General features: G+C 39.6%; 2 long non-coding RNA genes across 2 annotated transcripts; both read right to left on the bottom strand.

Annotated features, from left to right (window-relative positions):
• Positions 1–11,705: 11,705 nt before the first annotated feature.
• Positions 11,706–15,250, bottom strand: LOC308701815. The gene is made up of 4 exons (XR_014031518.1): positions 15,129–15,250; positions 14,807–15,012; positions 12,484–12,524; positions 11,706–12,394 (listed from the first exon to the last, which is right to left on the bottom strand). It is a non-coding gene; the product is annotated as an uncharacterized lncRNA (long non-coding RNA).
• A 27,114-nt stretch (positions 15,251–42,364) lies between these two features.
• On the bottom strand, positions 42,365–46,944 carry LOC308701462. The gene is made up of 5 exons (XR_014031441.1): positions 46,865–46,944; positions 46,542–46,747; positions 44,361–44,401; positions 43,950–44,276; positions 42,365–43,742 (listed from the first exon to the last, which is right to left on the bottom strand). It is a non-coding gene; the product is annotated as an uncharacterized lncRNA (long non-coding RNA).
• Positions 46,945–72,089: the final 25,145 nt, after the last annotated feature.

The raw sequence follows: 72,089 nt of genomic DNA, 5'->3' as shown, positions 1-72,089 counted from the left end.
GACTGTAAAAGAGACTGTATTCTCTGATGGGAGGAGAGATTCAGAGATTCAGGATTGTTGTCAGACTAGATGTGTGAGTGAGTGTGCAGGTACAGTGTGTCCCATATTCACCGTCATGTCTTGGTTTTGTTTATTATTACCAGTTACATCCTCATTCTGATCTACAGAGAAACTGACAGAGACATTTTTAAGCAAATATAAAAAAATCAATAAAATACTGACACAGAACAGGCACAAAAGGTGCACAATAATTTGCTTTATTGTATAAATGTTATTCAGGGTTGATATTATTGTCATATTTCACTGTTTACTTTTATCATGACAGGAACTCATGACAGACAGGTTTGTATTTCTCTTCTTTTTGACTTTTGTATTGTATGTATTATTGCATTTTGCGGTGTGTTTTGTAGTATATGGTCAAAATACTTTGATGCCTAATCATCATACTGTTTCTGAATCACACACAGGCATTCAGTTTGATAGTTCTTCAATAGTTTGCAGAGGTTCGCGTTACATTGACTAGTAAGGAGTGATGTTGATGTGGAAACTCTGAGGATCAGGATGTTTGTCATACACACAAATGAGCAAAGCCCAATCCCATGTGTGTATTGTGATGTTCTGGTGCTGAGATACAGTTGGGCCCTTAGAGAACATTCAGACCCTCACAGGTCCCTCAAAGAGCCCCAGTGAACTGCCCAAAACACACCAAGCGTCAGGAAAGGGTTAGTGTTGATGAGGAGAAAGTGGGGTTCAGATACTGTGGGTGCTTCTCATTTCTTATTCGTGAACCGTCTGTCACGTAAATTACAGAAAACAAAGGGAGGACTCAAATGCAAAGGGAAAAAGATATTTATTACAAAAGAAACACTAAACACAAAACAAAACCCACGAGGGGGAAAACATAACTAAATACAAAACACCAACTTCAAAAACGAACATACCAAAAGGGGTCACGGGAGAACAGGAGACGTGTACAAGACAACGATCCAACACAGACTGCAAACACAAAGGAACTTATAAAAGGGACAAATCAGGCAGGTAATGAGGGAACAACAGGTGGGACAAATGAAACCAATAATGAGATAACAAGGAGGGTGGGGTCAAAACAGAGACAGGAACACAAACACCACATGTGCTACACAAGACAGGACAGGCATGTGACATTACCCCCTCCTTAAGGAGCGGCTACCAGACGCTCCACTAGGGACGGGAGGGACAGACCAGGGCGGGACGGGAGGGACAGAACAGGGCGGGACAGGAGGGACAGAACAGGGCGGGATGGGAGAGACAGACCAGAGTAGGGCAGGGGAAATGGACAGTTCGGGAGGCCAGGGCGGGCCACAGAGTTCGGGCGGCCAGGGTGGAGACCTTCCTTCGGGCGGCCAGGGCGGAGACCTTCCCTCGGGCGGCCAGGGCGGAGACTTTCCCTCGGGTGGCCAGGGCGGAGACTTTCCCTCGGGCGGCCAGGGCGGAGACTTTCCCTCGGGCGGCCAGGGCGGAGACTCTCCCTCGGGCGGCCAGGGCTGAGACTCTCCCTCGGGCGGCCAGGGAACAGGCACCGGCTCAGGAACAGACATCACCGGCTCGGGCACTGGAACTGGCACCACCGGCTCGGGCACTGAAACTCCCACCACCGGCTCGGGCACTGGAACTCGCACCACCTGCTCGGGCACTGGAACTGGCACCACCGGCTCGGGCACTGGAACTGGCTTGGGCACTGGAACTGGCACCACCGGCTCAGGCACTGGAACAGACACCACCGGCTCGGGCACTGGAACTGGCACCACCGGCTCGGGAACTGGCACCACCGGTTCAGGAACAGACACCACCGGCCCAGGAACAGACACCACCGGCCCAGGAACAGACACCACCGGTCCAAGTGTGTGCGTAGTCCACACACACCACATGGCAGACACCACATGGCACCACTGGCCATAATGGCCAGTGTCGCGGTCACTGAGGGCTCAGGAACAGACGGCTCCGGCTCAGGAACTGGCACCACCGGCTCGGGCACTGGAACTGGCTCGGACACTGGAACTGCCACCACCGGCTCGGACACTGGAACTGGCACCACCGGCTCTGGCACTGGAACTGGCACCACCGGCTCTGGCACTGGAACTCGCACCACCGGCTCTGGCACTGGAACTGGCTCGGACACTGGAACTGGCACCACCGGCTCGGACACTGGAACTGGCACCACCGGCTCTGGCACTGGAACTCGCACCACCGACTCTGGCACTGGAACTCGCACCACCGGCTCTGGCACTGGAACTCCCACCACCGGCTCGGACACTGGAACTGGCACCACCGGCTCTGGCACTGGAACTCGCACCACCGACTCTGGCACTGGAACTCGCACCACCGGCTCTGGCACTGGAACTCCCACCACCGGCTCGGGCACTGGAGCTGGCACCACCGGCTCGGGCACTGGAACTGGCTCGGGCACTGGAACCGACACTGGCTCTGGCTCAGGAACCGACACTGGCTCCGGCTCAGGAACAGACACTGGCTCCGGCTCAGGAACAGACACTGGCTCCGGCTCAGGAACAGACACTGAAGGTTTGAAGGTCGTCTCCAGGATCCGAGCTAAACGCTCTAAATAGCCGATCAGTGCCCCCCCGGCCATGAGAATGGGCATCTCCCGATCGGTCTCCGACTGGGCAGACGTGGCTTGAACCATCTCTGGCTGGGCAGATGTGACCTGAACAGTCTCTGACTGGGCAGACGGAACGTGAACAGTCTCGGGTTGGGCCACTAGACTCGGGACCACCAGACTCGGGACCACCAGACTCGGGACCACCGGAACAGGGACCACCGGAATAGGGACCCCCGGAACAGGGACCCCCGGAACAGGGACCCCCGGACTCGGGATCACTGGAACAGGGACCACCGACATAGCCACGGAGGGGTTCTTTCCTCTCCTCCTCCGTTTCGGAACCACCGGAACTGGGACCACCGGAACTGGGTCGAGGAGGGGCCAGAGTGGAGAGTGGTCTTGAAATTCCTCTCGCCCACCTCCTCTACTGCGGCCTCCACGGGTACCACGAAATATGACCAACCGGGTCCCCTCAAAACTTTGCCTCCTCTCCCGCTCGGTGGCTGGGGAAGAGACCCTTTGCTGAGTCCTTGACATGGTCGGATCGTTCTGTCACGTAAATTACAGAAAACAAAGGGAGGACTCAAATGCAAAGGGAAAAAGATATTTATTACAAAAGATACACTAAACACAAAACAAAACCCACGAGGGGGAAAACATAACTAAATACAAAACAACAACTTCAAAAGCGAACATACCAAAAGGGGTCACGGGAGAACAGGAGACGTGTACAAGACAACGATCCGACACAGACTGCAAACACAAAGGAACTTATAAAAGGGACAAATCAGGCAGGTAATGAGGGAACAACAAGTGGGACAAATGAAACCAATAATGAGATAACAAGGAGGGTGGGGTCAAAACAGAGACAGGAACACAAACACCACATGTGCTACACAAGACAGGACAGGCATGTGACACCGTCACGTCTCAGCTCCACTCACTTAGGATGTGAGGGAAGGAAACACCTGTGTATCCTCACTCATGATTCTTTAGGAACACCTGTGTATTGTAATAGCAATTTTTTAACCTTACTGAAAAACAGCATCAACAGGTGTAAGAAACATTCAAGAGGCAAAATTGTAATAAAGAGAAAAGGCTTTATTCTCTGAGGATTCTTTTCACAGACCGTAGCCACCCAGCCATGAAAAACAGACAATCCTAAAAACATAATAAAACTGAGACATTTTATACAGGTTTCTAACATCTTGACCACACCTAGTTTTCTGTAACTTTCCAAAAGATACCCCCTATCTTCAACTGGCCTGGACTGGTTTTCTACCCCCCTGAGCAGGTCACACTGTTCTTTGTCCCTGAGAAGCCAAAAGGCCTTCATTTATGACCTAAATTACCTCCTGCTTCCCTCAGTTGCTAGAAACCCTCACAGAAACACATGATTAAATGGAATTAACAGTTTGGAAACAAATGAATATAAGAAATACTGATTTTTTCCACAACAGTATCCTCACTCATGATTCCTCAGGAACACCTGTGTATCCACACTCATGATTCCTCAGGAACACCTGTGTATCCACACTCATGATTCCTCAGGAACACCTGTGTATCCTCACTCATGATTCTTTAGGAACACCTGTGTATCCTTGCTCATGATTCTTCAGGAACACCTGTGTATCCTTGCTCATGATTCTTCAGGAACACCTGTGTATCCTCACTCATGATTCCTCAGGAACACCTGTGTATCCTCACTCATGATTCCTCAGGAACACCTGTGTATCCTCACTCATGATTCCTCAGGAACACCTGTGTGTCCTTGCTCATGATTCCTCAGGAACACCTGTGTATCCTCACTCATGATTCCTCAGGAACACCTGTGTATCCTCACTCATGATTCCTCAGGAACACCTGTGTATCCTCACTCATGATTCCTCAGGAACACCTGTGTGTCCTTGCTCATGATTCCTCAGGAACACCTGTGTATCCTCACTCATGATTCCTCAGGAACACCTGTGTATCCTCACTCATGATGTCACGATCAATCACAGGAAGCAAGTATGTAAGTAATCTCTTTATTGAAAGTTGTAGAGGTAGAACAAAAGTAGCAGGCAGGCAGGCAACGCAGGGACTAGATGGTCAGCTGCTGGTGCAGAAGTGTAGAGGTGATGAGACAGTGAAGAATCCAGCTGAACACGAAAGCCAGTTGAACACGGAACAGGAAACGAGGACACGAACTGAAACTCCGACTGGACTGGATACACAAACACTGAAGACATCAAACAACGATCTGACAAAGAGAGGAGATTGTGATGAGAATTTATAGGAGAGGTAATAGGCAGCAGCTGGTGCGGGGAATGAGATCAGCAGGCGCGCTGATCAGCAGTAATGAGCGTTAACGCCCACTCACTCACACACACCCACACACACAGAACAACAAATACACGAGACACGAAGAAAACAGTGAATTCATGAACCGTGACACATGATTCCTCAGGAACACCTGTGTATCCTCGCTCATGATTCCTCAGGAACACCTGTGTATCCTCGCTCATGATTCCTCAGGAACACCTGTGTATCCTCGCTCATGATTCTTCAGGAACATCTGTGTATCCTCACTGAAGTACACTGAATCGGTACAATTGGTCCAAGTACAATCGGTTTCTGGGTCACAGGTTGGAGGACGTAGGAACGAGGAAACATCAATTTGAGTATTGAGAAGCACCCTGAATTTTATCTAAATATGTTAGACTTAATTAAATTCAACTTATTTAACTTTTCTAAATTAAACTTATATACCACTCATGTGCTGTTTTTTTTGTTTTTTTTTTCAGAAAAAAACACATTTCTGATGCTTTTATTTTCTGGATAAAAGCATCAGCCAAATGTATAAATGTAAATACAAAACATTAGGTTTTAGTAAAAAGTATAAGATTATAAATATCAAAGCAACTTTGACAGACGCATTATTTCAACAAAACAATTTATTGGGTCTTGATCATCATGAGAACATGCAAATATAATGAAACTATACTCCTTGTTTCCTCTGTTTATACATGAGAATATTGAAATACATTTCAAACAATTCAGTTCCAGCAAATAAAACAATATTTTCAAGATGAAAGTTTACATAATTGTTAAGGCAGCAACATATTGACACTCACTTGTCTTTTAACCAAAAATTTAACTTTTCAAGATCTCATTCTGTTATACAGTAAGAATTCAGTGCATAAGGCAAGAATATAACAGTACAAAACTGTCTTTTACATCAGAAACTGTAAAAACTAAATGTAACTTACAAAGTAGAAAGACCAGGCAAAGTTATTTATAGCACACTTTATACACACTAGTAAAAGCACTTTCCTGTGAATTAACAGGAACCTGTTAAATGATAATAAAGGGTACAACATAAATAGTCATTAAGGAAATAATACGAAACATTTGGTCCTTTAGCAGTTGCAGAATAAAATACTTGGAGGAACATTAAGTTCTGGTAAATATGAGTTGCGAGTCACTTCACTTTTTCTGCACAGATTAATCTGATGGTTTGAGGTGCATCGCTTCGCTTTTGACTTCTTTATCATAATTACAACTTTGTCAATTTTTACTTTCAAAGTAAAAATGTTGTTGTTTGTTTTGTTTGTCATTTTCATTTCAATTTCATTTAAAGGGGGGGTACAATGGTGTTTCATGTATTCAGAGTTGTTTACAGTGTTAAAGAGATGGATTCTCATGCTAAACATGGCCAAAGTTTGAAAAAAATATTTTGGACGAATAATGGAGAATTTCTGTGCCGAAAATCTTACTTCCGGGTTAGTACAAGTTTCGGCTGTTTTTTTCCGATCGTGGATCTAATGACGTAGATCAGAGTGGAACTCCTTATATGAGCATTTCTCTCGGAAAAGCGCGCCCGCGAACACGTCGACCAGAGGAGAGCGAGACCGCGCACATCAACACGTTCAAGAATGTCAAGAAAGTGTGTATTTGGATGTGAGGGAAAGCTTACCGTGTTCAGCTTTCCAAAGAACCCAGGGTGCTTCTCAATTCTTATTTGTGCATCCTCGTTTCCTCTCCTCGCTTCCTTTCCTCGCGTCTCAGCTCCGCCCCCTGTAGGATGCGAGGGAAGGCTGCAAGGAAAAGACGCGAGGACGGAGGAATCGAATGAAAGCTTTTTTTATACATTCGAATCCTTGATCACTCGAGCGTCACTTGACCGCGTCATCAGCAGCGCTCAGAGGATCTGCCCTCATGTTGTTGAAATTTGTTTATTTAAGAAATTCATAATAAATAATAATAAAGAAAGATACCCTGTTGAAATATGTGAGGTGTGTGGTTTATATAAACTGCAAAAGTAAAGTATAAATCAAAATTATTGTGACCGATGTGAAGGGGGAGGAGAATTTATACGTGCGTCACATTTTAGTCGATAAAACTCTTCCGCATAGGATCCACCTGTGTATCCTCGCTCATGACTCCTCTGGAAGCCTACTTACTCTTCGATCCTCGACTCCTCGCGGTGCAATTAGAGAATTGAGATGTCCTTCAAGATGGCAGAGCTCGATCGGTTTCCGGGTCATAGGATGGAGGACGGAGGAGAGAGGAGACGAGGAGGGATATTGAGAAGCACCCCCAGTGTTACAAGAACAGTGGATGCAGTTTGTTTTTCCGGGGCAGCAACGGAGTGTAGGAAGTGCGGTTATGTGTTCTGGCCATTTCAGTGACGAATGTTTTATTAACAAGGCTCAGGTCGACGCTGGATTTGCAAATCGTTTGCTATTAAAACGTGGAGCGGTCCCAGTGATAAAAGACCCCATTCATTTAAGTACAACTGTATCGGATTTCTGTCTTTTGCTGGAAAGCTACCGCTTGACTCTATAACGTTAGCTCCGCCTCCAGGAGCTCGGCTTTTTCCGGAGAGAATCGGAAAGCTGTATTTTTCTTTTATGAATATAATAAAACTAAACACTTTTTGGAGATATTAAGGATGCACTACTACTCTATAGGTACTCAAGACTAACATGAGATTAGGTGAAACTGTGCATGTTATGTACCCTTTAATTTCATTTCATTGTTTGTCAATTGACATTTACATTTTTTTTTAAAGTCATAATTTCAACTTTCTTCTCTTAATTCTGACTTGTTATTGCATAATTGACATTTTGGGCCCTATCTTGCACCCAGCGCAATTGACTTTGTACAGTGACGCATGTATCATTCCTAAGCACGTCGCTAAACTAGGGAATGAACTTGCGCTCCCTGGGCGGTTCAGCGCAAAAAAGGAGGCGTGTTCCAGCGCAAACGTTCCTTCATGCTATTTTGCAGGTTTAGAAAACAGTTGCGCCACTAATCAGGAAAAAATAGTTTAAAGTCAGTGGCGCGTTGCGCATGTTATTCATATGCTATTTTAAGGGTGCATGCTTGGCCATAATCAATGTAGCGTGTGCACAACGAGCATACACTTTGATTCTCTCATCTACACAGAAGCAGCAGTTTTCATTTTTGCAAACCATACATTATTACGATAGATAGATAGATAGATAGATAGATAGATAGATAGATAGACAATTTATTATAAAAGCATACATCTAGCTTACACATTTACACAAATTATCATACGCCTTTTTAACCGAAGTTAATTTGGGTGTGTTTCTCCATCCCCAACGTCCCTGACGAGAGCGTTGCTCTCCTCGGCTGTAAACCGCTCCTCGCGTGCGTCTGGCAAATCCGCCGTTATGATAGGAATCCGCTTTAGAACAAGCGCGTCTGCTCTTAAAGGGAATGTGAGATGACGCTCTGATTGGTTTATTTCACATTACGCCCAAACCACACCTATGAATAATGAAGCTACTTCAGACCAACCCATTTTAGATTTGCGCCTGGCGCAAGAGTCATTTATCCCGCCGGGAAAATAGCAACAGCGCCCAAGACCCGCCCACAAAGTTACTTGCGCTTTGCGCTTTGACACTTGTGTTTCAGATCGTTAAAATAGGGCCCTTTATGTCAATTTCAACTTTTTAATCTCATATTTATGATCTACCAAAACATGCTTGTTTTTTCTTACATGCAAGAAATGTTCCTACATTTTGATCCTATGGTTACAGGTGATCGTCTTTAACTCAACAACATTAACAACATTAAACTCTCTCACTCCTAAAAATAAATGAAAAAAATAATGAAAGACAGTTATATAAGAAATGATGTATTATGATCAGGACAGTAACTTATATTCTGCTGTTGTTTAGACTGGGCAGTGTTACCAACATAAACACTGTTCTGTGAATCTTGTCTGCGTTTCCCAAAAGCATCGTAAGCTTAAATAGATCGTAGAGCCTTTACCACCATTGGTCTCGACAATAAACCTATTTTTTTATCAAATCCTTTACACACTTTTATGATTATTTCTTACTTTTTCTATCTAAAGTTGTGGCAGCAAAAGGGAAACACAAATTCCACTGTTTTTAGCGCTAAATCTCATGCAATTGCTACCCAAGCTTTACAGTTGTGTCATGTACCAAATGCTTTATCATTATTAGCCTATCAGTTATTACTCATTCATGTGTTCAACCTCATGAGCGTCTAAACTCATGTCGTGTCTGTCTGTCCTACGGCTGCTTGAGGATCTTTTTCTCAAGTAAATAACAGCTATAACTATAACTATAACTATAACTGTAACTATAATTACAGTTGCAATGCCAACCCAGAGCCAAGGCGATGATGTTTCCACACTGTCTGGTTCTGTTTCTCCTTGGTTTTCTTGATCAGTCGATATGGTTTCTTTTCCTGCTGCTGATTCTGCAACAAAAAAAGTATAACAGGAATCTTTACTTCACTGTGATAAATATAACAGACCAGTCTATAATTTATATACAGCAATTGAAACATCACTAGTGAACTTCAAATATGGGATCAACTTCTTGCCTTATATAGATTTTAAAGCAAACAACTTTAAAGGTGACATATTATGGCCTTTTTCACAAGATGCAGTATAAATCTTTGGTGTCCCCAGAATGTGTCTGTGTAATTTCAGCTCAAAATACCAACCAGATCATTTATTAGAGCTTGTCAAAGTTGCCTCTTTTTGGGTGTGAGCAAAAACGTGCCTTTTTGTGTGTGTGTGTGTGTGTGTGTGTGTGTGTGTGTGTGTGTGTGTGTGTGTCTGTGTCTTTAAATGCAAATGAGCTGCTGCTCCCCTCCTCCGTTCAGAAGACGATCGATCCTTTACACGAGGTTCGGATACTCCGGCAATAACCCGTGAATAATCTCACTCATCCAAAATCTCATAAATAACCACACAGCAAAATCCCCTGTGCTAAATTAACACTCTCAGTGTTTATATAAGTCCACACTCAGAGTGTTATAAGTAACACTGAAGCAGTGTTAAAGTTAATGAGGTAATTAAGTGATTAATTGAGTGATGATTGAGCATTATTGAAGACACCTGATGTTAACAAGCAGAATCACTGAAACCGAAATTGGTATGTTACCATTATGATGATCAGTGTTTGCTTTAGTTGGGCTCTTGACCCTTAAATCATTAACTTTAGATTTTGTTTGGCTGCTGTAACTGAGTTATAACAGCCAGATGAACAAAGAAAAAAGGTGATGGTGTTGGTTGTGTTTTAATATAATCATTATTTCATAATCATTTAACCTGAATCACTGAACTCATATAGAGCCTAATTTCTGAGTTAGATATACACTGTTAGAAAAATCTGTAGAAATTACAGTATTACTGGCAGCTACTTGCCAGTAATTTACTGTAGATTTAAAATTATGTTATTTACTGGCAACAATTTGTTCAAAATTAAATGAACATTAAACATTAACAAGTCTTTATCTTTACAGAATAAAACTAAAATAACATCCTCATGCAAAGCATTCTGGGAACCAAAATCTGAAGGAAAAAAACAGAAAAAGGTTGATGAAGATTTCTGGTTCCCAGAATGCTTTGCATTAGATTGTTATTTTATAATTTTATTTTTTAAAGACAAAGACTTGTTAATGTTTAATGTTCATTTAACTTTGAACAAACTGTTGCCAGTAAATAACATAAATTTAAATCTACAGTAAGTTACTGGCAAACAGCTGCAAAACTACAGCAAATTTTTTACAGTGTACTTTATTAATTATAGCAACACTGTCCTTTAAAAGCATAATATTTTTAACTTTTACAATGTAATCCAAATAATTTCCTAAAAGTTGTTCACATACAAAAATATATAATATAATATATATATATTTTTAGACACAGACATCAAGAATCAGCCTGTGAATCTCAAAAATGGTCACAATAATAAAGCATGTTGCAGTGCATTCTGGGTACCACCAATCAAAACTCATTCATGGCTCCCATCATACATTGCTGCATGAATAAATAATGAGCTTATGTTCAGAGGTGATCTGTTTGTCACCATTGTTGAGATTCATACGCTAATTATTGATGTCTGTGTGTGCCTGAAAAGAACACTTTTTAAGATTTTTTTTTCGTAATTGATTTGATCATTTGGATTTCCTTGAAAAGGCTAAAAATGGCATGCTTGACAAGGACAGTGCTGCTATAATCCATAAGGTAAACTTAACTCAGAAATGATGCTCTCAATGAGTTCAGTGATTCAGGCCAACTAATGATTGTATTAAAACACAACCAACACCATCAGATCACATTTGCTCTTTGTTCATCTGGCTGTTATAACGGAATTACAGCAGCCAAACAAAATCTAAAGTTAAAAATGTAAGGGTCAAGAGTCCAACTATACTAAACACCGATCACCCTGATCAACTTTTAAAATTAAATTTCTCCTTCAGTGATTCTGCTTGTTAACATCAGATATCTTCAATAATGCTCAATCATCACTCAATTAATCACTTAATTATCTCATTAACTTTAACACTGCTTCAGTGTTACTTATAACACTCTGAGTGTGGACTCATATTAACACTGAGCAGTGTTAATTTAACACTGGGGATTATGCTGCAGTTGCGGAGTGCAGCCTTACGGAGAGACTCAGGATGAGGTTAAACTTTTAGACTGACTGGACGTTTCTTAATGGTTAGTGGATACATCATGTAGCCTATGTAGTTGTTGTGTTACATTGATTCATCTCATCGTATACATCATGTTTAACTTTTACACAAGTTGACACAGTCTGAGGTCTTTATAAAACAGCTGTGATTTATTTTTTTTTTTTTTGGTCAAATAGTGCTCGTCTGTGCAGCCAACGACAGAACAGTGCATGTTTTGCTCGAAGTTTTGCCATTGTATTGCGTTAGAACTGGTTACACTGTTGAAAACCAAATGGCGGCGCAGTGGGTGGAAATGTGCAGATTAAGGGGCGGGAATATTATAATAAGATCCTCTTCCTACGTCAGGCTGACCAAAACAAAGTTTCTGGGTTGTCACTTTTATGTTTTCTGGGTTGGTAAATGCACCGGGGACCCAAATATAGCACTTAAAAACAGATTTCATGATATGTCCCCTTTAATTAAATTAAAAACTTCATGCCCTAATGCACTTGTTTCACACACCCATAATGATCAGCTTTACAGTAGGATGTTCAGATGTGTGTGTGATGAAGCAGGTGTATTCTCCAGCATCCGCAGACATAAGTTTGTGGAGTTTGATGGAGAAGTTTCCTCTCTTATACTCCTCTGGAAAAGTTTCAGTTCTGTTTTTATACTCTGGATCCTGTTTCAGACTGCTGTCATTCACTATTATATCACACACAATCTTGCTGCTGCCATTGTGTCTCCAAAACACATCTTCAAGTTTAAGATCATGTTTAGTGGAAGAACACGGCAGGAGAACAGATCCACCAATAACAGCCTCTACTGTTTCCTGCAGAGACACTGAAACAACAGAAACTTTAATTGTAAATGTTCTTTAAAAGTCAGTAGCATTAATTTATATTTCAAATGTATTTTTTTTAAGTGCTTACCTTTGTTTATCAGCACCGCAAACACACAGATGAAGCCACAACTGCAGAAACAGAAAAAGTTTAACTTCTGTGGTTTAACTTGAATAGCAAACACTAAAGTCATGAGTTTGATTCCCACATAACACACATAATAAAGATAAGATGATAAGATAGTATAGGGTTCCCCTCCCATACTTAGTTTTATTACTGATCACTGATGTCACTAAATTCATCTCTAAATATGTTACAAACTGGCAGTAAATGTTCTTAAGGGGGCAACTTTATTATCCTATTGGTAAAACCTTGAATTCACTAGAAATAAAACTACTATCAAATAAAATTACCCATGTATGTACCAAAAAAAAGTGCTAATGCTAACTGCTCTTAATCAAAATAATAGTTACAGCAGATAAACTATGCATACAAACTTTATAATCATTGATTAACCAATTCATGTTTAATGTTTTAACAACAGATTTCCTTTTTAATTCTAGTTCAAATAAAGCCAAACAACCAAAACACAGCAGGCCAAACACGAACACGAGCAACAAGCTAACGCTACACGCCTTCACTGCTGAGAAGAACACGTGTGTGCAAACAGCGTTTCATTCTGCATTCAGCAAACATACCTGATCATCATGGCGCCTAATATAATCAATATATATATATTTAATTTGACTATATTGCATAAAAAATACTTTTTCAATTAGGATTAAATTCTACTTTTTTGAACAGAGAGTGTTGTAGCTCTACAGCTTCCGTACACCAAAGCTTTACGTATGACATCAGACGTAAGTGACGCCAACAGAATCACGTGAATGATCAGCAGACACGCGCAGATATTCGTTCATCTTAAATTTACTTCGGTAGGCTATAATCAAGACTCCTGAACTACAGCTGAATTTTCGCCATTATTAATATCATAATGTTTCTGATCATAGTAATTTAATCTCTAATCATCTGTCTGTCATATATGCACTTTAATCATCAATAAAATATATGACAAAAGCTTTTTATTTGATCTTTATCGTTTATTTTATTTTAAAAAGCATTTTTATTAGTTAGATTAGACTGTAAAAAATAACTCGTTAAATTTACTGTAAAAAATGGCAGCTGTGCTTAACAGAAGTTCACCGTAAAAAATACAGTGCCAATGTTCCAGTTTAACAGTATGCCAACCTTATATTTCATTAAGTTATACATTGTTAATATACCTACTTTAACTTTCAAAATTTGCCTTTACTTTAAAATGTGCAATTATAAAACAGGTAGCAAAAAGAAATGGCCTATTAATAAAACATGATTAATAGGCTACTCATATAGATGGTGCACAGTTCAAATACACAGACAAAACACCACCAGCGTAACACAAAACACTAAAATAATGCAATAAACATTAACTAAATTACATCAAAAATCACACAAAACACAGCAATGTATATTACTGATAACAATCATTTATGATGTAATGACTTGAATGTCCTTTTACTGTTTTACTGCCTAAATGATCTGGTAATTCATATAGTTTTTACTTGCCAAAACCTGGCAAAATGTATTTTACAGTAAAATTACATATAATTTGATGTTTAAAAACATTTACGTTTTTTTTTTTAGTTTTTTTTTTTTTTTAACCATGTATAGTAAATCAATTAACATGTTTTAACTTTAATTTACCAAATATTGTGTACAAAATATTGGGCTAGTTTCACTGAAAAATCATCAAGTTTGTATAATAATAAAAATTAGCGGTCTTTTCAGCAGGATGCTATAAAAGTCCTGGGGTGCGTTTCCCATACAACTACATAATTTGCTTCTTCACTACCGATCGTTGGAGAAAGATAGGCATCTGAGGACTATTTCTCATTTTTCTCAGTTATTTTGCTTTATTTCCAGACTCAATATTTGGCTCGTTCTTAGTAGAGCACGTTCACACATGCGCAGTCTTCAAAAACTGTGCTTTAAATCTCTTGACAAACTAAAAGACGTAAATGACATTTGTATGTATTCTTAATAAATAACATGGGTTGTACTGAATGTCAGCTTGCTTATTTTGCTCAAGATAAGGATTTATTTAGTCCACATGTCATGCAAACTAGAAACTATGCCTCTAACAACAGGTTGAGAGTTGTCGTTCGAACCACACAACTTTGCAATGCTGTTTACGAATGTTTGTTAGAACTATGGTTTCGGGAAACACCAACTCGTTGACTGCTGATAACGACGGAACTTGCGAACATAGTTGTCTAACAATGCTTTTGGGAAACGCACCCCTGATGTCTGATGTGACGTTTGATCCAGTAAGTGAAATGAACAGCAGTAAATGAGTAAATGTTCTCAGACTTACATTAATATGAGACTGAAGCTTCATTCTTAAACTCCTCTGAGAAAACACTGTGTTCTGGATCCTGATCCTCAAGTGAAACATTTCTCTGAATGATGTCTCATATATTCCTGCTGTCACTGAGTCTTTAATATACTGTCATGTCTTGACTTTAACACTGTAAGAGCAGGACAAAATTGCAGAACTTCCAGTGACATCCTCATTCTGACCTACAGAGAAAAAAAGAAAGAGAGAGAATTGAAATTATCAAGGAAATACAGTCTGGCTTTTAAAAATGGTTTTCAAAAATGAATTAACATATTAATCTTCGACAAAAATAAATTACCTGTTTCCTTTTTCATATCTGATCTCAGTCCAGAAAGATCTTCCTCACAGTTTCTATCTCTTGTTTTCATCCTGACAGACTGAACAATCTCTGAGAGACTGAGGCTGAAATTCTCTGATGAACTGATGGGAGGAGGAAGAGAAAGAGTCTAATGGGAGGAGAAAGAGACTGATAGGAGGAGGAACTAGAGTACACATATAGTTGTTTATTGATCTTACTAAAGAGAGAGAAAGTAAAAGCTCACAGTAGTAGGGTAGGAAGTGGGTGGGGGGGGGGGGGGGGGTTCACCTGCACCCGAAAGGTATAATTTTTTGTAATCCTTAAGGTGTCTAGAAAAGGAATTTTGATGTTCCCCACACAAATTATTGTCCTATATGTAATTTTTTGTATCATCTTTTGTGTCCGTGCTTGATTTTCGGCTGTGAAAAATGAAAAATTTTAATCTACATAGAATATGAATAATACATCCTACAGACACAATCCACCCCATTTTCTCTTCATATTTGCAAGAGGAATTGATAGATATGAGGATTGTCATGATTAGATGATGTATGGTGCATTAAAACTCAAATAAACGCACATTTTTAAAAAAAAATCTGACACTGGATCACTGGAACTCCTCCCCTATGGACCCTATTGATATATGTTTTCTAACTTTTGTATTTTTATAGTCTTTATGATGTCTAATAAGCAAATGTTGATGATACCTACTTGAAATATTGTCACATATTGGTCCAAATGAACATATCCCATAATAAGGAGTTACTATTCAAACAGTTATATTGGTATTATATTTATTGAAACAAAACAGAAAACCACTCATATAGTCAAATGTGTGTATATATAGGGTATAACAAATCCCCATTAGAATAAACTGAAATAGAAAAAAGTGATTCTAATCAAAGGTCAAAAGGTCAAGGGCAATGATGTCTATTCATCATACAGCAGGTCTTCATAATCAATCTCTTGCTCCTCGTCTTCTTCACCATCTCCATCCATCTCCTCGACTGTTTCCTCTAGCAAGTCAGTGAGTAAAGTGGGGAGGATAGGTCCACAAGACCACACTGGTTCCAAGGTACCCTCTTCAGTCTTTTCCCAGCCTTGGCCAGGATCATGGGGCTTGGGACACCAGAATATCGGTGTGGCTGCTCTCTTGTAGTTGGCCAGACGGTGGTCGACACGGTTGATGTGTGGGACCAGGTTGTCTCTGCAGGGCGGGAGCCGGGACAAATCCACCTTGAATCTGGTGGTAATCGTCTCTGTTATGTCCGCTCAGGATGAATTAATCTGTGTTTGATTGGTAATGCCTCGCTGCATGTTTAGGTTGCAGCTGTTTTGGTCTGAAATGTTTGGTTCCGGTTTGTCCGAAAAGTAAAGAGAGTTGCATGCATAAATCTCTCGTCCAGCGTCCTTTTTTATACACAACAATTGGCGACGAGGATGGCTGAATTTTCTCTTCCTCCTCCACCTCCTTTCCTCGCACTTCCTGGTGAGCCTACAATACCGTGGAATCGCTGGCATCAGTCTTTTGAAACATACCTACAATCTACGGGACTAGCCGACGTGAGTGCAGTTCGGAAAACAGCATTGCTGAGGCACTGTTTAGGAGTCGAGGGACAACGGGTACTGGAGACGTTAACTGGCAACGGGACCAACACAGACTATGCAGGGACAGTGAAACTTTTAAAAGACCAGTTTGCTGCCCCACAGAGTGCTTTATTGAGACGGTTTATGTTTAGACAACGACACCAACTACCAGGGGAGTCCGTCCATCAGTACGTCTCCAATCTAAAAGGTTTAGCCAGCCATTGTAAATTCGGCGCATTGACAGACGAGATGATACACGATCAACTGACTGAGCACACTACACAGGCTAAAATCAGGGAGACGTTGCTACTCGAATCAGATGACACTAGCTAAGGCTGTTGCCATTGCATTCCTAATTGAAAGTGCAGCGCAATGTGCAGCTAAATTAACACAGACAGAATCATCATTAAGCCAAGCAGTATGCATAAGAGCACAGTCACATGACCAGCAACAGCAGCAGCCATCTAGCTCTGGTTTGGATGTACCAGACACAGCCCCAGACCCAGTCATGCATCTCACAAGACAACAAGGGCCGCGTCAAAGGCAGTTTTCCTGCGGTAACTGTGGATCAAACACACATGCCACCAGAGCCCGGCATTGTCCAGCTAATGACCAAACATGCCGTAACTGTGGCAGGAAAAATCACTTTGCAAAAATGTGCCGCTCTGCCCCCTCCAGGTCGGATGCACACACTCCCCGTGGTTCACCCACCATAATTCGCCATGTAACATCGGGGCCCATGCAATTCAAGTCATGTACAGTGAATATAAACACAGTGTGTATTCCCCTGCTGCTAGATACAGGTGCAAGTGTCTCCCTCCTGAATGCCAGTACATACCATAAGTTCTTTCATTCCTTTCCACTGTCCACGCCCACTGCTGTCCTACATGGGTATGGTAACTCAAAAATTGACTTGTTGGGGTCCATCACAGTGACTGTTAGCTATGGCACTAGGGTCTTGCCCTCCTTTGTCTTCAATGTGGCCCGACGAGGGGTGAATTTAATGGGGCTGGATCTGTTCATGACATTGGGATTTTCACTCATTGACACAGGGAGGGCTGCCATTATGACTGTCGCTGCCGGACCGCATCAGAAGTGGTCATCACTGTGTAGCAGATTGGGAATTTCCCTTTGTTTCTCCCCCTGGTGGAGAACTGAATTATCTGCCCAGTAAATTTAGTGGTGTCAGGTAACCGTCTGGTGACTAATTACCATGATTGCACTCTAAATAAAAATGCAGCATTCAAATGGCTGGGGATGTTACTTTTTGCATCCTGGTTGCCTGTTCCTAGTGGAGTCGTGTGGTTCGGGGCATTTAGTCTGCTCATTGCGTGATCAGGTATGTGAATGAGCGGAATATGGAATGTGATTTTAGAATATTAGTGTGTAATTTTAAAGTTTGTGTCCTGCAGTCACTACACAATTTGAGTGCAGCGAGAACCTGTACAGTCGTGTTAGAATCATTGAAAACGCAGTGAGTATGATCTCTTTTCTGGTGGATCGTTTCATGTTTATAAAAAAAAGTAAATTTCACTGCTGTGTGCATGCAGGTTGGAAGGAACGTGCATAACAGGCTTGCTTCCAGCTCTGAGCGGTGTAAGCTTATCTTTAATGGCAAGACGCACGGCCCTGGATTACGCTGCTGTTTTGTTTCTATTTTGAATGTTTTATTTTCATTAATGTTTTTGTTTTGTGGTATTTTTCTTTTATTAGTAATTGTTATAATCTGTATGATTTTATTTTCTTTCTTTGTTTATATAATTTGTAATTAATGTAATTTGTAATGTTGAACTACTATTCATATTCATCAGAATGTTATTCATATACTATTCATATTTACTAGGGATGTCCCGATCAGGGTTTTTTTTTCCCCTCGAGTCTGAGTCATTTGATTTTGAGTATCTACCGATACCGAGTCCCGATCCGATACTTCTATAATACATAAAAAAAGAATAAAGAAGAGCGAAAAACAGATCCAGGATGTTCCTTATTTTTTTTAATTAATTCACCTTATTTTAACATTCAACAACTCTTACAAACAGAGCAACTTCTGTGAGGTAGCTTGAAGAAGCATTTATGTAATAAATAACATAAATTCTTCACTTTTGCAGGGCTTGAATTTCGGTGCGGGGATTGTGCATAATTTAAACCATTCCCGCAAGGTTAGCTTTTATAGTGCAAGAAATTCCCGCACAAATATATTTGCTTCATCTCAGAGCAAATGATTAAAAAAAAAATCACAGATGCGAGAAAAAATGTGTCAAACTGTCTTTTATTTTCGAATTTAATTCTCTATCTTCCGCTGAGCCCTGGCTGTAGACAGATCAGTTTCACGCTGTCAATGCAGTGGTCTGCGTTGCGCTGATCTTATTCACACTATCGAGTGTAGGTGCAGCATTCTATCATTTTGAGTCATAATGAGCTGTTTGTGAAGAAATTATCCGCTTCCAAATTATGTCATTTTAATCTGAAACATTAAGAAACTGAAACATTAAAAACCATTTTGCTCTTTATGGTGTGCGAGTGATAGAGCGTGGCAGCAATGAACCAACTGATCAGCTTGGAGCGTAACAACATTGAATGCTCGGCCGAACAGCTGATCATAGCTGTACAGGGCGCCTTATTATTTTTCATCTCCATAAATATATCTAGTAGTAAAGCTAATGCAAGGGCTAGAAATCTATTAATCTTTTGCTGATACTTCCTTGTCGTCATGGAGAGCGCAGTTCATGGTTGCATAGCAATGACACACGCCAAAGAGAGCAAACGCTTGTGGAAAGGAGACAGCGGCGTGCCCGCGCTTTCACTTGTTTTTCACTTGGTTTTACACATCATAAGTCTCTCAAAGTCAAAAGGGTCTAACTCTGTGCCACCGCATAACTATAGTGTTCAAAAAATGAGAATATATATATATATATATATATATATATATATATATATATATATATATATATATATATATATCCATATATATATCCGAGTCCTGATCGGGAGGTAACGTCCGATTCCGATCGAGTCTGAAACCACGTGATCGGGCCCGATTTCCGATCACGTGATCGGATCTGGACATCCCTAATATTTACTGAATACTATTACTATATATATAATAGCATACAATACTATTTGAACTATCCTCCTACGTATGGTCGCATTGTAAACAGTGGGGCGGTACTTCTGCCGGCGCCTGCGTGACCTTTCAACATGATGACGTAGTTCCCTGTCCGTTTGTTGATCAGCTCAATCCGAGGCTGGGAAAAAACTGAAGAGGGTACCCTGGAACCAGTGTGGTCTTGTGGACCTATCCTCCCCACTTTACTCACTGACTTGCTAGAGGAAACAGTCGAGGAGATGGATGGAGATGGTGAAGAAGACGAGGAGCAAGAGATTGATTATGAAGACCTGCTGTATGATGAATAGACATCATTGCCCTTGACCTTTTGACCTTTGATTAGAATCACTTTTTTCTATTTCAGTTTATTCTAATGAGGATTTGTTATACCCTATATATACACACATTTGACTATATGAGTGGTTTTCTGTTTTGTTTCAATAAATATAATACCAATATAACCGTTTGAATAGTAACTCCTTATTATGGGATATGTTCATTTGGACCAACATGTGACAATATTTCAAGTAGGTATCATCAACATTTGCTTATTAGACATCATAAAGACTATAAAAATGAAAAAGTTAGAAAACATATATCAATAGGGTCCATAGGGGAGGAGTTCCAGTGATCCAGTGTCAGATTTTTAAAAATTGCGTTTATTTGAGTTTTAATGCACCATACATACATCTATGGAGCTAGAAGAGTCTCAATAAAGATAAATGCACAAACTGCATTCACATCTGCACACACAGGATACACAAATGCACACACATGATTCATAAATACACACACAGGATACACAAATGCGCACAAAATTCACAAATGCACACACAGAATTTAAAAAGCACAGAAGATTCACAAATGCATACAAAATTCAGAAATGCACACAAAATTCATAAATACACACACAATTCAGAAATGAAAACAAAATTTACAAATGCACACAAGATTCACAAATGCTCAGGACAAGATTCACAAATGTATTTCTGATGCACACACAAATATATCTTGATTTACAAACTGCTTGCGGTCTGTGAACTTCACTGCATTTGTGTGTGAATTTTGAGACTCCCCTGACTTGGCTCGACACACAAATGCCTTTTTTTAAACAGGGAATGACCTGTGACCAATCAGATACCTCCCTTGTTTTAGCCAATCACAAGAACGCACCCCACGTGGGGGATTGTTTACTTGTAAGCCAATCACATGAATTGTGGGCGAGCGCTAGAGCGAGGTGGGTGGAGTTCTGCCAGTTGGTTTAGACCGGCTTCTTAGGCGGTGGGCCAAGTCCGTCTATCTCGTTTAGTTTTTGATTTGACAGTTACTCAGCAGCTGTGTGGCTCATTTTTGTCTGTATGAATAATTCACAAAAAGATTAATGATTGTTTCCAACGCCAATTGTTGCACATTAAAGTATAAAAATAGATTTCATTTCGCTAGCTGATCACAAACGTTGGCCGGAGTGAGATCCAATCAACGCTTGTGTTGTTACCTTGTTGAATAGATTTGGCCAATCACGTTATTCGTTGAACCGACGTCGCGTCAGTTTTGAGTCTAGTACAGTCTACAACCCAACGTGAAGAGACCGGTGTGTCTCGGCAAGACAACGTCAAGGTAAGATTTGTTTTACAATGATTATACACCCCTATATCTTAATGCTTTTCATATAAGTTGTATTTAAGACTGCAAGCTATAGTTCGCCGTGAATATATGCGTTGTTGTCAGTGATGCGCGGGTCAATGTATAAACAAACCGCACCCGACCGACGTTTTCAACTAACCCGCCCGCAACTCGGACCGCAAAAAAACAAAATAGAAAATATTGTACCCGACCCGCTTCCTGACCCGCATTTTTTTTAAAGTAGCTATAATGCTCATCGTAGCTATTAATATAACTTAATATTCTAATTTTGTCAAGAATTATAAAAAAGCTCATAGTCTAAATGTTTAGTTTTAAAAACAATTTTAAAAAGCTGGCTATGTCTATTTTAATGTTTCTGCGCAAGTTCAGCAGACAGTGAGGTTCGGGTTTGTTCCGATCAGAGCTCGTGAGCGGAGAGCGCATTTCTGAATATTCCGCTCCGCTCATGGTCGCTCGCCCAAGATGGCCTGCTGTTTCGAAAATATATGGAATAAGGGCTACCTCCGAATATTTTTTTTTTCTTGTCGACTAGTTGTTCATTTAAGCCATTCGTGGACAAATCGCCCCTTTATATTAAATTAATTACTTAAAGGCTAGCCTACAGGAATACGCGTAATGACCGCACGCATAAAGCTTGCCACAAAGAACCGGTTGAAGTAATGATTATGAATGTGTCTAAATTAGCAAGGAGACATTTAATTGTTTAGTAATAAACTGGTGTTTTCTGTGTCGCTGCAAAGATGAAGTTGACAATGCGGAGATTGCGGACTCGCCATGAACGCCAGAGAGAAATGCACATTTCATATGGATTAGCCTACATAATCAGAGTATAGCCTATTTATTTTGGTTTGAATATTTTCGTTGATTGATTGATAAAACATTGATCAAAATTAAGATACAATTTATACAAAACGAAAAATCTTTTAAAAAGAGTTTTCTATAAAACAAAACTTAATGAAGTCGTCAAAATCATGTTTTACCAAAAACAGCGCCGTTGCTATGAGGGCGCCAGCGCCTCTGCCTCTCAGCGCCTCTGCCTCGCGAGTGGATGATAGCCCTGAAGACGCCTAGCAATGATATACCTTTAGTGGTAGTATACCTTTAGTTAAGTTATCGCAGCGCGCTAAGAGACAATGTTATCGGAAAATGCAGCCCAGGTAAATGCATAGTGGAGATTCCAAAGCGCTCTTCTTTGGTCAGAACCATGGAGAGCGATCGCGGATTTACTTTTACAATACAACACAATATTTAAAGAGCATCAAGCTATTACAATCTATATTATGTATACGCACAGATAATATAACAGTAGGCTATATTAGTCAATATTTTTTTATTAGGTTATTGGATAACGTTTTTTTTATTTTATTTTTATGTAATTTTTTTTAATTTAAGGCCCACCAATTGGTCTGGCTTATCCAAAACTGGAATCCTGGCGCCGTGCCTGGTTGGTCGTGCCAGTTTTGTGGTTATCAAATGTGTAAATAGCATTGTAAGAAATAGCCTACACATGACAAAGCCAGCACTTTGGTCATCATCTTTCATTATTTCGGCAAATGTCTCCCACACTTTGCTCTTTCTATTAGTGTATTTGCGGAGCTTCCACTCCCCAGTCTTCACCTTTTCTCTTGCCGCCTCCATCTCTACCTGCAGACTGAGCTCGTGCGTCATCTTCGCGCCAGTTATTCAGCCAATAAAGTGTAAATTAAATTTAAAATGTATTCATAGAAAATTGTCTAGAACTATATCAATTACAAAGGTTTAATTGGCATCTTTATTTCAAACGACCCGACCGACCGCGACCCGAATATCATTAAAAATATTTTTGGATGACTCGTAACCGCAGGCACCCGCTCATTTCGGATCAACCCGCGCATCACTGGTTGTTGTTGATGAGAACAGTAACGTTAGCCACGAAAGAATGTTGGTAAGTGGAGCAGTAAAGCTAGGTCTAACGGTATGCTGCTTAGGCTAATCCAAAATAATCATTCGGTACATACACAATAAACTAAGCAAAGAGTTTTCAAATATGGGATTATTACGGGAAAAATTTTAAACGGGAAGACAGCAGGAAATAAGTCTGACTAAGGGAGAATCACGGGGTAAACGGGAGGGTATGTCGAGGTTGGTTACAGCAAGCTACCTAGGCTACAAGTAAGCTAGACTAATTATCAGCTAAAAAGAGTGCAAACCAAAATAAAGAATGATTTCAAATCAACTTTATAGTGGTAGTCATGGAGTTATTTAAGCCAGTTATGGTTGATTGTCACAGTTTATACAATGACACAATTCTGTGCATGGTAGCTTACATCTGTCAGTGGTTGGGCTTCACCTACACAACAGAACAGGTATAAGATGGAATATGGTGGAAAAATATTTTAGTTGAAGATGGCTGTTTTTGAGCTATTTAACAAAATTATTTGTGGTCAGAACTGCAGTAGTCTTAATACAAATGTCAAGATGAAAAATGTGATTGAATATTATCTAGTAATGTGCGCTTTCTGTGTTTATTTATCTGAATATAATTCAGTTGTTTATCTAACACAGACAGGACAACATCATATACTCCACACCCAAATGACTACAGAGGTGATCGTTGACAATCATCACATCAACAGCGCCATGATGGAGCAGGTCAAGATCACAGAGTTGCTTAGTATCCACATCACAGATGACCCATCTTGATCTATCGACACCACCAACAGAACCTGGCCAAGAAAGTCCAAAAACCTCTGCACTTCCTCCCACAGTTGAGGAAGGCTCATCTCCCAAAAATCCATCCTCTTAACTTTCTATAGGGGAATCATAGAGAGCCTCTTCCTTCCACCCCCACCCTCCAGTAACCTAAGGGCAGCTGATTGACTCTTGCACAAATACACTGGTAGTTTACACTATGATGCTGCTACATTGTTTTATTTTTAAATTTGCAATGAACATTTGACCCCACTTACACTGCCTTTGCTACTTGTCATGTCATCCACTTACACAATAATACTATATTAATTAGGGATAAGGCACGATTTTCAAATATTCGATTAGCTGATTTTATTATAGAATAGGATGTGCGGGATGATTGTCTTTAAAAAATCCCCATGTTTTAGTTGTGGTTATAAGTTGCAATCCTAAATTCACATAAAATTTTTATACATTTAATAAATATATTCTTAATATTTGTTGTTTTTGTTTGTGTTTATGCGTATATATATCAATATTAATTTTGAGACTTGAAATGTAAACTCTCAAGGGTTGGATTTCTAAATATATGTTGGTTATGTGTCTATTCAGAATGACTTCTGAGCAACAACCTTTTTTTGGGGGGTATGTCATGTATGCATCCTTTGCATATCATTATTCATTCACGTGAAAACATGTTTAACAGTAGGCTACCAGACATTAGGAAAATATGACATACGGATGTGCCGTTACAGTCAAGTCAAGTTTATTTATATAGCGCTTTTCACATAGATTGTATCAAAGCAGCTTCACAGTATTAAATTAAAATAATACATCAATGTTTGTTTCTAGTGGAAAACGTCCACGTTTGGTTATGCTGATCAATAGTATTGTTGATTAATTAAATTAAATATCCCCAACTGAGCAAGCCATAGGCAACAGTCCATTGCATTAATAAAAATAATTTGTGTGTAGGCTACATTGAACAGACTTTGCCCAACTTGTCTGGGAAAGGAGTTACAGGGCTTTTTACATTTGAGGCTAAACGGATAAAACACCTAATTTTTACCTCAGTATTACTGAACTACATTACTAAAATTACATTTTTTAAGATTAAAGCAAAATTAAAATTTCAAGAACGCAGCTTCCTGGTCACTGACAAAGATTACTTTGCCTCCGCCGTAGAATCTGTGTTCATTATTTACATTGGTTGTCAAGGAAACGGGATTAGTACTCCTGCTTACTTGCCGGTTTAAAAAAGTAAGAGTTTGTAAGGACATTTTGCGTCAAATGTGCAAACAACAAAGTTGGAAACAATGTCTGCAGTACTTATACGATTTTATTACATGGCCTCAGCAAAAAAAAAAAAAAAAACGTACACAGCTCAGAGGTAAGTATTAAATTCGTAATTTCGAGGTCCGGCCCACCGCCTCAACCATAGACTGTAAAAAATGGTCTAAACCAACTGGCAGAACTCCACCCACCTCGCTCTAGCGCTGCGCCCACACTTCATGTGATTGGCTTACAAGTAAACAATCTCCCACGTGGGGTGCGTTCTTGTGATTGGCTAAAACAAGGGAGGTATCTGATTGGTCACAGGTCATTCCCTGTTTAAAAAAAGGCATTTGTGTGTCGAGCCAAGTCAGGGGAGTCTCAAAATTCACACACAAATGCAGTGAAGTTCACAGACCGCAAGCAGTTTGTAAATCAAGATATATTTGTGTGTGCATCAGAAATACATTTCTGAATCTTGTCCTGAGCATTTGTGAATCTTGTGTGCATTTGTAAATTTTGTTTTCATTTCTGAATTGTGTGTGTATTTATGAATTTTGTGTGCATTTCTGAATTTTGTATGCATTTGTGAATCTTCTGTGCTTTTTAAATTCTGTGTGTGCATTTGTGAATTTTGTGCGCATTTGTGTATCCTGTGTGTGTATTTATGAATCATGTGTGTGCATTTGTGTATCCTGTGTGTGCATATGTGAATGCAGTTTGTGCATTTATCTTTATTGAGACTCTTCTAGCTCCATATACATCATCTAATCATGACAATCCTCATCAATTCCTCATGCAAAGATGAAGAGAAAATGGGGTGGATTGTGTCTGAAAATTTTTCATTTTTCAGAGCCGAAAATCAAGCACGGACACAAAAGATGATAAAAAAAAAATCACATATGGGACAATAATTTCTGTGGGGAACATCAAAATTCCTTCTCTAGACACCTTAAGGATTACAAAAAACTAGGTTAAAAAAATATACATTTCGGGTGCAGGTGAACCTTTACATTGCTTTACATTGCCATACATTTTACACACAATTAAAAAATAATAACAATGAGACAGAAAAGGCACAAAAGTTCACAATGATTTGTTTTGTTATGTAAATGTTCTTCAGTGTTGATGTTATTGTCCTCTTTTGTCAGGCCACCAGGTTTGCATTTCTCTTCTTTTGAAATATGCTTCTGTATTGTATGTATTAGCATTTGGTTTTGTTTGTTTCATAGCATATTGTTTTGTATATTTTTTTAGTATGTGGATAAAAAGCTTTTGATGCCTATCATCATCACACTGTTTCTGAAATACACACAGGCATTCTGTTTGATTTCTTCAATAGTTTGCACTGGTTTAACCTGATGCCAGTATCAGATGAGTTTTATTTAGTTCTGCTTGATGTGAAACTCAAACTTAGTACAGCACTTCACATCATGCAGACACAACACAGTGTCATATGTTTCCTCTGCTGCCCTCAAGAGGCTGCAATTGTTATTTTTCTACCATATAAACCCAATGGATCCCTCAGATACTATTCAAAATAACCTTTTATTTTCGATACTCGACAAGGTAACTCTACGAATTGTTCATTGGAAGCAGGACTTGCTACCATCTTGGAAGTGACGTCAAATGACGTGTCTCACTGAGGGTTTATCGATTTGCTGTATAGATATTTTAGCAGGGACGTGCAGAGAGTTCCTCAGGGGCAGGGGCTCAGATGTAAAAAATATATGTATATAAATATATAAATATGTATGTGTGTGTGTGTGTGTGTGTGTGTGTGTGTGTGTATGTATGTATGTATATATATATATGCTTTGCATCACAGAAATAAATTATATAAAAAGTATAGAAAACGTACTCGGTTACTAACGTAACCTCGGTTCTCTCTAGAAGAGGGAACGAGTACTGCGTAAGATTATCTTATGCTAGGGGAAAATCCCTTTGCGAGATATTGAAGCCAAAAATTATCCTTAATTTTGTAATAATGCAAAACGCGTTGCGGCAGCATACAGACATAGGCGAGGCAGCTCGCGCGCCTATTGGCTGTTCTGCGGCAACTGCAGCAGCCTATCGAGCGAGGCCTGGCGTGACGCCAGACCCAATGAGGGTGCGAAACGGGCGTGGTCTTGGCCTATAAATACCGCTCGCAGGCAGCTATTATCCGTTTTTTTCATCATAGAAGCAACCAGAGCGTGCGCATGCACGGCAAGATACGCAGTACTCGTTCCCTCTTCTAGAGAGAACCGAGGTTACGTTAGTAACCGAGTACGTTCTCTTACGAGAGGTCTCTCGTACTGCGTAAGATTATCTTACGCTAGGGGACTCAATGCAAAACGCCGTGCATGCCGAGATCTGACACCAATGACTCAAGGGCGAAAACCCGGGGTTCATATAGTGCACAATCACTCAGGGAACTCACAGGGAGTCCGGGAAGAGGGAGGGGCGAAGCCGCACTCTTCCACATATGGCAGCGTCGCTCAGACGCGAATTCCATCATACAGACAGGGCAGGGTACGGCCTGAACTGATGGGGAAATGTGGGTCTTACACAGTTTGCCCAGGCACAACTTGTGCTGCTTTTCGCTGTCGATCATCAAGCTGTGCTCAGTAGACGCAGCATTCCGAGCTGATAGCATCAGGTCAGATAATACTGGTCAACTAGACCGACAGCAGCCTGGCCTGCAACCTTATAAATGAAGACGGGGAGGCCCAGCCCGCCGCCGTACAAATATCTTGCAAGGCAATCCCACTCGACCAGGCCCACGAAGAGGCCATGCCTCTCGTGGAGTGCGCTCTGACACACAACGGGCATTGCATGCCCTTGGAGGCGTATGCTAGCGCTATAGCATCAACTACCCATCTGGATAGGCTCTGTTTCGACGCGGCTAGTCCCTTAGAACGCCCGCTGAACGAAACAAAGAGCTGCTCTGTCTGTCTGAAAGCAGACGAGCGAGACACATAAGCTCGTAATGCCTTGACTGGGCAAAGGAGGCCCGCGTCTCTTTCCTCATCAGGGACCGGTAGGGCTGACAGGGAGATGACCTGCGCTCTAAATGGTGTGTTGAGGGATTTTGGAACATAACCGTGCTTAGGTTTGAGTATAACTTTTGAGTCATTAGGCCCAAATTCCATGCACGTCGCGCTCACAGAGAGCGCGTGTAAGTCCCCTATGCGCTTCACTGAAGCGAGAGCCAGCAGAAACACAGTCTTGAAAGACAGATGTTTCAGATCAATCGTCTGTAAAGGCTAGAATGGTCCACCTTTCATGGCTTCCAGCACCGTAGAAAGGTCCCATACGGGGACTGAGGGAGGTCTGGGAGGATTCAGTCTCTTAGCCCCTCTAAGGAAGCGGATGACTAAAACGTTCCTTCCTATTGACTGACCAAGCGTTGTTCTTGAGAACGCTGCTATAGCCGCCACATAAACTTTGAGCGTGGAAGGGGTCCTGCCCTTATCCAACAGCCCTTGTAGGAAGGAAAGCACCTCCGTCACTCCACAGTCTGTGGGTGACACGCCACGGGCTGTGCACCAGCCCGAAAACACTGACCATTTCGAGGAGTAGAGCCGTCTCGTAGACGGAGCCCTAGCCTGCGTGATCGTGTTTAATACTCCCTTAGGGAGTTCAACATGTACCCGTTGATGGCCCAGACATGAAGGGACCACAATTCCGGGTGAGGATGCCAGATCGAGCCGTGGGCCTGAGAGAGGAGGTCTCTCCTCACTGGCACTGGCCACGGGGCAGTGCTCGCTAGCTGCATCACAGCTGAGAACCAAGGCTGGTTTTCCCAGAACGGTGCTACAAGCAGCACTGAGCATCCTTCTTCCCTGATCCGTTCTATCACCTGAGGCAGGAGAGAGACGGGGGGAAAAGCATAGAGCGGGCGGCAGGGCCACACATGAGCCAGCGCGTCCCTGCTCTTGGAGAAAAATTCCGGGCAGTGAGCGTTTTCTTGAGACGCGAACAGGTCTACTTCCGCTCTGCCGAATTTCTTCCACAGCAGTTGGACTGTCTGTGGGTGTAGAGACCATTCGCCTGCCGGAACATTGTTCCTGGACAGTCTGTCTGGTCCTATGTTTAGGAGCCCTGGCACGTGCGCGGCTCTCAGCGAGCGCAAGTTGCGCTGAGCCCATACCAGGAGGCGTTCTGCTAGCCTGTACAGGTTCCTGGACCTGAGGTCGCCCTGGCGATTTATGTAGGAAATCACAGACATGTTGTCCGAGCGGCCCAGGACGTGGTGTCCTTTTATTTGGGGACAAAAACGCGTCAGCGTGTTGTCTACTGCCAGCATTTCGAGGCAGTTTATGTGCAGGAGCTTCTCCCGTTCTGACCACTGGCCGAAGAACGGTCTGCCCTCGAGCAGTGCTCCCCATCCCGAGGTGGATGCGTCCGTGGACACCACTTTCACCCTCGAGGAAGTCCCCAGGCTTACACCTGATTGGTACCAGTCGTCCGCTCTCCAAGGTTTCAGAGCTGTGACGCACTACTGATTGACCTTGAGGCGAAGCAGACCGGATGCCCATGCTTGGCGTGGGACTCGCACTTTCAGCCAAAACTGCAGCGGGCGCATGCGGAGCAGGCCCAGCTGGAGCACTGATGATGCTGAGGCCATGAGACCCAGCATCTTCTGAAATTTCTTGAGCGGGACAGACGCGCCGCAGCGGAACGAGTTCGCTGTACGCTGAATGTCTACCGCGCGCTGTGGTGATAGTCGCGCTATCATGGACAGCGTGTCCAACTCTGTGCCCAGGAAAGATATCGTCTGACTGGGGGACAGAGAGCTCTTCGCCCAATTGACACTGAGACCCAAATTCTCGAGGTGATCAAGTAAAATGGTCGTGTGTTCTATGAGCACTGAGCGAGATTGCGCTAGAATCAGCCAATCGTCCAAATAGTTCAGTACTCGCACGCCCCTCATTCTGAGGGGTGCGAGCGCCGCATCCATGCACTTCGTAAATGTACGGGGTGCCAGGGATAAACCGAACGGCAGGACTGTGTACTGATATGCCTGGCCCTCGAAGGCGAATCTCAAATATCGCATGTGACGTGACGCTATCTGTATTTGAAAATACGCGTCTTTCAGATCTATTGACACGAACCAATCCCCTTGGCGAACCTGCGCGAGGATTTTCCTGGTCGCGAGCATCCTGAACTGTCACTTCACAAGCACTCTGTTCAGTCGCCTTAGATCTAGTATGGTTCTGAGACCCCCGTCTTTTTTCGGTACCAGGAAGTATCTGCTGTATAGCCCTCCTTCGCTCTGAACTTGAGAGAGAGGCTCTATGGCCCCTTTGTTCAATAGTTTCGCCACTTCGGCTCGAAGTAAATGTGCTACTTCTGCTTTTATCGTGGTCTCGACGCGCACCGCAAAGCGGCGAGGGCGTCGGCGAAACTGTAGCGAATAGCCTCTTTTTATAATGTCCAGCACCCACTTCGAAACCCCGGGCAGCTTTGCCCATGCGTCTGCATGAATAGCTAGGGGTTGAATACGAAGCGCTCTCCGTTCGCTCAGCGATGGAGAGGCTTCGGTGTGCTGTAACACAAGCGTCGCGCTCGTGACATTTGAGGCATGGGGCGCGCTGATAACAGCGGGCAGATTGCTCGACCGCGAGGGGGAGGGCTAGGCGAGTCCCGTGGGAACTGTCATGTCTATGTGTGGATGTGGGCGCGGGACAGCGGGCACATTTATCACACCGAAAGCGTTGTTCGCTTGAGTGAAGCGAATGCACGCTGGTTTCGTTTTACAGAAACCGTGAGACATGCATAACGTGGTGTTTGTGGGCACTGGGTAGTGGGCACATTTACCACGTTTGAAGCGCAACCGATCTGAGTCGATTTTATGTGCGCGGGACCTGTGTGACAGGCTGTGCTTGTGTGTAGAGATGGGCACTGGGCAGTAGGCATTCTTACTACACATGAGACACCATCGGCCGTGGCCGGGACACCAGAAAATACACTCTCTTGGGGATTTATCTGGGTAGCCGTGAAAACGGCATTTGTGTGCAGGCAAGCGGGTGACAGAACCGGCTTGTTGGCTGCAGAAAACACTGGAACAGTCACATTTTCTGGAACTGGACGAGCGAATAACTTTGGTGGGAGTCCGGCCGCAGCGGGACTCGAACACCGTCGTTTTCCTAGGCGTGCTAGGACGACTTCGGGGCCTCGGGCTTAACCACAATCCTAGGCCGCGGGCCACGCATCGCGGGGCGGCGGCTGGATGAGCGGGAGCGCGGTTTCGCGCTTCGGGCCTGGCGGCGCAGCGAAGTGGCGGCAGTGGACGGTGGCTGGGGCTGTGAGCTCTGTGCAGACGGTTTCGCACGGCCTGCTGCAGAGCTGGAGCGCTTCAGGAGGAAGTGCTTCATAGGCTGTGACGCTTTCTGTACCTCTGCGAATCTTTCCGCAAAATCCTTGACGGAGGATCCAAAGAGGCCAGTGGGAGAAAGCGAGGCGTTGAGGAACGCGGTGCGCTCGGACTCGGCCATTTCTGAGAGTGTCAGCCACAGGTGTCTCTCGGTCACAGTGAGAGAGGCCATACTTCGTCCAATGGCCTGTGCCGCGGACTTAGTGGCACGGAGAGCGAGGTCCGTGGCGCTTCTTAGGTCCGGCACGCAGATCGCGTCAGGTCCTTTCTCATCCAGCTTTCTGAGGAGATCGGCCTGGAAGATCTGCAACGTGGCCATGGTGTGCAGCGCTGACGCAGCTTGCCCGGCGGCGGAGAAAGCGCGACGGAGCAGGCTTGACGTCGTGAGGCAAGCTTTAGAGGGTAGGGCCAGCTTAGCGCCGTCCAGCGGAGGGCGGACATAAGTGGGCCGCTATCGCCTCTTCGACCGGCGGCAGCGAAAGGTATCCCCTGTTCTTGGCATCGTCAACTGCAGAGAATGCCACAGAAAGAGCAGGACGCACTCTAGCTAAATAGGGGGCGTTCCAGGACTTAGCGACTTCTTCGTGAAGCTCAGGATGAAAGGGCGCTGGTCTGGATGCAGGCGAAGCGCTCTCCCCAGGCAGGAAAAAGCCATCCAGCCGGTTGTGAGCGGGCTGCTCGGGCGAAGACCACTCGAGGCCGAGGCTCGCTGCGGCCTGTGCGAGTATCCGCATGAGCTCCGTCTTGATGGACGCTCTCTTGCCTGACGATGTGCGGGCAGGGGGCGTGAGATCCTCAGAGCTCGCCCAATCCTCACTGCCTGACGCCAGGATAGAGCAGGAATCATCCTCTCCCAGCAGGGCTTCCTCGTCAGCGATGTCAGCATTATTACAAAATTAAGGATAATTTTTGGCTTCAATATCTCGCGGAAAAAGGATTTCCCCCTTGCGTAAGATAATCTTACGCAGTACGAGAGCCCTCTCGTAAGAGAACCATTATTTTAAATTGTAATAATTTTTTTCTGTATTTTTTTGATCAAATAAATGCAGGCTTGATGCACATAAGGGACTTCTTCTTCTTAAAAATAAATAGTAATGTGTGCAAATTTTTGACCACTATACTGTACTATTATATTATTGCTGCAAAATGATAAAAAATGTTAAAATAATAAAGTCACCATTTCGCATGTTGTTGTCAGCCTACACTTCACATAATAGGCCTGTTAGGCCTGGGCTTCATTTAACATAGTTTCATCAAATGGTAAACGGTGTATCAATATAGACTAAATAAGTGACTTGAATACTATACTTACCATTAATGCTACTTTTGGTGCTGGTTTTGTGCTGTGCTTTGTAGTCAATTAACATTCATTAGTTCAACGACGCAGATTCAGATCGCTTCATTAATGTGAATTCGTCTGTCCATGTAATTTTCAAACGATTTATTTATAAATGACTGGAAAATTACCGCTCCACTTTACATTGTCCAATGAAATTTGAACTTGTGCCAGATGGCGATTGGTCGGTGTATTATACATGAAAACAGGATTCAGTGAATTATTTAATATTTTAAAATATGTGATATGTGGATTTTTAATTGAATCGACACACTACCTTTTATTATTGAAAAAAAAGTTTAAAAATTGTTGTTTTTTTTTGTTCCTGCCGTCGAACCATATACTCACTGAAAGAACCATATTTGGCTCGAGAGAATCGGTTCCCGAGCAGACTGTGGGATATCTACGTTTACACTAGTGCATTTTCATTTTAAATCGCATAACTTTTGCTAAGGTTATGCCTGCCGTCCACACACACTCCGGAGTTTTCAAACCCTCGAAAACCAAGACTTTCCGTTACAGTAGGGGTTGCACGACTACTGATTTCTGCTAGTCGATTTCTTATCAAAACAATACTCGAGTTACTCGACTACTCGTGGTTCATGCTACTGTAAATGAAAAGACATGAAATAGCTAGATCTTATCAATAAACATTATTAATTCATAGCCTAATGCAACAATTACATAAGTAAACTCTAAAAACATTATAATTATGATATTTCATTTTTAAATTTTCATGTAACAGTCTAAAGCCAAATAAATAGCCATTCTTGCCTTTCATTTCAGACGTCTGCTTCTAGCGGCCGTTCACATATCGCGTCTTTTTCGCCTTCAAGTTCGTCATTTCAAATGTAGGCGCGCAGCGAGCGCGCTCATAATGGAAGCAACGTGGTGCACTAGTTTTTCCAGGCGGGTTTTCCCTTCTCATCTCCAGAAATATATCTAGTAGTAAAGCTAATGCAAGGGCTAGAAATCAATTAATCCTTTGCTGATACTTCTTCGTCGTAGTCATCATGGAGAGCGCAGTTCAAGGTTGCATAGCAACGACAGACGCCATGGGAGCGCAAGCGCTTGTAGGAGACAGCGGCACGGCCGCGCTTTCCACACGTTTTTAGATGCAATATGTGAACGGCCTCTTGCAGAGTTGGCCAATTACAATATTTTTGTCATCCTTGATGAAATACTTCCACACATCTGACGTGTGGTGTCTGTTTGTGACGTTCGCCATTTTTAATTCATTTATGGTTAATGGACGCTCGAGTAGTCGATTGTTTCCGACAGCGTCAACTAGTGGTTGAAGTAGTCGATCTATCGACTACTCGACTAGTCTATGCAAGCCCTACGTTACAGTAATACCTGTTGCACGCTAATTTCTCTACTGTGCGACAGAGAGTCACGTGATTATTTACATTTACATTTAGTCATTTAGCAGACGCTTTTATCCAAAGCGACTTACAAATTAGGACTAAATTAAGCGAGTCATCATGAGGAGGCAAAAACAACGCAAGAAGTGCTCGAGATACAAAGTTCAGGCTTTATAAGACAGCTGTGATTTTTTTTTTTTTTTTGGTCAAATAGTGCTCGTCTGTGCAGCCAACGACAGAACAGTGCATGTTTTGCTCGGACTTTTGCCATTGCATTAGAACCGGTTACACTGTTGAAAACCAAATGGCGGCGCAGTGGATGGAAATGTGCAGATTAAGGGGCGGGAATATTATAATAAGATCCTCTTCCTACGTCAGGCTGACCAAAACAAAGTTTCTGGGTTGTCACTTTTCATGTTTTCTGGGTTGGTAAATGCACCGGGGACCCAAATATAGCACTTAAAAACAGATTTCATGATATGTCCCCTTTAATTAAATAAAAAACATTATGCCCTAATGCACTTGTTTCACACACCCATAATGATCAGCTTGACAGTAGGATGTTCAGATGAGTGTGTGATGAGGCAAGTGTATTCTCTAGCATCAGCAGAAATAAGTTTGTTGAGTTTGCTGAAGAAGTTTCCTCTCTCATTCTCCTCTGGAAAAGTTTCAGTTCTGTTTTTATCAGTTCTGTTTTTATACTCTGGATCCTGTTTCTCTAGTGAATTACTGCTGTCATTCACTATTACATCACACACAATCTTGCTGCCGTTGTGTCTCCAAAACACATCTTGAAGTTTCAGATCATGTTTAGTGGAAGAACACGGCAGGAGAACAGAACCACCAATAACAGCCTCTACTGTTTCTTATTAGAGATAGTCATAAATATTGATTATGAATTAATTTAGATCTTTGATTATTCTGAGTATCCCATACTTCAGTGGCGGTTCTAGGATTTTTCTGTAACAGGGGCCATTAAGGGGCCACATGTTACGTTCAGCGGCCAAATACAGGGTACATTCAAGCACACAAAATAATTTATTCAGTACGGTGCAAATACATTTCGGCAGTCATTCCTTTTTCAAACGCTCTAATAAAAAATTATGAGCCAGTAAAGTTCTTAATGATTTTTTTCATTTATTTATACTGTGCATAAAGGACACAATGCACTTCTTTCTGAATTCCACCTTTTAAGTTTCATAATCATGTCGTCGCTTATAAACAGTAAATTATTGTTAATTGTTCCGGGGTGGAATTGCATCTGATCGTTGTGAAGAATTCTCCGGTTGCTCTTCTCGTTGACGATTGATGGGTGGGAATCTCTAGGCACCTCACGATTCGATTACGATTCAGAGGGTAACGATTATCGATTATTAACGATGTTTTTTTTTGTTTTTTTTTTACTACTTGGTACTTTTAAAGCAAAGTATTTATGATGACCCATAACGAAGTTACTTCCAATACTTCCTATATTAATTGTATTAATAAAACAAATGGAAGTGATTTGGCAAGTCAACTGTAAGGTTACATTTGCCAGCATTTGTCCCAACATTGCAAAGAACCAACAGGAAAATAAATGTGTGCCTGTAATAGCAGCATACTTGTAGTACATTAATACAAACTTCAGCATATTCTGAATCTCTAGCATTTAATAATAGACTTCTAACCAACATTCTCTTGTTATTTCCAATGAGCAATATAATCCTTCAGACAAAAAACACTTTGCTGTAGCAAATTCACAAACAGTTTTCGTTCAAAAATATAGAATTATGTACCAGCAGCTCTCATAATGCTTGTGGACTTACGCATATTCTGAATAATTAGTAACATACAAAGCCGCTCTTATTCACAACTAAATAATAAAGACTTATGACTTGAAATGTTTGCTGTATACCACAATCAAAAACAGCTTATACAAAAAAAGTGAATGAACATCTGCAAAGGGCCAGGGCCGTGCAGAGACCTCTGGAGGGGCAGGTGCTCAAAGTATAAAAGGGGGCACATGGAACAAGGCTTTAAATAGGGCTGTGTCAAGATACAGTACCAGTGTTTTTACAGCCTCAAAAAAAGAGGCGGAGGTGGTAAAAATCCTAATAATGTATTTAAATAATAAGATAATTAAATTAGTATTTTTTTGTAGATCATCATATAGCCTAATGTGTTTCCCACATTATTTTTGTTGGTGGAGATTGGTACCTCTAGGGGGGTCCGGGGGCATGCCCCCCCGGAAGAAAATTTTGTACATTTTAAAGATAAATTCATTAATTTGGTGCACTTTGAGTCACCCGAATCCACTGTTAAAAATAAATAATCCACCCGCAAAACCGCCCATATTCTTTGATTTAGATATCTGCATCTGATCATCACATTACAATTATTCAAATTCTCAGTGTTAAGCATGATAATATGGTAACATATCACACTGAAGTAGGCTGATTTAAAACGAACATTTATTTAAAATAAAAGTTCTTCTTTTGGCAAAATTACATTTCCTTAATAGCCTAAACAGTGGCTTTTCTCCCTTCAAACTTAAATTGTCAATGTTTCATTACATCACTTTGAAAACACACATTTTTTGTACCTTTTAAAAAGGGCATTTTTCCACTAATTTTATTAAATGTATGCTCCATCTTTCATGTCAAATTCTCAAATTTGATCAATATATTCAATTAAAATAATAAGACACGGCTGTTACCAATCAAATTAAATAATTAACATTGAAAAATTATAACTGTATTAATTTGGATTATTTAAAATATTTTTGAATATACAAATAAGGAATGTTGAAAAGAATGATACTTTATAAAACTAAACCGCCAGTAGGAGGCAGCAGGCGACCGTCTTAATGAGCGAGTCATTGAGTCATTCATTCAAACGATTCATTCAAACGGCTGATTTATTCAGAATGAGGCAGTTTATGAATGGGTAATTGAATCTTTGACTCAACCGATTCGTTCAAAATGCTGAATCATTCAGTAATGCAACAAGTGTTGCTGTGAGATTCGCGATGGTTCTGCAGTGATCTTTGTTTGGAACTATTTTCGCTGCTGAAACAGAACAAAAATAGTCATTGCGTCTAAAATGTAAGTGACTTAATTTTAACTATTTGTTTATTGACCTGCTATGAAATCAGTCTCGGTTTCAATCTTGATGGCATTCAGGAAAACAGTTCCCAGATAGCAATTACATGTGGGCCACATGTGGGTATTATCAGGCACATATGGCCTAGATGTGGCATGGCTGAACAGATATGGGCCAAATCGTAGCCATATTTGTTTTGCCATAACTTTAAAATCTGCGGGAAATGCTCTCTTGGTTCACAACTGATTTTGAGGTATATGGCCCAGATAACAACGAACACATGAGGACCATATGTGGTTGAGCTATGGCACACAGTGAGAAACACCGACTTGTGGTAAACATTTGGCTTATACGTGGAAAAACACAGGAATAATGAAATCAAGTGCGGCAAACATCCGCCGTTCCACACCTCAGGTTGCTCTGCATCTTCCCTCCTATTGGTGGAGAGACTACGGCGCGAGTTTGACTGCGACGCTGGCCAGCTGACGCCTTTTACTCTGCTTTCCTCACGACTGTGTACATTCAGGTAAGTGATGTTTTGGCATTTTAAAGTCATATAAATGAAATATACAGCATTATGTGTCAATATTGCATGTTATTATGCGTTTAGTTATTCGTTCCATCGAGGAAGGGGTTGAACTAGCTAATATTTTCTTCAGTTTACTGCTATAACTATAAAGTTTAATGTAACTTAACCGTTAACTTAGGCTATAGCAGTTCGCTGGTTTGCCGTTTTAAATTAAGATGTTTTTGTTTATAAATCAACAGCTCACTGTCGTACACAATAAAATAGTATAGTTTGTCATTGTGTTGTAGCCTATTTGTGAATTAAGGCGACGCGGTCCCAATGTCGGTGTTGGTGTTACTGTTTGTCAGAAAACCTAAATCCTAATTTGTGTTCACAATCATTCAACTAATCATAATAATATAAAAATGACAAGAATAAACACATTAATACGTGTGCATTATTGTATGTATCTTTATTTAACTCTGAAATATTCAACCAAGACTTTTTCTCATGACCTTTCCCTCTTTAAAATTAAAGTTGTAATGTTAACGTTAGGCTATTAGTGTCAAGTCACAATACCAAAATTATGACTTTCGATACAATACCTGAACATTAACATGAACTAATAATGAACTGCACTTCTACTGCATATATTAATATGTGTTAATGTTAATTTCAACATTTACTAACACATTCAATATAAAAAAATTTTACTTGTTAACTTTAGTATGCACTGTGAACTAACATGAACAAACAATGAATTGCTGTATTTCTGTTAACTATCAATTAATTGAGCAGCCATTCACTGCCATTATAAAGCTTGGAAGAGGCAGGACATTTTTATAATTACTCTAATTTCTCACGATATAGTTTATATACCATGCTATGGTATACTGTCATACCACCCAGCCCTAATGTGTGGTATGGGTGGGGCAATGACAATAATTTCCATATTAAAAACCTAGAAAATATGGTTTCAGATGGAGTAAATAATAGTTTATAGTTCATTTTTGAATATAAAAGCACTTTCATTTTAGGGTGGGGGTGGTCTATTTAAATGCATATTTCAACCACTTACACAATGTTTTTTTTTTTCGTATCAGATTACCTATGTGGGTTTGGTTGGTGGCTTTGACCTGGATAACACCGTGTGGAGAGTGCTGAAAGGCACTTTTACAACTGCTGTGGCACGTTATGAATTGGAGAGAAGTCAATGGGAAGATTGGTGTCCAACGCCTGGTCGTAAAGGAAGTTGTCATTGGTGAGACCTTTTTTAGAAGTCACTTTTATTTGTATTGCACTTTGCACAATTCACAACTTTTCAAAACCGCTTTACAGAACATTGTATTTTTATTTCTGTTATCTCAGTATCGAACCAAACAACTTTTTTTGTCATTACCTGATCACATCCGTGGCTCACTTAAGTGACTGCATTTTTTTATTTAGAAGTTTTATGTTTTGTTTTTAAAGAAAGTTATTTTTTATATATTGCGAATCATATTGTTTCAATCATACATTTTAAAGCTGTAATCACAATATAAGATTATCATTCTGTCAAAGTCTCATACCAGCGCATGCCTACAACTATCTGTATTTAGTTCATTATCACTGTGTATTTAAAAGGTTAGTTTACCCAAAAATGACAATTCTGTCAGTAATTACTCACCCATGTTGTTCCACCCCCGTAAGACCTTCGTTCATCTTCGGAACACAAATTAAGATATTTATGATGAAATCTGAGAGCTGTCTCACTCCTCCATAGGCTTCTCTGTTATTGAAACTTGCCAGCCCAGAAAGTTAGTAAAGACATTGTTAAAATAGTCCAAGAATACAGTGGCTGAACCTTAAGTTTATCAAGTGTCGAAAATACTTTTTGTGCGCAAAACAAGCTAAAATAAAGACTTTATTCAACGTAGTGTAACAGCACAGCGCTTCTGTGTTGTACGTCAGAACGTAGGCTCACGACTGGCCAGCATCCCACACATGACCAGCGTCGGCCAATAGTGAGTCTACGCTCTGACGTACAACCCAGGAGTTGGAAAAACTTGAGGGTAATTACAGATAGAATTTTCATTTTTGGGTGAACTAACCCTTTATGTTCCTCCTTGCATTCAGTACTTGGCCCATTATTGTTTGTGTGTTTCTGCTTCCAAATTGTCTCGCATCATTGCAGATTATCTTGAGTTTATTTTGTGTTAGTAAAAACACTTATTTTTGTAGACTCTGTCTTTGGACTAAAACATGACATTAATGCTATCTGTGTTGGTGTGTTTTTACATTAGAGTGTGCATGTCTTTTTTTTTAAAAAGAAGCAGAATACATGCAGTGCTGTAAATTTTATCCGGTTGTTGGTGCAAAAGTATTCTAAAAATCAAAATAATTTGTCATAAGGAATTACGGTATAATTCTGGCCCACATATTGAAAAATACAATTTGCAATTCCTTTTGAAAATTTACTGGAAAAAAACTTTCATACACTGGTAATTCAGAGGTGTTTAATTTGTTAATAATTGCAATTAAAATATTAAAGGATATTTACATTAATGATTTTTTGTATTATCCTGCAGCTCTAGCTTCCAGGTTGTATTGCTACTTACATTATTTAAATTCTTCTTTATTGCAGGTGCAGTCAGGCAGAATCCCCATACTAGAAAAGATCAACACATTGCCGACCCTCATTGGGGACTTCTCTGCACATCAACACACTTCTCAACTCTTTACCTTTCAAGTTTGCTTTAACTTTCTCAATTTCTCTTTAAAGTTCTCTTTACCAACTGTGATTTATTTGTATTACTCTCATTGGACTAATTAAACATAACATTAATACAAGCTTTGATCGAGTGTTTCGAACTTTGTTGTAAAAAATTAGCTTTGAATGCTATTTATATTATTAATTTGTATTCTTGAATGTTTTCAACTGAATTCTACTTAAAATAAGTACAACTGAGTAGCTGTAATTCTATGTATTCTTAAATGTTTTCAACTGAATACTACTGTAATTATTAAATTCAACTCTGTTGCTGTAATTATATTTATTTTGATAAATGTTTTCAACTGAATACTACTGTTATTATTCAACTCTTGCTGTAATTATATTTATTTTTATGAAATGTTTTCAACTGAATACTGCTGTAATTAAGTACAACACTTTAGCTGTAATTATTTAAATGCTTGTCAAAATAAATAGTTTTGAGTCCATTTGTTGTTGAGTGTTTATTTACCTGTGAGTTAAGACTTTAAATACTGTCAGCTGCATGTGGGCCACATAAGGGCCGTTAGATTTTAACAGAACTCAACCGTACTAAAGTTGCATACCAGGCCCACATATGGGCCACATGAATTTGTAGTATTTGGCTCATGCTTGGTGGAGTTATGGCAGTCCTTTGGTTCAGTTCTGGCAAAGGAGATGTGGGCCATATCTGGGCCGGCAAACACAAACTAATCTGGGCCACAGCTCAGCTGTTTATCTGGCCCACATCTGTGCCAAAGGTAATTTGCTGACTGGGTTACTTCTATAGCCTAACGTTACACACAGCAATATAAACAACATCTCTGCATGCTCTCTTCACGTCGTCCTTGTAAAATAATAATAAGTAAACGAACATCAAAATCACTTCGCTGAGAATGAAACGCCACTTACCAGCCACAGATTTGAAGACATCCTCTGGTAGTGCGCATAGCCGCGCGAAATAAAAAAAAAAATGTGCGTGCAGCGTGAGGAATGAGGTGAAAGGTCATCATGTGGGTCATTTTATTTACGGCTAAATTATTATTAATTAATTAATTCAATAAATATATTTGTTTGACAGGGAAGCTGTGCGCAAACAGGAATATATATTATTTTTCAAAAATAGAAAAAAAGCACCCCAGAAAAAAGGGCACTTTCTCTCCAGGAATAAAAAGGGCAGGTGCTCAAGCCCCCTTTGATGTCTATGTGTGCACGTGCCTGCAAAGGGCACAGTCAAAATGTAACTTTTTGTGACTGGCATTGCACTGATACTGTGACTGTGGAGGGCAGTATAACGTACGTATAACAGATCGGTTTACAGCATATGGATGTGAAAACTAAACAATACAGAAAGCAGCTCTCATACAAAAAATACTAAATAGGTAACAATGAAATTGCCAATTTTTTCATACGTTAGCTTTTAACGAACAGGGTGCGTTCGAATTTGGCGCTCAGCCATCATGCGTCTCTGTTATGTGCACGCCACAGACTGTCCGCGCACTGCAGGTCCGCTTTAGAGTTCCGCCTTTTGCGTTCCGTCAATATTATGTTATTAGGAAAAATATTTTTTTTTTTTAGAAAATCGATTTTTGACATTTTTGAATCGATTCAGAATCGTCCACGTCCGCATCGCGACACATCTAAGAATCGATTTTTTCCCCCACCCCTAGGAACGGGGGCCAATTAGGGGCCAATCAGATTTCAGCAGGGGCCAGGGCCCCTGTGGCCCTGCTTCTAGAACCGCCCCTGCCATACTTTCAATTATTAATTCATTAAGGGACCCGATGCCCCGATGTCACACGCCCCGGGTTTACGTGGATTTCATGGACACAGCCTCGCCAGTCTGATCTTGGTCAGAGGGGGCAGGGTTTGCTAATACCTCTTAAGTCAGATGCCTACTGCTCACTCATACAAAAAAGTGTAGTTTATTTAGCCACTTCCTTACAACTTGCCAAGTCAGTGATAGACAGAAATCAAAAGGTCTTCAGATGACGTGCCAACTGCTCCGTTCATATGCGCCTTTAGTTTGACCTATCCTGAACACAGAGCTGCGGTAGCACCAGCCTCCTCATAGTCTACTAAAATAATGATTTCAAAAAACTTAAATAAATGAAGATATAACATTTATTTGTCAGGTAAAATGTATCATGCCAATTATACAAGTGATTAAAAGCCAATTCAAAAATAATAAATACATGACATCAATTACTCAAAGATGACTCTAAAAGTAAGCAATGCATTCCTGACAGAGACACACAGTGATGTGTCAGTGCTCTCCAACAGGAAAACACTGAAACCGCACTGTATGGGGTTGATCTTGGTAAAGGGTCCCAAAGAATGCTCTGTCACCTAGCCTTAAATACCCAGACCAGAACAAAAGGGTTATACAAATATTGTTTAGAGTTGTTTTGGGTCAATCCATGTACCCCAGGGGGTAGGACCTGGTTTCGGGAGATATCTTTAAGAGATATCACCCAGAGAGGAGAACAGGATTCTCCTAAGTTCTCAATCTCTCTCATTAAATCAATGACTGCACTGAAATTAAGACCATTTTACCAATCACACTGACACTTAAAATTATACCAAACATGAAAAGGAAAAACTATAGATTCACAAGATACATCATATGTGATATGTAGACATTCTTAGTGAACTTTTGGTGACTTGAGGAGGAAGAAGAGGAAGGGAGGAGGGAGAGGGGGATGCAGAGATAAGGAAGAAGAAAAGTTTGGACAGGCTAAGTCACACTCAATAATGCAGGTCTGTCCTGTGCTCTGTCTTTTCTATTTTTTGTCTAGGGTGCGTTTTATGGCTTTATTACTTTATTGCTTTGTCTTAGCAGTAAAATCAGTCCTTACAAATGAAAACTATAACTATAACTATAACTATAATTCCAGATGCAATGCCAACCCAGAGCCAAGGCGATGATGTTTCCCCACTGTCTGGTTCAGTTTCTGCAACAAAAAAGTATAGCAAGAATCTTTACCTCACTGTGATAAAGATAACAGAACCAACTATAATTTATATACAGAAACATTCAGACTGAAACATCACTAATGAACTTCAAATATGGGATCAACTTCTTGCAGTATTTAGATTTTAAAGCAGACAACTTTAATTCAATTAAAAACTTAATGCACTAATCCACTAGTTTCACACACCGTTGATGATCAGCTGTACAGTCTTCTGTTCATCTGAGGGAGTGATTTGGCAGGTGTATTTTCCAGCATCAGAGCGAGTGAGATCTGTGAGTTTGATGGAGAAGTTTCCTCTCTCATACTCGAATGGGAAAGTTTCGGCTCTGTTCTTGTAACAAGGGTCCTGTGACTCTAGTGAATCTTCACCCTTGACTATATCATACACAAGTTTGCTGCCATTGTGTCTCCAGTGTACATTAATGTCTTGAAGTTTCAGATCATGTTCAGCGGAAGAACACGGCAGGAGAACAGAACCACCAATAACAGCCTCTACTGTTTCCTGCAGAGACACTGAAACAACACAAACTGTAATTGTAAATGTACTTTAACAGTCAGTTCATTTATCCTTCAACTGTAGTTTGTTCAGATGCTCACCTTTGTTTATCAGCACCGCAAACACACAGATGAAGCCACAACTGCAGAAAAAAAAAAGTTTAACTTCCTGTGGTTTAACTTGAATAGCAAACACTAAAGTCATGAGTTTGATTCCCACATAACACACATAATAAAGGTAAGATGGTAAGATAGGATAGTGTGTCCCTCCCATACTTAGTTTTATTACTGATCACTGATGTCACTAAATTCATCTCTAAATATGTTACAAACTGGCAGTAAATGTTTTTAAGGGGGCAACTTTATTATCATATTGGTAAATCCTTGAATTCACGACAAATAAAACTCCCTGCATATGTACCAAAAAAAGCTCTAATGCTAACTGCTCTTAATCAAAATAATAGTTACAGCAGATAAACTATGCATACAAACTTTATAATCATTAATTAACCAATTCATGTTTAATGTTTTAACAACAGATTTCCTTTTTAATTTGAGTTAAAATAAAGCATTTGACAACCAAAACACAGCAGGCCAAACACGAACACGAGCAACAAGCTAACGTTACATCAGGCCTTCACTGCTGAGTACACGTGTGTGCAAACAGCTTTTCATTCTGCATTCAGCAAACATACCTGATCATCATGGTGGACCAATATTATCAATATATATATATATAATTGCATAAAATGCTTTTTCAATTAGTATTAAATTCTACTTTTTTTGAACAGAGAGTGCTCGTCAGCTTCGGCAATGCGTTCTGCGTATGACATCAGACGTAAGTGACGCCAACAGAATCACGTGATCAGACATACGCAGATATACGTTGATCTTAAATTTACTTCGGTAGGCTTTAATCAAGACTCCTGATCTTCTGCTGAATTTTCACCATTATTAATATCATAATGTTTCTGATCTTAGTCATTGAATCTCTAATCATCTGTCTGTCACATATGCATGTTAATCATCAATAAGATATATGACAAAAGCTTTTTATTGTATCTTTATCGTTATTTTATCTTAAAAGCATTGTATTTATCATTTTCATTGGTTAGACTAGACTGTAAAAAATATCTAGTTAAATTTACTGTAAAAATGGCAGCTGTGCTTAACAGAAATTCACCGTAAAAAATACAGTGACAATGTTCCAGTTTAACAGTATGCCAACCTTATATTTCATTAAGTTATACAATGTTAATATACCTACTTTAACTTTCCCACAACACTAAAATAATGCAATAAACATTAACTAAATTACATCAAAAATCACACAAAACACAGCAATGTATATTACTGATAAGAATTATTTATGATGTAATGACTTGAATGTCCTTTTACTGTTTTTTCTGCCTAAATTATCTAGTAATTCATAGTTTTTACTTGCCAAAACCTGGCAAAATTTATTTTACACTAAAATTCCAAATAATTTGATGTTTAAAAACATTTGCAGGTTTTAATTTGATTTTAATTTAAACCAATTAGCATGTTTTAACTGTAGTGCACCAAATATTTTGTACAAAATATTGTTTCTCTGAAAAATCATCAAGTTTGTATAATAATAAAAATAAGCTGGTCTTTTCAGCAGGATGCTATACAAGTCCTGGGGTGCGTTTCCCGTACAACTACATAACTCACTGCTTCACTACCATAGTACCATGCATCGTTGGAGAAATCTGTTTGAGATCGAATTAACGCTAGATTTTTAATATAAATTACAGATGGGCATCTGAGGACTATTTCTCATTTTTCTCAGTTATTTTGCCTTATTTCCAGACTCAATATTTGGCTCGTTCTTAGTAGAGCACGTTCACACATGTGCAGTCTTCAAAAACTGTGCTTTAAATCTCTTGGCAAACTAAAATACGTAAATGACATTTGCATGTAGGCCTATTCTTAATAAATAACATGGGTTGTACTGAATGTCAGCTTGCTCAAAATAAGGATTTACTTAGTCCACATGTCATGTAAACTAGAAACTATGCTTCTAACCACAGGTCGAGAGCTGTCGTTCGAACCACACAACTTTGCAATGCTGTTTACGAATGTTTGTTAGAACGATGGTTTCGGGAAACACCGACTCCTTGAACTATGCTGATAACGACGGAACTTGCGAACATAGTTGTCTAACAATGCTTTTGGGGAACGCACCCCTGATGTCTGATGTGACGTTTGATCAGTAAGTGAAATGAACAGCAGTAAATGAGTAAATGTTCTCAGACTTACATTAATATGAGACTGAAGCTTCATTCTTAAACTCCTCTGAGAAAACACTGTGTTCTGGATCCTGATCCTCAAGTGAAACATTTCTCTGAATGATGTCTCATATATTCCTGCTGTAACTGAGTCTTTAATATACTGTCATGTCTTGACTTTAACACTGTGAGAGCAGGACAAGATTGCAGAACTTCCAGTGACATCCTCATTCTGACCTACAGAGAAAAAAAGAAAGAGAGAGAATTGAAATTAACAAGGAAATACAGCCTGCCTTTTTAAAAATGGTTTTCAAAAATGAATTCACATATCAATCTTCTACAACAAGATATTACCTGTTTCTTTTTCATATCTGATCTCAGTCCACAAAGATCTTCCTCACAGTTCCTCTCTCTTGTTTTCATCCTGATAGACTGAACAAGAGCTGAGAGATTCAAGGCTGATATTCTCTGATGATCAGATGGGAGGAGATAGAGACTGATGGGAGGAGAAAAACAAATAGACACAGGATTGTTGTCAAACTAGATAAGAGGGTGAGTGAGTAGGCAAGTATGTTGTGTCACCAGTAACATCCTCATTCTGACCTAGAGAAACTGAAAGAGAGAGAAAGCAAAAGTCTCAAACTCACAGACTTTCCAAAACTTGGCTTGTCTATAGGCACACATACAGTATCAGCATTTAGGTTTGGTTGTGTATGTTTCTTGTTTTTTATTTAACTTTTTGAATTAATTGGCACACATACACTTTTGTTCTATACATCTATTGTTATACATTGTTATAAGTAAGGTTAATAGATTCAAGATTCACATTGCCAAACCATTGCTAACATGGAATTATAGACATACATTTACACACAATAAATTGAGATGAGACTTGTTTTGAGGTTTGAGGTCTTAGTTTTGCAACAGTGGGCCCCATCATACACCTTTGCTAGTTTCAGCCCAACACAGTTATCATTTTCATGTCCTCATTTCATGTCCTCATTTCATGTGCGCCCATGGGCTACTGGTCTGAAAATGAGGTGTGTTCAGGCGCATTGTTGGTGCGTTGCTATTTTGAGGCATCTGAAATAGACTGCACCATTGACCAAATGAAACCTGGTCTAAAGTCAATGGCGCAGTATTATTATTTTTTTTGTTATTTAAAGGGCGCATTATTGTAAATGTAAAATGTAAAAGATTAATATTGTGTACACAAAGATATAGTTTGTGCTAGGGAGATGCGTTCGGTTTTTCCCCTTGCAAATTCCACCATGTAAATAGCAATCCACCATGGCACGAGCGCAACTGGCATTTAAAGGGAATGGGAGATGAGACTTTGATTGGTTTATTGCATGTGTGGCAGCTTTGACTAGAGGTACACTAAAGATTTAGGAAAATTACCAACTACGCCACCCCGGGGCCTCTTTCCGGGGAAATGCCCTTTAATTAAACAAGGCTCAGAGGTTCGTTGATCAGAGTCAGATATCAGACATGGAGTATCAAACAATACAAAACTTTATTTTCGGAAATAAAAGCATATCACATTTTATTTAAAGACAACACCAATCAAAATAATCTAAACAAAAATGACACACGACGCTCACTTCAGAATGGGGCGCTGGCTCTCCTTAGCAGAAAGGATATAGCAATCATATGTGTACACTCACTGCACTCTTACTCCACACCTCACTGTGAGCACAGCATTCAGGTAAAAGAACCCACCACAATCGGGAGGAGACGCTTATTCTCTGCAACTGGCTGCCCCAATTCTGAAGAGAGAAAAGTAAAGTAACACGAAACACACACAATAGCCCAATAATATAAAAAAAATTAAACATTAAACAGAGCAACAAGCAATCTAAGACACAATTTTAAAAGAGTTCATCAGTTTGGCTCATCAAGTCGAGGTGCCGCGTCCGGTCACCCTGAAAATGCTGGGTGGACAGAAATGGGCAAAACAGCCAACAATATTACAATAAAGAACCACCTCTTTCAGGCTGTCCTCAGGTTATCCACATGTGGCGAACAGTAGGTTTATTACAGAAAGAGGTTTAAAGAAGAGTCGACTACGCCACCCTGGTCACTAAACCAGTGAAGTATCCTAATGAGGACACAGGTTCGGTGTTTCCCTTACACAAAGAATTGGAGACGTGGGCATAAGAAAATACAAAAATATTCTTTATTGGACAAATGTAAAATATTAAAATATGCGGCAATTGGGATCAATCATCACTCCACACACAGACACACAATAACAATACAGACTTATCAGGACTTGTGATTACCGGAAGCAGGATGAGCTAGCGCCAAACTTCTCCACATCAGCAATGGTCGAGAAGCACAAACACGTGCACTACACTGCACCCTCACATCAACCAAGATCAATCACTATAGGTTATTAGACCACACACACGGTGCATCAGGCCCCACCACCAAAATAGAGCAACTAGCTCTCCTGCTCCGGACTCACAGTGCCTGAAAAACAAGAAAAGCGAATTACAACAAAATAAATAGTTTACATGAATTCTAATTTACAAGGCACAACCACAATACCCAATATCACAAAACAAATTATATGATGCACTCAAACCTGCAGTTATGGGTTTCAGTAAGGTTCAGTGCATTGGTTTACAGTCACCAGCCTGTCCCAGCTTCAAAGGCCAGCTAACACCCACAACCCTCTTTCCTCTGTTAGGCTGAGGATCACTTACAAAATTATTAAGTAATGCAAATATTATTCACAAAAAGAATACAGGGCGAACCCATAAGAGATCAAAAACAAACAAAATAAATGAAGTTAAATTATCCCAATAATAAAGCAAACTAACTCAAAAATAGATATTATGCTGGGCGTGCTCACATGAGAGCCACTACTGGCCAGCAGATTATTAAAATAAAACAATAAACAAAAGTAAAAGATATTGGGAACAAAACAGCAGCAATGAAAGTCCCAATTCGAGCAGCAGTCTTCACGTACGTTTATAACGGCAGATTCATTCACCTGCAAAAGCCCGGATGTGAACTAAAATATGCACCGTACTGGCTCATCACAGTGATCACACATACCAACATGCAGCGATCGCGTCATTCGTCCGGTGTAGCAGTCGATTCTGTTCCCTATCGGAATTCCTGTTCCCTTTACGCAAATCATACTACAAATCATGCGTAGTTGTCGAGTTACCATGCGTACCATCAGAACTGAATACGAGCAAGAAGCACAACTCTGGATGTACGGGAAGCCAAAAGGTTAAAAAAGGATTGTATTTTTTCCCGAAATTTAAGCGTTTTTTATTGTTTTTATTTTTATTAGAAGCGAATTTTCCCCCATCTGTCAATTCAATCCAGATTATTTCTTTTCAAATTTAAAACATTATTACAGATTTCAATGTAATGTTTATTAAGGCTTTGATTTATTAAGGTTTATTAAGGCTTTGACGCATGCGCTGTCAGCAGACACGGCTCGTTCAGGGGGAACAGGAATAGGCTTTATGCCCAGCTCCACTACTTCCTGAACTTCAGCCAGCTCCTTTGTTTCCTGTCTGTCATTATTGGTCAAACTGATTAATCCAGGTGTGTCTGATTATTGTTACTAAGGTCAGGCACACCTGGATTAATCAGTTTGTCCAATAATTGCAGACAGGAAACAAAGGAGCTGGCTGAAGTTCAGGAAGTAGTGGAGCTGGGCATAAAGCCTATTCCGATAGGGAACAGAATCGACTGCTACACCGGCAGCAACAGAGTGAGAACCAAATAATACCAAGGCAAGCTGAAATAACCAGATAACCCCATGACTAAAGATTACTCAAAATAAATACGACCACAAGAGCCAAAAAGACACTTACCAGAAAGCCAAACAGCAATAGGCTCTATGCACGTAACAGTTCCGGGTTCGCGTGTACTAGGCTATCAACTTCCTGTTCAACTTCCTGTTTATACACGGACAGATATGGCTCTCTTTTATAGTCGCTGTCTTCAGGATTTACCTCGTCTCACGGTAAATGACATAGATCGACTCATAACAACATCATGTGCTGCTCCCAACAGCAAGCGGGAAAAGGGATTTAAAATGTATATCGGCAGCTATATCGACAACTATGAGGGTAAGTAAGCTAACGTTATCATGCTAACAGTTATATTGTAATCAAGAAACTGACGTGACTGAACTTGTTAACGTTAGCTATTTTGTTTCACACTACTCTACTATATTAAAACAGACAAACTAGCACAGTGTAAGAACGTGTAATCCAGTTTCGAAATGTATGTTCATCTTTTTCCGTAACAGTGTCAATGAAAAACAAGGTGACAGGAGAGAACAGCGTGAGGGCAGTCTGTCATAGATCCATGAGGAAAAACGAAAAGCCACACGAATTGAAAGTAGGGTGATTAGGGTCAATGTTAGGGTAATGGTTAGGCTGATAAGTTGCCCAGCTGATAAGTAACATTATCTAAATGTACATGGCTCAGTCTACTGTTTATGGATGTGAATGAGTAGGCCTATGTAGCTCTCATCTACAATACAACATAGGTAAAGTTGGTTTTATATTCGTACAGTCGCATATTCGCGGACTTTCGCGTTCAGTAACTCGTGAACTAAAAGTTGTTACTACACAAATAACACCTAACACATAACTATACATATAACACCTGCAGACAACCGAAAGTGCAAAGCGAAATTGTTGAGCCTAATTTTCCTAAAAACGAGCTTTCCTTCGCAGTGGAAAAAATACATTGATCTCTATGCGCAAGCTGCTGAGAAGGGACCGTCTGCAAAGTGCAAACCCCGAAAAGTGTTACTACACAATATTCAAAAACTTCACTGTAATTCTGTATTGTTGCCAAATTCAGATCACACATGACACATCACTGCTGTCCTGCTGGTTATATAACAAGACTTTGTTTTGGATAAATGCAATACAATTGTATAATTGCATTACAATGTGTGATCTGAATTTGGCAACAATACAGATAATTACAGTGAAGTTTTTGAATGTTTTTCATAATAACAAATCATAAAAATAATGCAATTTTTTTTTTACCCAAAATAAGTGTTGTAGTATAATCATCAGGACAGTAGTGATGTGTGAACTGAATTTAGTGACACTATAGTGTGTGTTTTTGATTTACTGATTGGTCCCTTCGGATCCGTCTCTCAGCCGCCTGCGCATATAGAGATCAATGTATTTTGTACATTCGGAGGATCATTACAGGTAGCACCTTCCGTACCACATACATGGACAGCGCCATGTCACATAGTCAAGTTTTCCTAAAAAGTAAAAAATTGCCAAGCGGGGAAAACATTTTAAGCGTGAATGTGCGAATATAAAAACAACTTTACCAAGTCAATACAACCGTATGCTTTTATTAGTTATATTTTTCTTGTTAACAGTTTATCTCTTAAGAGGTATTTCTCATCTAAGCTTCTATTTCTCCCTAGATGGTGTTAAAAGACTTGAAACCTGTCATTTTGGTGAGCACCCACTGCTCCTGTGTGGCGGGGTGTGCCTTATGCAACCATTTGGTTGCACTACTATATCAAACAGCACACTTTTCACAATTAGGCCTCCCTGCTGTACCCCCAGTGCACAGTTGCACAGAAACTGAGCAGACCTGGCATAAGCCAAGGACCTTGGTAAGTCATCTGTCTGTCATGTGAATTGTACCATGTAACTATTGTGATGCCATGTCAAAATGTGTCATTGCTGTCAGGGTGTTAGGCCAGGTCCGGTGGGAGACATGGAGGTCCGCAAACCCCAAAATTCTACCTCTGTTTGTGTGAGGTGAGACTATATTACCTTTAGTTTAAGATGTGTTGATGTGGTTAATATGTATGCAGTTAATATGCTGCAGTTTTTTTTTTTTTTTTTTTTACATCTTTTCACTTCAACATTTTCAGAAGTTCTCTCTACAAAGCACTGGATGGGGAAATGCCAGATCTTGCCACATTGAGAGTGGCAGAAGTATATAGGGACTTTCCCCCTTTGCTTGCACCTCTGGTGACCACCATGGGCATGTCAGCGGAAGTCCCATTAGTTCAGTCAGCTTTTGGGGCTGTCCAGGCCGGGAGTGTGCTGTCATTTCAGCAAAAACCACCAGAAATGCGGGAAATCATCAACATCCCAGATGCCCCTGCCCAACCTTCCCTTCCCATCCAAGGCTATAGGCTTGAGCCAACCACATGCGCCCATGTGTTATCAGAGGAGGAACATGTATATATAAAATCGCTACAGGTGTCATTCCACATGGCCCACAGGATTGAAGCTGCAACACGGGAGCAGAGCTCATGCCAGGAATGGCATCGACTGAGAAAGATGCGAGTTACATCTACACGCTTTCACGAGGCATGCCATGTTCGCTGTCATACATCAGCTGAAAATCTGGCACACAGAATTCTGAGGGGGACTGTCATGACGAAGGACATGAGGAGAGGAATCGATATGGAGCCAGTTGCCGTGACAGAGTACTGCAGTTTAAAAAATGTCAACTATTCACCCTGCGGGTTCATTATACACCCTGATGCTCCATGGCTGGGGTGCTCCCCCGATGGAGTCGTGTTTGATCCTTCTGAAAACCCACCATTCGGCCTGCTGGAAATTAAGTGCCCCAACATCAAGAGTTACGTTGACTGTCCCTACCTGAAAATGTCTGGTGGCTCTCTGCAGCTTAGGAGGCAGCACAAGTACTATTGGCAAGTACAAGGTCAGATCCTCCTAACAGGTTTGGAGTGGTGCGATTTCGTGGTATGTGCGCAGGAGGACATGCTTGTTGAACGCATACACAAAAATGTAGATGTAATGCGTACCATTAGAGACCGAGGAGATCTTTTTTTTTTTACCACTACCTACTGAAGTGTTTGCGTGTTTAAGTCATTTCAGATTTCAGATGTTGCTTCATTTAATGACTGTGTTAAGTGTGAGTGTGGCCACATATCACTGGTGGTCCATTCAATTACTCTGAAATTATTGTACAGTATTATATTTATGGTATTCTATATTTATTGTATTATTCTTATTAAAATGATTTACATATATACACTCATGTACATATATTTATACAATACATATAACAATCTATATTTATTATATTACAATACACATGTATATATACATCTTTATACAGCATTATATTTATTGTATTATTCATAGTTATTTACACTAAACAATATTTACATACATACACACACTATATTTATACACTATACACAATATAATATACCTATCTATTATATTACAGTATATATACATTATCTTTGTACAGCATTATATATATATATATTATTATTTTTATACAATATATATCTAATATATCAATATATCTATTATATTACATTACACATGTATATACATATATCTCTCGATTCTTATGGTTATTTTTGTGTTCTGTATTATGAAATTATAATAAAATATGTATAAAGAAACACTGTCTTAGTTTTGTCTGTTGATCAGAGGTATGAATACAGAACAGTGTGAAATCCATAGTATTTACAAAAGTATATGTACAATATTTATACAAATCTTAGCATATCACCAAGGATGAGAGTTTTTAGACTCAATGGCTCCATGCCTTGACAAGTGGTCCACATTGGTAGTTCACAAGCAAACATGCCACTGTGAACAGTTGGTTTATGCTACCAGAAATGGACAAGGGGATGACGGTGTCAAACAACTTATGCTCTTTAACACGACGGATAAGACGTTCAACATGTACCCTGAGCCTAGCCACAGACTGAGTGTGTGTCACTTCATCAGCTGACATTTGTTTTCCATTGGTCAGGAAAACAGGCCGGTGGATTTTACATGGCACTAGGCTATCAATTAAGAAGCCCTTATCCACCATGATGGCCATGTCAGGGGTAAGAAGGTTAATGATCCCTGACTGTTTGAACAGCTCCCGGTCACTAATAGACCCTGCATACAGTGCAGAAACAAATGTTATTGCACCATAAGGTGCCATTCCTACTAAAGCTTTGAAGGTGCAGTGAGACTTGTAATTTGAAAAGACCTCACTTTGTAGTAGCAAAGAGGAAGGTGTTTGGCAGCGGATCTCTGTACAATCCAGGATAACCTGTGTGTCTCGAAATTGATGGAATTCTTCTGGCAGATGGGCTCGTACTTTCTCTTTTGGCATCCAAATGCACACTGACCCCAGGACAAAATACAGGAAGTTGGCCCAGGTTGTTACGATGCGGCTTACAGTGGTCTGATGTACTTGAAACCGATGACCAAGGTCCCTTTGCTTGAGGCCCAAAGCAAGATGCATCAAGAACAGGAAGAACTCATCTATTGCAGGAAGTGCCCGAGTGTTTCCAGGCTCCTTGAAGACTTTGGAATTGGTGACACGAATCATCCTGTGAGTTGCCGGTTTAATCAGTTCCCAGAAGGCCATCAGGTGGTTGTATGTTGCAAATCTGTCAAGAAAGAAACGTGCATTGGTTCTCACATGGCATAAAATACTTATACATAGCTTTGTAGTAAGTTTAAAGTTTAGAAAATAGGAATGCTGAACTACAATCTTGCAATATTGAGTCATGACAATTATGGAATTTGGTATGTATGATTAAACTAACTCTGGTTGTTGTTTAGGGCTGTGAAACGATTAATCGCATCCAAAATAAATGTTTGTGTACACTGTACACATAATATATGTGTGTGTACTGTGTATAATTATTTAGTATATATAAAAACACACACACGTATGTATATTAAGAAAAATGTGTTATTTATATATTAAATATTTATATATAATTCAAATTTTATATATATATATATATATATATATATATAATTAAAATTTTATATATATATATATATATATATATATATATATATATATAATTCAAATTTTATATATATATATATATATATATATATATATATATATATATAATTTGAATTATATATATATATATATATATATATATATATATATATATATATATATATATATATATATGAAGAGTTCCGATGCAAAAGCCTATAAGTGCCATCTGAAATTTACTTCTAGAATGATAATTTTTTATAAAGCTTGCATATTTAAGTTAAGTAATTTCACTTAAATGACAATTAATAGGTAATTTGCATTGCCATTTAAGTGAAATTATTGAACTTAAATATACAAGCTTTATAAAAAATTATCATTCGAGAAGAAAATTTCAGATGGCACTTAGAGGCTTTTGCACAGTATTTTTTCAAGCAATTATTTCTTAAATGTGTACATGCATGTGTATGTACACACAACTTTTTTTTTTTTATGTGATTAATCACGATTAATCGTTTCACCAGCTGGTGTTCATACTTATAATTATGTTAGTCTACGTTGTTGTTGTTATTATTTTGGTCAGTGTAGCCTACTTTTAGGCTGCCTAGGCTACGTGTAACTAGCGTATATAACTCCAATCATATTTATCAGAAACGTGGACTAGTATTTTCAGGACAGTGGCAACGCTATTACAAATGCTTACCACAGGCAATATAATCTTACCTTGTATAAAAGCGTATGTCCTCATCGGACCCAGCAAATCTCCTGAGACCAAAGCGGTGTGTGATCTTTGTTTGCTCCAACTGCTTCCGTACATCTTCTATCTCCCTTTTTAACTCCTCGTTTTCATGTAGAACCATGTCCACAGCTGCAGCTTCGGGAACTGAACAATAATCATGTCCAGTCCTCTCCACATCAAAGTCCATATCTTCTTGGTCTACGTCCGAGTCAGGATCAGGGGTCAGCGGTCTCTCTCGACGTTCCCAAACACTCAACCTCGGCGGCTGCTCCTGACGGTTCCACTCAAACAGTGTAGGGAAAACACCTTTTTTTTTAGACGTTTCAGACGAGCCCCTTCCATAAAGTCATCATGTCTGAAATGAACGCTACACACCTTTGTGTTTTTGTTGACTTGGAAGTCATCTCTCCTGATCTGCGCGATCCACTTTTTTCTGAGATCCTCTTCCACTGGAAATGAATGGAAACTCACAGTCGAGTTGTATCTTGCCGACACAACGCACAACGGCACACAACAATGTTCCGATCTAGGTCGCATTAGCTTTTGGTATCGGAAAACCTTTTTCTCCATGGTTAAGCTGCCAAAAACTAGATAAGAACAACCAGAAATGTTTGTCGCTGGTAAGTATCGCGCTAACCGTCAGACGTAAATACGGAACCGGAAACTGTTAGCTCAGTAGAGAGTGTAGTCGGAAACACGTCACAATCCCCGCTGCATAGAGCCTATACACCAGCGATGATTATTGTAGTAATATGACGTGCGTTTGTATACGGCAACCGAAGCGCGTTCATCAACCACTGTAAACACTCAGCTTGAACACGCGCTTCTCCACAAGCCGCACAGCACCTGACAAGAGTTACGTTGTTAACCGTTTAGCGCCCGGTAGATTCGAGCGATAATAACCAGCTGCCGTCACACTCACCTCCAGCCAGAATGAAAACACAACGACTGCAAACACTCAGCACCACATGTGCTTATCCACAAACCGCACGGCAACTCCAGCCAGGATGAACGCAGAGAAATGACGCGCCAGCGAAACAGTCACACATCAACGCAATGTCCGGTGGCCAAACAGCCACCTACCCGTATGAATGAGACGCTGATTACCTGCAGGCCTCTAGGGCGGAGTCAACACATGCAAACGAGGTGCTACCCAACAGCAGCACTTCACTACACACACAAAAGAAATAAACAAACTTAAATCACACACAATATGGATAAAATATCCAGCACAACTCAAACCAATAAGAGTATAATTATAATCCACACAACAATGAACTCACAAGAAAATCAAATGATGTTTAAAGAAAACAAACTGCAGAAGAGCTGGTGACAGTTAGGTGGCTGATCTGGTACTTGGGCGCCACTGGAGGCTTTCGACTCAATTTAGTTCCCTTGATCTTTTGTTTAAAATGTTGCCTTTATTTATGAAACTTACCAACATTCAAGTGTTGATAAAAAAGGATGCATGAAGCTAATAAAATGTTTTTAAAATTAAAGTACAGTTAAAGGTATTTTTCAAGTATAAAAAATAACATCTAAACATAGTAGTATAGGCCTACTGCAAGTGCAAAAATTATATCTAAATAGTAAACTATAAGTAGTTAAGTTCACTTAAAGAAAACTTGTAGTATAAAACTACTAAACTAGTAGTTTACTGAGAGTATACTTCAAAGTTGCTATAAGTATTAAAATAGTAAACTACTAGTATACCCATAAGTTCACTTGCAGTTCAAATGAGAAACATAATTATGAACTAGTTGTGCACTTAAAGTTTACTACTGTTACACTTATAGTACACTTAAACATATACTTTTTAAAAGTGGGCCAATTTAGTCCCAAGCGGTATTAAAATAGTACACTTACAAGTTTACTACTAGTAGCCTACATATTGACATTAGTATACTTACTCCATAATGTATACTTAAAATATACTTGAACATTACTTAAGATAAAATGTTTATAAAATGAACTTGAAGTATACCAAGTTGGCCCCGCACCCAACGCAAAATGTCGTCAAACTATGCTCAATCGTTTGTGCTCCGTTTGTGCTGGTTTGTGCTGTAAAAAAATTTGTTTGTGCTGTTTCGGTTTTTTAGATATTAAAAGAATATTTTTAGGTCATTCTGAGGTCACTTAGTCCCCCCACATGCTCCAAATGCACCCAAAATAGTCTCGTTCGTTTGTGCTTCGTTTGTGCTGGTTTGTGCCGCTAAAATTTTCGTTTGTGCCGCGTCGGGTTTTAAAATATCAGAAATTGAATTATAGACGATGACGATTCGGGAGGATCCAAGATGGCGGAGTGAGAGGTCTAACTTTTGCGGGCTCTGTATATTAGTTGTCATTTAGTTCCCAGACTTTGACATTCAAAGATGCAGCAAATATAATTTTCATTGGAAATATTCTTTTAATACTTTGGAGTTATTTTTTTAGTTTTGTGAAGATGTCTAATCACAACTATAATCTGTTAGCCCTGCACGAGGCTTGCGACGAAAGTGATTTGGAAGGCATGGATGTAGCCAGCTCAAAATCTACCAATCCTACACATACGCCGATTGATAGCCCGCTCCCAAAAAGGTTGAGATCCGTGGAAGAAGGTGAAACTAGTATGGCTATTCTCAGTGCCTTACAACTGTTAACCAAAAAAGTGGATGAGCAGACCGAGCTGCTGAAAGGCTTTGATAAGCGTATTGAAGTTAACAAGGGCGCTATCTCTGAGAACAAGGAAGAAATCTCCGTGCTGCAGAGGAAAGTCGCCGAATTACAGATAGTGAACAGCTCTCTCAAGAAAGCCCACGAGGAACAAGCTCAATACAAACGAAGATGGAATCTGAGAATGATTGGTCTACAAGAAAAAGACGGAGAGGATGCAAGAGAATTGGTGATTGGGATTTTAACCAGAGTGGTTCCGCTTTCTGTTGATCGGCTACGAGACACGGTGGATGTTGTTCACCGTTTGGGGATCAAGAGAAGTGATGGCACGCCAAGGCCCATTATCATTCAGTTCGGAATGAGAAATGTACGTGATGATGTGTGGAGAAAGTCCAAGGACGCGAGAGTATGCAAAGAAATGCATATTCGGTTCAAGGAGGACTTTTCCAAAGAAGACAGGGAAGCTCGGACAAAGTTATGGCCGTTGGTTCAAGAGGCTCGGAAGAGAGGGAAGCGAGCGTTCCTTAAAGAAGGTTACGCATTGATTGATAACCGGCGTGTGGACCCCGAATGACTGATTCAATATTGAATAGGGAAGGAAAAAATGCGGGAGGCATATGCCTTTTTGTCTAAGGTAGTGTTTGATTTAACGACAATAGTGCTTTTTTGGTTTGTTGCATCTTCTTTATTGCTGAGAATTTAAAGGAACATATTCTTCTCGTTCCTGCGCATCGTCCTTATTGTTTGGTTTATTGAGACACATTCGATTTAATGGTGTTATCATTTCTTTCTTTAAATTGTAGGGGTCTAAGAGATAATTTAAAACGTAAGGCTATTTTTCTTTATTGCAAGGAGCAAAAGACGAATTGTGTTTTTTTACAGGAGACTCACTCTCAGGAAGATGATGTTAAATTTTGGAAGAATCAATGGGGAGATTCAGTTTTTTTTAGTCATGGTACATCCCATTCTGCAGGTGTTATGGTTCTGTTTAATAGGATGCCATGTAATGTTATGTGCCACCTAAGTGATTCGAAGGGTCATTGGCTTATGGTAGTAATTGAACAAGGGGGTGTAAATTTTATTTTGCTGTGTATCTATGGTTATAACCAAAAAACTCTGAATAGGGAATTGCTTGTTTTTCTTAAGGAGTCTGTCAAAAAGTGGAAAATCACCTATGCTGTTGATAGAGTTATTTTGGGAGGGGATTTTAATTTGGTTCATGATCTTTGGTTAGATCGTTCTCCTCCAAAAGCAAATTGTTATTGTTATGAGGAAGTTATTTCAGATTTGATTTCAGAATTACACTTATCAGATTATTGGAGATGGAGTAATCCTCATAAATCACAATTTACATGGTTCAGTTCTTCTAATAAGGCCCAATGCTCAAGGCTTGACTACTGGTTGATATCTAATAATCTAATTAACAACGTATCGAAATGTGACATTTCAGTTTCTCCCTTAACCGATCATTGTGCAGTTTTGCTATCCTTATCATTCCATAAATCAGGTTGTGAGCGCAGTGTCATTTGGAAGTTTAATAATAGTCTTCTTGAAAATGAGAGTTTTTGTGAAAAGGTTAAAGAAACTTTAAAAGATGTTAATGCAATGGAAACGTCACCCCTGAGCAAATGGGAATGGTTTAAATTTAATGTTAGAGGATTAGCAATAGAGACTGGTAAGCAAATTAGCAAATTTAAAAGTATGAAACGGCTTGAATTGATAAATGAAATGCACAAATTTGGCAACAAAACTGATTTAACTATAGATGAACAGATTCAGCTAAATAATTTACAAGCGAAATTTGACAATTTATACTTGGAGAAGGCCAAGGGAGCCTTTATTCGCTCTCGAGCCAGATGGTTAGAAGAAGGGGAAAAAAATTCTTCGTATTTTTTTAATTTGGAGAAACAGAGACAAACTAAAAAGAAGATTCAGAAGTTGTCAATCAATGGCAAAATTATTGAAGATGATGATCAGATTAATGAAGAAATAAGAACTTTTTATTGCAATCTGTATAATTCTAAATTCTCCGATATAGAGTCTTCAATATTTTTCACAAAGATAAAAGAATTAAGAAAAGAGGAAATAGATCAGGATTTCAAATCATATTTGGACGAGCCCCTTAAAATAGAAGAACTCGACAATGCTATGTTTATAATGTCAAAGGGTAAATCTCCAGGCTTAGATGGACTATCGGTGGCATTTTACCAACATTTTTGGACAGATATAAGACTTTTGCTTTATAATGCTTTTTTAGAATGTATTTCTCGGGGCAACCTTTCACCTTCCATGAAAAGAGGCATCATTACATTAATCCCTAAACCCAATAAAGATCACTTGATGCTGGATAACTGGAGACCCATAACTCTGTTATGTAATGATTACAAATTATTAGCTCATGTTTATTCGAGAAGGCTGGATAAAGGTTTGGCAAAAATTATCGATGAATGTCAATCTGCCTTTATTAAAGGTAGAAATATTCATAATCATACTAGATTAATACTGGATGTTTTAGACATGACTTTATTAACACAGACAGTTATATTTTGTTTTTGGACTTTTTTAAGGCCTTTGACACTATTGAACATCCCTTCCTTATAGAATCTTTACGTTTTCTTGGTTTTGGAGAGGAATTTTGTAGCATTATACACTGATATTAGTAGCTATGTCTCATTAAATTCTGGTATGACTCCTAGTTTTATAGTGTCAAGAGGAATAAGAAAAGGTTGCCCCATTTCTCCAAAACTTTTCATTTTGACTACTCAGTTATTAACTTTACTTATTAATAATTCACATGATTTACAAGGTATTATTATATTTGATAAAGAGTTTAGGTTAAGCCAATTTGCTGATGATACATCCATTTTTTTAAAAGACAAATCTATGGTTGAAAAAACAATTAATATCATTCAAACTTTCTCCAAAGCATCTGGTTTAACTCTCAATTTAAATAAATGTGATTTACTTCCAGTTCATACAAGTGTGGATTCTACCATCAGTAATATTAAAGTTGTTCAAGAAGTTAAATATTTAGGAATCACAATATCCAAAAACCCAATTAGAAGGCAAGATGTAAATATTGCAAATCGAATCGTTGACACGGAAAAGACCTTAAGTCATTGGTTAACCAGAGATTTAACAGTATTTGGTAGAGTTCTTCTGTCTAAAGCTGAAGGTATATCCAAATTATCTTATCCTTGTCACTCTCTTTATGTCTCCTCCAGCAATATTAGTAAAGCCAACTCTGTTTTATTCCATTTTTTGTGGAGAAATAAAACCCACTATATTAAGAGATCTCAACTAGTCAGAGATTATAATGAAGGTGGAATTAAGGCCATTGACTTTGAGGCACTAGTAGGTGTGTTTAGGATTAAGTGGATTAAAGAGTTTCTTTCTCAACCAAATTCAATGTGGTTCCACATTCCCAGAAGGTTGTTCTATAAGTTAGGTGGCCTGGAATTTCTTTTAAGGTGTGATTTTGAAGTTAATAAAATCCCTCTTAGAATGTCTAATTTCCATAAGCAAATCCTTCATTTTTGGAAGATGATATTTACACATAATTTTACTCCCCATAGATCCACACTCTGGAATAATAGGGTCATTTTAATAAATAAAAAATCATTATTTAAGAGGAATTGGTTTGAGAAGGGCATTTTATTTGTGACTGATATCCTAGATCCCAGTTGTAATTTCCTTAGTTTTAAGAGTTTCAAAGAGAAATATGACGTGGCTTGTACAACAAAAGAATTTGACAAAATCTGTAAAGCCGTTCCTCTTCCCCTTTTACATTTGATTTGTGGTATTTTAAAATATTACAGTACTAGTGAGCCTTCTCTTCCGGCCCTACTGATTAATGGTATAGATTTAGTTGATAAGAAATGTAATAACAAGGTAATTGGTTTGGTGCTAAGATCTAAAATATATACAGATTTTAACAAACCACTGCTGGTTCCTGAATTTCTATCGCAGTCCACCATGATAAAGGCTGTCTCAAAATTTATTAGATGGCCTGTTTCTCCCAAAGTTAAAGAAACTCATTTCAAAATAATACGTAACATTTATCCTGTTGCTGAATTTCTTAAAAAGCGATTTAAATTCGAGGTGGACGCTTGTGTCTTTTGTGGAAAATCCGAAGAAACAGTGGAACATTTATTTGTCTTTTGTCCATTTACCAAAGAGTTTTGGAAAAATATTAAGGATTGGTTGTCTCTAAAAATAGATGGTGTTCCTTTGCTTGATACTGTTGAAATTCTGTATTTTGTGGAAAATTTGGATCTGTCCGTATCGGACCTAATTAATGTGATCATTCTTCTGTGTAAATATCATATTCACTGCAGTAAATGGAAAAATTCTAAGCCGTCATTTAATTGTTTTATCAATGATTTCAAACTTTTTTTTTCATCTCTCCAAAAAGTTAAAATGTACAAGTCAGCCAAAAAAATACTTTGTGACATAACAGAATTTTTACTGTTTTGAATGTTGTACTGCTCCTTTGTTTGTTTCTTTAGGTTGTTGTACAGGATATTTTATAGCTCCCCTTTTGTTGTTTTTTTGTTTGTTTTTTGTATATGTGGCTGTTTTCGGTTCTTTTTTTCTGAATATGCCCCTTATTGTTAATCGTTTGTGGGTTTTTTTTGTTTGTTTGTTCCTCTGCTAGAGTATGTATCTTGTTGTTGTTTGGTTCAATAAAAAAAATAAATAAATAAAAAATAAAAAAACATATAAGGAGATTAAAAAAATAAATAAATTATAGACGATGACGTCACCAACCCCCCCAAATGCTCCAAATTCACCCAAAATAGACGCAATCGTTTGTGCTCCGTTTGTGCTGGTTTGTGCTGTAAAAAGTTTCGTTTGTGCTGCTTCGGTTTTTTAGATATTAAAAGAATATTTTTAGGTCATTCTGAGTTCACTTAGCCCCCCCACATGCTCCAAATTCACCCAAAATAGGCTCGTTCGTTTGTGCTTCGTTTGTGCTGGTTTGTGCCGGTAAAAGTTTCGTTTGTGCTGTTTCGGTTTTTTAGATATTAAAATAATATTTTTAGGTCATTCTGAGTTCACTCAGCCCCCCCACATGCTCCAAATTCACCCAAAATAGTCTCGTTCGTTTGTGCTTCGTTTGTGCTGGTTTGTGCTGTAAAAAGTTTCGTTTGTGCTGTTTCGGTTTTTTAGATATTAAAATAATATTGTTAGGTCATTCTGAGTTCACTTAGCCCCCCCACATGCTCCAAATTCACCCAAAATAGGCTCGTTCGTTTGTGCTGGTTTGTGCCGGTAAAAGTTTCGTTTGTGCCGCGTCGGGTTTTAAAATATTAGGCATTAAATTATTGTTGATGACGTCACCTGCCCCCCTACATGCTCCAAATTTACCCAAAATAGTCTCGTTCGTTTGTGCCGTAATTTTTTTGTTTGTGCTGCGTTGGGTTTTAAAATATCAGAAATTAAATCAAATTAAATGTTGATATTTATTAGGCCTATACAAGGCTAACTGAATTAAATAGAACATCAACTTTTTAGTGTTTTTGTAGCCCCCAGTGTTTATTAAAAACGTCATGTTGTTCAGACGTCATGTCAGACTTGCTTTTTCTGCCACTCTCTTTCTCTCTGAGCAAAATTTGTGCGCTTGTGCCATCAAGTCGTAGTTTAATCTAACTTCAGCATTTTTGGGCAAGAGAACAGGAAACCTATCCTCGAGGTGAGCACACTTTTGAAGTAGAATTGACGAAGACATTCTGTCATCACATAATGTGTTCAATAAACAATTATCTTCACTTCAGTCTCTCCTGGTTGTATTTTATTTTTATTTTTACGAGTCTCATCTGCTACACTTCACTGCCACCACTAGGGCCAAATGACATTTCTGTTCAAGAATGCTCTTGTATAAAATGGTGTAGAGTTAGTGGAGAAAAGGTCGATATAAATCAAACTACAAAAGTCGTTACTAATCCAAATTTCTGGCCAATGTAAGTATACATTGTTTTAAAACTGTCAGTTACAATATTAGAAGCTTCAAGAAAAATTGTACAACATTCAAGAGAGCTAAGACTTGTTATTGAACAGAAACCTAATTAATAACACTTATGTTACTAATTTAGCCATGAAATGCTGATTACAGTTGCACAAAGTTGCCTTTTAGTATTAAAAAACGACCATGGGTCACATGTGCAACTGTATTTAACATTTCATATCTAAATTAGTGATATTAGTGTTAGCAATGAGTTTTCGGTTTAATAAACACTGACAATCTGGGTCAACAACATTACCATATTGGTCCTAATATAAGATATATTATCCATCTACATTATCCTTACTATATTATATTATCCTTATATTCAGACCAATACAGTAATATTAAAACAAATTTATGCTGTACATGATATTTTTTGGAGTCAGGATAATTGAGGGTAATTATGTTTTGCTTATGCCAGATGCCTAAGAAACCAGCAGTCGATAGGGATTCCATTTTCACAGTCCTGTGTTCATCGAAAGAGGCCATAGTCCAAAATGGCAACATAGCTACTCCTAATCAGATCATCTGGACAGAGCTTAGTAAACAGCTAGACAACAAGATCACTGCAAAGGCACTATACACTTTTGTTAAATTAAACAGACACAACATCTGGAATGCTTTAGGGTTTACTCATGAAAGTGATCATGAAACAATTGGCAGTAGTGATGACACTGATTTTGAGCCAGGGTCCCTTTCCTCCAGTCCAAAAGATTGCTGGACTTTTGATTTTGAAGTTCCATTTCAGAAATGGATTGAATTTATGCCTGAAACAGTAACATACAAAAACAACTTCTCTAAAACAAAAAAAAGGGAATACACAGTTTTGAAGCCTGGTATCTGGACGCATGTGATAAATCATCACATTTGGCAAGAAGTGAAATGCCCCTGCACATTTGCTTTTAAAAGAGCCAAGGTCTATCCATCAGTCACAGACAAATATATTGTTATCAGAGGCAACTGTAAGGAGTGTCGTGGCCACATTCACATAAAATGTGACAAAAAGCCTGAAATAAACAGCACAATGATGTTCAGGTGTTCGCTGAAAAACACTGATGACTCCCTGCATACTGGCTGTTCCAGGCGTGCCATGTCTGGTAACTTGCGTGTGCAGATATCTAAAGAACTGTGTGAGGGAAGAAAGGAACCCCATGTATGGAGGGCATCAGAGGCAACAAAGCTGATGGATTTTGGAGATCCTGAGCCAACTCATCTGCCAAATTTGGCCACCCTGCGCAAAGCAAAGCAAGAGAGAAATGATTTAGAATTAGGCGACAAGGATCCTATTTTATCATTGCAGATGTTAAAATACAGTGCACCTCACAGTGGTAGCATTAAAGACATTGGACTAGACAAGTTTTTCTGTCACTATTGGAGTCAAACACAAATGTATATGTACAAGACATTATCAAAGACATCTACTAACCCCACTGTGAGTTTTGATGCAACTGGCTCAGTGGTGAGGAAACTACAGAGACCAAATAGCAAGTCTGGCCATATATTCCTATATCAGGGTGTTGTGGCAGGGGGTGAGAGCTCAAGTGTCCCAGTGGTGCAAATGCTGTCAGAGAGACATGATATTAATGCCATAACACATTGGCTGACAGAATGGATACGCGCAGGTGCACCTACTCCAAAATAGGTTGTGAGTGACTTTTCTCTGGCTTTGCTCGGAGCTTTGGTAAAGGCTTTTACTTCTCATCCTGATCTTAAGACCTACATCAATGAGTGTTGTGGTGTCTTACTCGGTAGACAGTCAGCAAAAATCCCACCTTGTTTTGTGCGGGTTGATGTTGCACACTGCATCAAGATGATCTGCCGGTGGGACTGCTTGAAAAAAAAAACCACATCGCATTAAAGATTTCTTTGTCAGGTCAATAGCTCAGCTTCTCATGTCACAATCCATGGACGATGCAAGAGAGCTACTAAGATGCATTACTATTGTGGCTTTCAGCGAAACAGAGGGCAGTGACAGCTCTGGAGCCCCCCTCATTTCAGAAAGGTGCAAGAAATACCTAAAAGCCCGAATTGCAGAAGAGTGTGTCATCATTCCAGATGTAGAGGGTGCGGACCTGGAGGAAGTGGATCCATGTGACCAAACACAGACAGACCTGCAGCAGTGGGTAACAGATATATGTGAGGAGAGCAGGCCACTTGCCACATCTAATGGTGATCATGACAATATGCACTTCTTCCCTGAGATTATTCCACATATAATCTGGCTTGCAAATTACTTACCTCTCTGGACAGGGGTAATGATCCCTCACTTCCGGAGCTCCAAAATCACCGCAAGTTCAGCCAATTTTGAAGCCGAGTTTAAAAACATCAAACACGGCCTTTTCAAGCATGAACACTTGCCTATTTGAGTGGATCGATTCATTGCTCGACATCTGTCCTTCATTGAAGGCAACATGCGTATTTTTTCTGCAAAACAAAAGAGTGTGGAAAAAGGTGAAGAGGATAAGGCTGTTGCGACAGTGATCGACACAGGAGTCAATCCACTACCCACCACAACCTCCAGTGTAGATGGAAGGCCAGAAATGGATGCTTCCTGCTCTGGGAAGTCTGACACTGTCACAAACATCCATCCAACAGATGAAGAAGCTGTTGAGAACTGGAGAGGCTTAGCAGTTCCACCCAAAAAGAGGAAGAGGAGTTCATACCTCTCTCCTTGTCCTGAATGGCTCCATGCAGATCCATCTGTGAGAGGGAAAAGACTTAAAGTGGACCTGTTGAAAAATGGAAACAATCAACAGCCTGTTAAACTCGGGAAATCAAGAATCTCTGTGCTGAACACATGTGCATTTGATGCTTTTTGTCAATGCTTATGTTGTGCTTACTGTGATAGTGTCACTTTTGAAAATATTGTTTGCAATGAGGATTCCAACAACCTCCTCCAGCTAGTGAAATCCATCACCACAAAGGGTCTGAATGCACAGGCCTACATACAGAGGGCAGAACTGCTGAGCGAAATATTCCAGGCTGTCCGACTGAAGTCTGGTGCCCTCCAAATCGATGCACAATGCCACATCTCCACTATCATTGAAAAGTCAATGACAAAACGCACTTGTGTTTCATTATCAAAACAGTGCTCTTCACAGTATTGTGGTCTCAGCAAACAAGTCACAAGGGAAATTGCATTTGTTTGTACTTCTGTTGCTGTACTGCAGGCTTCTGACCGCGGTGGAAGAAGGCCTTGACCTTCCGGAGTCCCCCTGCCTCAGGCCGATCCAAAGTCTGTCACAGTGTCCCTCTGCAATCAAGCCAGATACCTCAGAAAAAGTGCTCTGTGCAGGGAAAGTTTCTCACAGTTACAGTCTGGGAGAACTTATGTGGATTGACACTGACCTGGGAAGCAACTCCACAGAATTTCCTTTGAGTGAATTTCCCTCCGATCTGATGCTGCAGGGAAAGAGATTTACTTTACGGGCAGTCATTGCTTTTAGAGGAGGCTTAACCCAGGATGCTCTTGGACATTATGTGGCCTATTGCAGGAGGTCTCCATGTGTCTGGGAGATGTATGACGACCTGAGAAGTGGAGTGACAGGAGCGTCAGATAAAAACAAAATATGCCCACATGCTGTATTATACACAAAAGACTGATTGCACTATTTATATTTAATTTCACAAGTTAAATTATTTTTGTTGAACTTTTTGTATGCCACACACCCTGGTTTTCTTACTCCTGTTAGGAGAAGTAGTGTGCTATTTTATGGAAGTTTGCACTCAAGTCTATTATTTTGTGTGGTATCTTTGGTTTGAAGACATATTGTAACTTGTCAGTATTAAGTGTTTTTAAGTTTAAGTTTTTAAAGGTATTTTTTTTTTTTTTGTTAATGGATGTTCGATAGTACATAATTAAATTTCAAAAGTTAAATCATTTTGATTTAATTGAGTTATGAGTTTCCACATACATAATAATAATAATAATAATAATAATAATAATAGTAGTAGTAGTAAGTAAATGATATATACACACAGACACATAGATACACACACAGTAGCCTACCAGTCAAAATATTTAAAAAGTTTATTTTTTAATGTTTCTCAAAGTTTAATTTTCCCTTATGCTCACTAAGGCTATATTTATTTTATCAAAAATACAGTAATATTGTGAAATATTATTCCAATGTAATACTGCAGTTTTATATGTGAATATATAGTAAAGTAATTTATTCTTGTAATCAAAGCTGAATTTTAGCATCATTAGTTCAGTGTGTCACATGATCTTTCAGAAAACATTCTAATATAGCTACTGATGTTATGAATTTGATGCTCAAGAAACATCGATGTTGAAAACAGTTGTGCTGCTTATTGTTGTTCTTTTCTTCTTCTGAAAACCAATATAAACAGCAATTCAAAGATTTTGGTTAAGTAATATGAAAAATAATACTTTTATTTAGCAAGGACATAAAAAAAAGGATGATCAACATTGATCAAAATTAAGAGCCTTTCTTAACTGAGCACCAATAATTATTGAGCATACAATCAACATTTTACTATGATTTCTAAAGTATCATGTGAAATTGAAAACTGGAGTAGGTCTAATAAAAAAGTAGGTCACAGGAATAAATGACATTGTAATTATATCAAAAACCGAAAATAGCTACTTTAAATTGTAATAATATTTCACAATATCAGTGTATGTTTCATCAAAAAAAAAAAAATTGCCTTAGTGAGCTTAAGAGAAAAATCCAAACTGAAGAAGAATCCAAACTGTTCACCCCAGCCTACTGTAGCCTATAGACCTTTACACACGAGTATAAACGCAGCAAACAGATTATGGTGCATATATTTGTGACAATTTTCATATGTTATTAACAAAACACAACATACAGTAAGTAAAAACACTTAGGGGAGAGTGGGGTGATTTGTGCCAGGGGGGAAGTAGTTCCACCCTTGTTTCTGGAAAACCGTAGAAGAAATTGGTCATATGACCACATCATTTTGAAAAGCAATCACTTTTACTCGTCCTCCAAAGAAGGGAGACACATGGCATGAGAGTTAAGCATATTTTAGTGCAAAAAACTGTTTTTTCCCTTTCAAAGTAAAATTTCTATGATTAAGGTTTTTTGATTGTGGTGTCTGAAAAATTATAGACAAGTTTGAAAACTTTTCACACATGTTTTAGTGCTTTAGTAGGCTACACAATGAGTCTATACAGTTAGCATGATGTTAGCTCTTAACTGCTGGATCATGCTAGTTTTTCAAACTTGTGGGTCTGGGGTGATTTGTGCCAAAGGGCATGGGGTAAGTTGTGCCAGATCCAGACCACCTAGAGACCTACATACTCACAGGGGATAATCTTGAGAAGTGAGGAGATGGGCATGCCTCATCATTGTTTGACTTAGGCCTGCCTGTTATTTGTTTAATTTAGCTAACACTGATTTCAGTTTTGGGTTTGCACTATGTTATTAAAGAGAAGTTTTATTCCGTTTGTAAGTGGCCTATGTCACAATAGGATGTTTAGAAATTAGCCTAGTCACTTTATTCTTATATGTTACATAATTGACAGACAGCGCTATGTCAACAGGCATCTATTGCCAATGCCTTTTTGCCTGAAATGATTCACAAATATCATATATTGTGTTGCTATGGTGCTCTAAATGGTTGCTAGGGCGTAGCTTGATAGCTTCACAATGATCCTTAGAGACTTATTGGTCGTCTGAGTAAAATGAGCCCGTCCCCTTGTCTCTATGACACTGTGACCCAGAGTTATGTTCAATACAAAATCCCTATGCAATTGACCATAGTAGGAAAAACGCATGCTATGGTATTCCAGGGTGACAATATCTAAATGAACCTTAAATTAGTCATTTTGTATTGAATTTATCTTGCTTTCATATAGCATTACAGTTCATAACATTAAAATGTTCTATTTTACTTCAGAAATCACTGGCACAATTTACCCCCAATGTATTCCCCCAAAGGCACAACTTCCCCCGCACCAGGGGCAAGTTGTGCCATGAGACCACTTTTTTTCCAAGAGCTATATTTCTGAAACAATTTATTTCAGATCCAAAGTTATTGTTCTCAGGGATGCACCACATCCTGAAATATATGTACATCCTTAAGTTGAAGGCATTACTGTCATGGCCTCACTTTAAAGTCACTTTGAGTAAAAACTGGCACAACTCACCCCACTCTCCCCTACCTTGAAGTTTGTGTTGCATCCACATCCTGTGATCCGCAGTGTTCGTCAAAAGTTGAAAACGCACAGGACAACATACAGTATAATAACCTAAGTGAATATTATGATTTGGTTTGCCGATGGTAACTAGTCTACTGTTAAAAAAAGTAGGCTGGTGCACCGTCTAGAATTCTCTCTCATTCAGTGTCTCTCCCATTCAGTTAGTTGTGCACAAACGGAGCACAAACGAACGAGACTATTTTGGGTTGGTGACGTCATCTACAATAATTTAATGTCTAATATTTTAAAACCCGACGCAGCACAAACGAAACTTTTACCGGCACAAACCAGCACAAACGAAGCACAAACGATTGCGTCTATTTTGGGTGAATTTGGAGCATGTAGGGGGGCTGGTGACGTCATCGTCAATAATTCAATTTCTGATATTTTAAAACCCAACGCAGCACAAACGAAAATTTTACCGGCACAAACCAGCACAAACGAAGCACAAACGAACGAGACTATTTTGGGTGAATTTGGAGCATGTGGGGGGGCTAAGTGACCTCAGAATGACCTAAAAATATTCTTTTAATATCTAAAAAACCGAAACAGCACAAACAAAATTTTTTACAGCACAAACCAGCACAAACGGAGCACAAACGATTGCGTCTATTTTGGGTGAATTTGGAGCATATGGGGGGGCTGGTGACGTCATCGTCTATAATTCAATTTCTTATATTTTAAAACCCGACGCGGCACAAACGAAAATTTTACCGGCACAAACCAGCACAAACGAACGAGCCTATTTTGGGTGAATTTGGAGCATGTGGGGGGGCTAAGTGAACTCAGAATGACCTAAAAATATTCTTTTAATATCTAAAAACCGAAACAGCACAAACGAAAATTTTTACAGCACAAACCAGCACAAACGATTGAGCATAGTTTGACGACATTTTGCGTTGGGTGGGGGGCCAACTTCACGCAGGTGACAAACTCTATATCTGAAAGGAAATCATGTTAAATTATTCTACACATGATGTGTTTTACTCTGTTTTAGGCGATACTGCAGCACTGTTTCGAAATTCTGTTGGGTTTGTTGATGCCGTATGGACTGATCATAGGCAGCTACGTGTGTATCCTACGCAGAATTCGCAAAACCCGGTTTTGTAGGCACATCCGAAATGAGAAACTCATCCTGGTTTTAAAGAAATCAATCCCGCTGTTTTTCCTGAACAGGTGGCTGGTGCTTTTCTCCCAGAAGATTCCCCTGCAAAAGCCAGGTGAGTAACTGAAACTA

The sequence above is a fragment of the Scardinius erythrophthalmus genome, assembly GCF_964197995.2.
Source record: "Scardinius erythrophthalmus genome assembly, chromosome: 14".
Lineage (NCBI taxonomy): Eukaryota > Metazoa > Chordata > Actinopteri > Cypriniformes > Leuciscidae > Scardinius > Scardinius erythrophthalmus.
Note: the sequence above shows the minus strand (reverse complement) of the source record. Positions and strands in the feature narration are given on the sequence as shown.